Below are 72,089 nucleotides of genomic sequence, written 5' to 3' on the forward strand. Positions count from 1 at the left end.
CAGGTGGAGGTTCTGGGGCACCTCACAGCAGCATGGGCTCCTGTGAGGTGGGTAGCTCCTGGGTAGCTCTTACCATGGCCCAGTTCTGGTTTGCAGCCTGGGCAGGGCCTCAGAGGAAGAGGAGGAACAGGAGATGGGGCCCCATGACAAGGGGCAACGAAGGCCCACCTCAGTCCCCCACTGGGAAGGGGCTGGCGTAGCTAGCAGGGGCTGCGCTTCATGGCAGGGGAGCTGATCACCTTATCAGCTCCCTGCCGCTGCTGCTCCATGCCGCTCTGAAGCTACTACGCCCATGTTAAAAAGTGGATGGGCATAGCCCCGCTTCCCAGTTCCAGTGCCCCGGGACCCCCCACGGAGTGGGGGGCCAAATGTTCTTTGTGCCCAGGGCCCCAATAAATATTAATCCACCTCTGCTAGGGTGGCTTCGTTTCAGTGGTGGGCACTGTAATCCCTCACCTCACAGGTGTTTTATATTAATCTGAATTGATTATCATCTGAATTTTAAGTCAGGTTTGTAAATCATTCTGAGATACAGAGGCAAGTGCTGTAGCATTGTCATTATCCATCACCTCGAGCAGAGCTGTTTTTGTGGCTAGGGCTCATGGCAATGGTGATCCAGGGCTGGACAAAACAGCTTCAACCCGGTTTCAACCTGGTCAATATAAAGGAGGGCTGCAGCTTCTGAATGAGACCTGTCCATTCCATTTCATTGGCTGGGTTCAAAGTACATTGCTGAACAGCTCACTCGGACCTTATGAGATGGGGTGTTTTGGGGATGGCATGTGGAAGAATTGGCCACTGAAATACCCTGCATAATGACAGGTTTCAGAGTAGCAGTCGTGTTAGTCTGTATCTGCAAAAAGAAAAGGAGTACTTGTGGCACCTTAGAGATTAACCAATTTATTTGAGCATGAGCTTTCGTGAGCTACAGCTCACCTCATCGGATGCATTCAGTGGAAAATACAGTGGGGAGATTTATATACATAGAGAACATGAAACAATGGGTGTTACCATATACACTGTAACCAGAGTGATCAGGTAAGGTGAGCTATTTCCAGCAGGAGAGTGGGGCGGGGGGGGGGGAACCTTTTGTAGTGATAATCAAGGTGGGCCATTTCCAGCAGTTGACAAGAACGTCTGAGGAACAGCGGGGGGGGGGGGGGTAAACATGGCGAAATAGTTTTACTTTGTGTAATGACCCAGCCATTCCCAGTCTTTATTCAAGCCTAAGTTAATTGTGTCCAGTTTGCAAATTAATTCCAATTCAGCAGTCTCTCCTTGGACTCTGTTTTTGAAGTTTTTTTGTTGAAGAATTGCCACTTTTAGGTCTGTAATCGAGTGACCAGAGAGATTGAAGTGTTCTCCGACTGGTTTTTGAATGTTATAATTCTTGACGTCTGATTTGTGTCCATTTATTCTTTTACGTAGAGACTGTCCAGTTTGGCCAATGTACTTGGCAGAGGGGCATTACTGGCACATGATGGCATATCTCACATTAGTAGACATGCAGGTGAACGAGCCTCTGATAGTGTGGCTGATGTGATTAGGCCCCATGATGGTGTCCCCTGAATAGATATGTGGGCACAGTTGGCAACAGGCTTTGTTGCAAGGATAGGTTCGTGGGTTATTGGTTCTGTTGTGTGGTGTGTGGTTGCTGGTGAGTATTTGCTTCAGGTTGGGGGGCTGTCTGTAAGCAAGGACTGGCCTGTTTCCCAAGATCTGTGAGAGTGATGGGTCATCCTTCAGGATAAGTTGTAGATCCTTGTTCATGCATTGGAGAAGTTTTAGTTGGGGGCTGAAGATGATGGCTAGTGGCCTTCTGTTATTTTCTTTGTTGGGCCTGTCCTGTAGTAGGTAACTTCTGGGTACTCTTCTGGCTCTGTCAATCTGTTTCGTCACTTCAGCAGGTGAGTATTGTAGTTGTAAGAATGCTTGATAGAGATCTTGAAGGTGTTTGTCTCTGTCTGAGGCGTTGGAGCAAATGCGATTGTATCGTAGAGCTTGGCTGTAGACAATGGATTGTGTGGTGTGGTCTGGATGAAAGCTGGAGGCATGTAGGTAGGCATAGCGGTCAGTAGGTTTCCAGTATAGAGTGGTGTTTATGTGACCATCACTTATTAGGACTGTAGTGTCCAGGAAATGGATCTCTTGTGTGGACTGGTCCAGGCTGAGGTTGATGGTGGGACGGAAATTGTTGAAATTGTGGTGGAATTCCTCAAGGGCTTCTTTTCCATGGGTCCAGATGACGAAGATGTCATCAATGTAGCACAAGTAGAGTAGGGGCGTTAGGGGACGAGAGCTGAGGAAGCGTTGTTCTCAGTCAGCCTTAAAAATGTTGGCATACTATGGGGCCATGCGGGCACCCATAGCAGTGCCGCTGATTTGAAGGTATACATTGTCCCCAAATGTGAAATAGTTACGGGTGAGGACAAAGTCACAAAGTTCAGCCACCAGGTTTGCCGTTACATTATCGGGGTTAGTGTTCCCGACGGCTTGTAGTCCATCTTTGTGTGGAATGTTGGTGTAGAGGGCTTCTACATCCATAGTGGCCAGAATGGTGTTTTCAGGAAGATCACCGATGGACTGTAGTTTCCTCAGGAAGTCAGTGGTGTCTCAAAGATAGCTGGGAGCGCTTGGAGCGTCGGGCCTGAGGAGGGTTAGAACAACGCTAACCTCCCCCACCCCCCTGCTGTTCCTCAGACGTTCTTGTCAACTGCTGGAAATGGCCCACCTTGATTATCACTACAAAAGGTTCCCACCCCGCCCCCGGCTCTCCTGCTGGTAATAGCTCACCTTACCTGATCACTCTCCTTACAGTGTGCATGGTAACACCCATTGTTTCATGTTCTCTGTGTATGTAAATCTCCCCACTGTATTTTCCACTGAATGCATCCGATGAAGTGAGCTGTAGCTCACGAAAGCTTATGCTCGAATAAATTTGTTAGTCTCTCAGGTGCCACAAGTCCTCCTTTTCTTTCTGTTAAGTTAGTAAGTAATATAGCTAGAAATGGATTAGATTTCCTTTTGTTAAATGGCTGGTAAAATAGGTTGTGCTGAATGGAATGTATATTCCTGTTTTTGTGTCTTTCTGTAACTTAAGGTTTTGCCTAGAGGGATTCTCTATATTTTGAATCTGATTACCCTGTAAGGTATTTACCATCCTGATTTTACAGAGGTGATTCTTTTACTTTTTCTTCTATTAAAATTCTTTTTTTAAGAACCTGATTGTTTTTTCATTGTTCTTAAGATCCAAGGGTTTGGGTCTGTGTTCACCTATGCAAATTGGTGAGGATTTGTAACAAGCCTTCCCCAGGAAAGGGGGTGTAGTGCTTGGGGGGATTTTTTTTTGGGGGGGGAGACTTTTCCAAGTGGGCACTTCCCCTGTTATTCTTTGTGTAACACTTTGGTGGTGGGAGCTTTTAACCTAAGCTGGTAAGAATAAGCTTAGGGGGTCTTTCATGCAGGTCCCCACGTCTGTACCCTAGAATTCAGAGTGGGGAAGGAACCTTGACAGTCTCTAAGGTGCCACAAGTACTCCTTTTCTTTTTGTGAAATACCCTGTGTTCCAAGTGACCCTTTCCACGGAGGGTTTAGATGGAGGAAGCTGTTCAGCCCAATCCATCTCAAACAGAACAATCTCCAATGCTGTGCAGGCACCTGACAGTTCCCTGTTCTCTCTGTTAAGGAAAAGGAACACGAATCCAGAGGGCCGTACACAGCAAGTGCCATGACTGCAGCTACATTTATGCTGTAAAAGGAGTGCAGCAGAGGGGAAAGCTAAACATGTGTAGCAGGGCTGTGTGAATGTCAGTGCAGCTGTACCATTGACCCTGGTGGAAAAATCCTATCGAATTTAATGGTGATTAAACTAATAGGAATTAAACTAAAATGTAACACACAAAGGTGAACTTGCTAGGGAATTGCTAGTAGAAAGTTGGCTAGATTGTCGGGCTCAACGGGTAGTGATCAATGGCTCCATGTCTAGTTGGCAGCCGGTATCAAGTGGAGTGCCCCAAGGGTCGGTCCTGGGGCCAGTTTTTTTCAATATCTTCATAAATGATCTGGAGGATGGTGTGGATTGCACTCTCAGCAAATTTGCAGATGATACTAAACTAGGAGGAGTGGTAGATACGCTGGAGGGCAGGGATAGGATACAGAGGGACCTAGACAAATTGGAGGATTGGGCCAAAAGAAATCTGATGAGGTTCAACAAGGATAAGTGCAGGGTCCTGCACTTAGGATGGAAGAACCCAATGCACCAGGGACCGAATGGCTAGGCAGCAGTTCTGCGGAAAAGGACCTGGGGTGACAGTGGACGAGAAGCTGGATATGAGTCAGTGTGCCCTTGTTGCCAAGAAGGCCAATGGCATTTTGGGATGTATAAGTAGGGGCATAGCCAGCAGATCGAGGGACGTGATCGTTCCCCTCTATTCGACATTGGTGAGGCCTCATCTGGAGTACTGTGTCCAGTTTTGGGCCCCACACTACAAGAAGGATGTGGATAAATTGGAGAGAGTCCAGTGAAGGGCAACAAAAATGATTAGGGGTCTGGAACACATGACTTATGAGGAGAGGCTGAGGGAACTGGGATTTAGTCTGCAGAAGAGAAGAATGAGGGGGGATTTGAAAGCTGCTTTCAACTACCTGAGAGGTGGTTCCAAAGAGGATGGAGCTCGGCTGTTCTCAGTGGTAGAAGAGGACAGGACAAGGAGTAATGGTCTCAAGTTGCAGTGGGGGACGTTTAGGTTGGATATTAGGAAAACCTTTTTCACTAGGAGGGTGGTGAAACACTGGAATGTGTTACCTAGGGAGGTGGTAGAATCTCCTTCCTTAGAAGTTTTTAAGGTCAGGCTTGACAAAGCCCTGGCTGGGATAATTTAATTGGGGATTGGTCCTGCTTTGAGCAGGAGGTTGGACTAGATGACCTCCTGAGGTCCCTTCCAACCGTGATATTCTATGATTCTATGAATTCACAACCAACCTATTGGATTCTGCAGGCAGGTTACAATTCTCTAGACTAGAATTCTAAAAGCAAATAATTTTTTCTACAGAAAGATTATTGTTCCCTGCTAGACCATATAGAGCTTTTCTAGGTGAGGTAACTCTACTTTTTATCAGCATAAGACTGGACCAGCATAGGTGCTCTCCTGTTCTGCTATAGAATGTGATTGACCACATACTCTAGCAGCGTTCCATAGAAGAGGCATGAGATAGATACCAGTGCTCCAGAAACTGCAGTTTCTGAGTCTTTTCAGGATGCAATTCACCATTTCAATTCTCATCTATGAAGCCTTTTAGGATTTGGGTCCTGTGTATCTCAGAGACCCCAAGTCTCCCAGGGCTATATCCCAGCAGCTGGAGTTAAGAACCCTTACATACACTTGGCGTGGGGGTCAGGAGTCTTGAGCTACAGCATCCACAGTGGAAATCGCCCGGCTGTGACATTTACACGTACCTCCCCCAGCCTTCAGACTTTTTTTTTTTTTTACTATCAAGGTAGATTGCAAAGCCCGAGCATGGAAAGAGGCTTTTTGTAAGGATCAGGTTTAGTGAGTTGACAAGGGAGGGGCTTACATATGGTTGATTTGGGATGCCTAGGTGACACTGGGTCAGTTTCCATTTGTGTGGCAAACAGCCTGCGTAGGCACCGAGAGCTGTTGGATGGGCCCCTTTTTCAAAATAGAAACCAACCTTGTTCCATGACAGATTCAAGGACTTCTCCAGCTGCAGCCGATTTACAACGCTGCCTCCCAGGTGACGACTGTGACAAACAGATTCAAGTTTCAAGTGGCAACTCCACTGTGGGTAATGCTGAAATCCGCAGTCGCGCACCGCTCTGAATGCCCTATCAACCTCCATTTCTCAGCAGCACCCTGGTAGAAACACCCCCGCACACATCACAGCACCATCATGCTGCCACTTTCAGAAGTGACGAAGAACATGTACTCTTTTCTTTTAGCACCAGATGGTGACAGCAACAGTTCGAGAGGAGGCTGTCTTTTCCAGCACACGCTGACCCACTCTGAGCACAGAAATGGTTCTCAGGGGACATAAAGACAATACAAAAATTAGGACTAGAATTCCCAATTGGTGAACATACAATAATCAAATTATTATTTAAAAGTCCTCCTTTTCTTTTTGCAGATACAGACTAACATGGCTGCTACTCTGAAACCAAATTATTCCAAGTAATCATTTTACATCTTCCAGTTTGCATGGGGAGCAGCCCATCACAGGACAGGCAGATTAACACTCCCTGGCAGCCTGGGGTCTCTGGTCTCAGCTGATTGCCATTCCATGTCGATTCTTGTTAGCCACCAACGTGGTTGTTCTAAAACAAAATTCGCAGCACAGTGAAATATTGTGAGTCACATGTTTTGTAGCAATTTACAGCGAGTTACATGAACATTTTACACTGGTTTAATATGGATTTATATTTTCCAGACAAAGTCTGAAAAGAAGCCGGGGGGTGCTCACAGATTCACTTTTGGCTCCACTCTTTGGCACAGTGATTGTGTCAGTGACAAAATATTGTTAGGGGTTGGGTTAAACCTCATTGAAGCTGGAGAGTTTAACAGCCACCCTACATTCAGGATAAGTGAAAACAGCAATTGAGCTCCTTTATAGACTAGATAGCTGGAAGTGTAACCTGCTGCCTTTAGACTGCAGCATTTGACTTTGGCCCAAAGGACAGGAGAGAAAGAATGGGGAGGAGACGTGGATTTTTGTTTGAATACTCCATGAATCTGCACATGTGCAGTGCAGGGCAGGGCAAGAGCTAGCCAGGTCCAGAAACATCCGGCATAGGGGGTTGCAGTTACTGGACGTGCTCAGCAGCAGTTTCTGAAGCCGCCCTGGGCAGTTGTGGGCAGTCTGTCTGGCAGGTCACCCTCTGACAGCTAAGCCAGTCAGAGCACCAGCGGGGAAGGGTATAAGTAGAAGAATTAAAGACAGCTCTGCAGGCTCAGATGCCGACTCACGCAGGCCCAAGAGATGTCTCTGCTCGGAGGGCTGGGCCCCAATCCCTGTGCCACTTTGGATACCTGTCAGTGCAGTTCCAGCTTTACTTACATGGGAATGTTCGGTCCACTTTGGTGTGCTCCAAGGACCTAGAGGGAGAGCGGTCAGGGAGCATCTGCTACTCCTAGAGGTTCAGAGCCCGTGGAACTCACACAGCGCTCTCAGCTAACTGCTCCCAACTGGGATTCTGTCTGAGTTAAAGAAAAACAGGTGCAGAACTGAGTGAGGTAGGGACTTGTGAACTTGAGCCTGATTTAGGAGGAGAAGTTAGTGCCCTCGGGTGAAATCCTGGTCTTATAAAGATGCGGGGAAAGGCTCTTTTCTATACTGACCTGTGCCATTTTGGATAGACGCTACAGATTTCTGTTTCACCAGCAACTGAAAACCAGTCAGTTGGAAAGCTGCTGGCGCTGGAGACGCCAGAGTGTCTGTCTGCTGCCAGGGTTCTGAAGTGTTTGAAACAACCGAGATGTTGCCATTCTTCTTAAGCTCTGAAGAGTCCAGGTGACACATACTCTGTAATATGATCACACTCTAAAGACTGAGAAATCATCTCTGAGAGGAGATTGGAGGCGAATGTCTTCAGATGTGTGTGCTAAAGCACAGAAATGTAAATGCCGTGTTGAAACTTTATATTTAAATATCTGTAACTACATATTTCAGAGTAACAGCCGTGTTAGTCTGTATTCGCAAAAAGAAAAGGAGTACTTGTGGCACCTTAGAGACTAATCAATTATTTGAGCATAAGCTTTCGTGAGCTACAGCTCACTTCACGAAAGTTTATGCTCAAATAAATTGGTTAGTCTCTAAGGTGCCACAAGTCCTCCTTTTCTTTCTGCGAATACAGACTAACACGGCTGTTACTCTGAAACCTTTTAAACCCTGTTATAGTCCTGTTAAGATCTTGACGTAAGTAACTTTCCTCATTTTTTAGGGGACATGACTGGGAAGGTGAATGGATTAGCAGAGCCAGGCCATCTACACTAGCTGAGATATTAGATTTGTACTATTTACGATGGACAAGACAAGGTGAGGCTGAAGTAAAAAGTAGGGCATGCATTCACCGTGTGTGCACAGAGCCTGCCCTGCGGGGATTGCTTCCTGCAGAGTAACCAAGCCAATTCGAAAGCATGTAATGCAAGGCATTGTTCAGAATGCAGGTGTTATGCGTGTTAGTACAAATGTCTAGACAGTGAAGTTTTGCTGTGTAACTTTGGATGTGTGGCACGTCCTGTGCCCACCCCCTATGCTTGACTCTGAGCAACTCAGCATAGCTTTACTGTGAGCGTTGTCACATAGGGTGACCAGATGTCCCGATTTTATAGGGACAGTCCTGATTTTTGAGTGTCTCTCTTATATCGGCTCCTATTACCCCCCACCCCCTGTCCTGATTTTTCACATTTGCTGTCTGGTCACCCTACTGTCACGGATCATCAGGATTGGAACTGTAGCCCTAGGGGGAACCCCTTAAGTGTGACAGACCTCCTTGAGATCTTGCTCTTCTTCCAGTGCAAGCCACGCGGCTTCACCACCTCCTTAGACTGGATCTCTAGGCCTGCAGCACTCCTGCTTCCCACGGTGAGCTCCATTCAGCAAGTCCAACTGCAACAGACACCGGTGGAGACTTGTCCACTCTTCAGGGATTAATGCACCTTGCCCAGCATTTGCAGTGACGCTCAAACAAACAGCGCTGTCACAACAGTTGGGTTAATTCATTAACTGAGACACAGCATAGGATAGTCTAGAGAAATGAAGGTTAAAGCACAGTCCATTCTGGTCAGCCCAGAGCCCAGCCAAGCTGTAGTGAACCCCTTGGTTCAAGCTCTGTCTGTCTCTCCATCTGATCTCCTTCATCAGACTCCAGCCCTGATTCCTTCCAGCAGCCAACTCTTGTCCCCCACTTCACCCCTCACCAGTCCTTTGATCTGCAGCTGGGGAAATGGTGCTCAGCTTCTTGCAGAGAGGTGGAGAAATCCATGTGTTGGTTTCTAAGTATCAATGTCCCGGTGATTGGATTAATCATTGTCCTCATGGATTCTCCATTGGTATGGGGACTAAGGCCAAGACAGCTGGGCAACACCCACACTTACGTGTCTCAGCCTTCCCTGGGAGCAAACAGTCCCCTAGGTTACATTTCAGCATATGGGGGAAACTGAGGCACAAACAGGACTCATATTCCCACTTTGTTACAGTGCCAAATAAAGAAACCTGAGTGACAAGACTGGACTCAGACTGAGTTCTTGGGAAACCAAGTGGAAGAGGTCTCGGGAGAACTCCAACAACTAGTCACATATTTTATACCATTTACAATGTTTTATGTGCATTAATTGTTTGTTTACTTTGGTATACCTAACATCACTCAGGGGTGTGAATAATCCACACTCCTGAGCAACGTAAATTACACCGACCTAAGCGCCCGTGTGGACAGCGCTATGTCATCAGGAGAGTTCCTCCTGCTGGCACAGCTACCTCCTCTTGTGGAGGCAAGAGTGAATAAGCTGACAGGCGAGCTCGCTCCAGGTGACTTAGAGCGTCCCCACCACAAGCGTTACAGTGACACAGCTGCATTGGTATGGCTGCACCACTCTCGTGTAGTTACAGCCTAAGAAACCGTCTGGTGCTCTTTCTGTGAAGCTGAATGAGAGCTGGTAACACCCACTTACATTCTTCTACATACAATAGCCCTGACGTTTAACTCTGTGTAATGCTTTCTGAAAAGACAGCGTTCTAGCCTGTGCGAAGAGATAAGCGGAGGTGAAGGAAGAATGGGAGTTGAACATAGAGTTGTACATAATCTTGCTTCAGCAAGCATTCTCCTATCCCATTACACGAGGTTGGAATAGGAGTTTAGCCATGCAGCCCAAGGGGATTCCACTGTGGTCTGATAAAGGCAGGGGTAGGGGACTGATTAGATTGGAGCATGGTGCCTGTGCAAAGCAGCAGACAAGGAGCAGAAAGCCAAAGACAGAGCAGAACAAACACTGGGAATGTGGCCCTGAGAAAAACTCTAGGCAGAGAGCTTTTGGGGCTGAGTGCTGACTGAAAGAGGCTTGGAACTGAGAACACGGAAACTTCCTCCTGTTTGATTCCTTGTGTGTGCAGAGAAACTGGACTTTGAATATTCTTTGTAAATAAACAGGATTGCATCAAACTGAAGAAAATAAGAGTGGTCAGACCAATGTTCCATCTAGCCCAGTAGCCTGTCTCCAATGCGGCCAGTACCAGAGCGTCAGGGGGACATATCCTTCCTTACTTTGGAGATATCCTTTCCTTCCTGGCTTCTGGCAGACAGAGATTTAGGGTCACCTCAAGCATGAGGTTGCATCCCTGTGGCCATCCTGGCTAATGGATCCTCCATGAACATATCCTCCATGAACGTATCTACTTCTGTTTTGAACCCAGTTATACTTTTGACCATCTCAGCATCCCATGGCAATGAATTCCACAGGATGACAGTGTGTTGTGTGAAAAAGTACTTCTTCTTGCTTGTATTAAACCTATTAATTTCATTAGGTGACTCCTGGTTTTTGCATTGTGGGAAAGGGTAGATAACACTTCTCTATTTACTTTTTCCACATCATTCATGATCTTATAGACCTCTATCATCTCTTTTTTAAGCTGAATAACTCTAATGTTTTTAGTCTCTCTTCACATGAAAGCCGGGTCCACACCCTTGGTCATCTTTGCTGCCCTTCTCTGAACCTTTTCTAGTTCCACGATATCTTTTTCGAGAAGGGGTGACCAGAACTGAACGCAGCACAGGATTTGCTAACCCTTTTCTAACAGTTCCTAACATTCTGGTAGCCTTTTTGACCATTGCTGTTCATTGAGCTGAAGTTTTCAGAGAACTATCTATGACTCCAAGATCTCTTTCTTGAGATGTAACAGCTAATTTAGACCCCATCACTACATAGGTATAGCTGGGATTATTTTTTCATAATGTGCATTACTAGGGTGACCATATGACAAGAACAAAATATCAGGACACATGGCGGGCAGCCACAGGCTCACCCCCTCACCAGGGCTGGCTCTAGGGTTTTTTGCCACCCCAAGCAAAGGAAAAAAAAAACCTGGAGAACATCGGTCAGGACGCGGGACAAACAATTTCATCGGTACATCTGGTCACCCTATGCATTACTTTACACTTATCAATGCTGAATTTCATCTGCCATTTCATTGTCCAGTTTTGTGAGATCCCCCGGTAACTCTTTCCAGTCAGTTTTGGATTTAACTAATTCTGTCATCAATTTCTCCTCCTAACCAAAAAAACATGGAAGGTGCTGAATATTGGCTAACTGTTCAAGTCAAAAAGAGGTAACAGTATTCTAGGAAAAGTGTCCGAAATATACATCTGCATACTCGCTTTTTAGTAACAATGCACTCAAATTCCAATTTCACGGACAGGGAATAGAGATTCCATTTTACTACCCTTTTGTGTAGGACATGGGGTCAATGCAAGTGTAAAGGTATCCTGCTAGGAACACATTACATAGTACTCTGCCATTAAATTGCAGGCTCCTTTGTGGGTAACAATGGGGAATGGATGACAGAACTGCTTTATCAAAGCAACTCATGCTGATGATTATGATGTCACCATGACTAATGTCAAAAAATCTGCTTCTGTTTCAATGTTGGTTACCAGCAGTGCTGGTGTACAATAAAGAAAAAGAGAGAGACAGACACAGCACAGAGACATCTAATCTCATGCTTCAGAGCCCAAGCTGATCTGCAGGGACCAGAAATGAATTTTAATTATTCCTTACATCTGCCCTTCTCCTCCACCAACATACTCCATGCAGAGCATTTAGCTTCATGCATGTTGTAAAGGACTGGTCTTCCATCTGAATGAGCCAACTACTGTCCATAGCATGAGGCTGGCTAGCTTGTCCAGTAGTTTCATGGGATATGGCAAGTCCTATGAAACACCTCTGAATTTAACGTACAAAAAATAAAAGAATCAGATCACTTTCCCACCAAGAAAAGAAGGAAGCTGGGAGGGGAAAGGAACTACCGTAACAGAGAGAACTCTGAGAAGGAGGCATTTACAATGGATGAAAATATTTTTGCTGAAAAAATGTGGCAATCAGCCATAATGCTTACAGGCTTTTTTGTGCCTGGTCATGTAGTGTGGAGAACTAATTCTCAAAAAGTTGACCCTAGAAGGAACATGACCCTTGAAATACTGCCTAAAATCATAGAAACATACAGAAACTGACCCAATGATGATGCACTCCAAGAACAGCACAGCTGAGAGGATGGTGGAAGTTGTGCACAGAACTCACTGGGGATTAGGATCTGTGTCTCCGATATCACCAATTCCATTGCCTGCATCTCTGCTATTCAGCAGCTTGAGAAGGGATTTTGTGTGACCATCCAGGTAGGAGGAGGGCGTGACAAAGAAACCACAAATGAGTGCAGATCAGAAGTGTTACAACAACTTATTATGGAGCGTAGCTATTCTTCACATCGTTTGATGCGGAGGACTTGGATATTGGTGCATCTCCTCAACTGAGACAGGACCTTCAGTGTCGTAAGATACAGAGGAAACAAGGTGACAACTGAGTGTGTTGAGGAGACATTGAGTTGGGTTGGTGGACTGGGGGAAGAGGGGGTATTTAATAGAATTTTTTTAAAAGCGCTGTCTTTTACCCAGTTTATCTATAGGAAATAACGTTCCATTCCAGCTGCAATCTGCCTTCACTGACAATTGGAGCTTTTAGGTGAGCTGTTGGCTGAGGACAGAATAGGCGTAAATAATAGGCGTAAATAATCCAGGTCACTTGAATCAGCGGCAGCAGCATCTCTGAAACGCCTGAGTACTGAAAGCACTGAAACGACCCTTGGTAAACACTGGGAAATGACAGGTCTGATCACGCCAGCCGAAGCTTGTGAACACCTTAGCAGGCGAGAGAGAGGAAACAGTCCAGGGGGAGAAAGACACATGTGAAAGGTTATAGCAATAAAGCTAGAACAGAACCCCTCACTGCAGTGCAAATGCAGTGTGAGCCACAGAACAGAGTCGGGACACACATTTAAACAAGGTGACCTGAGGTTTATTCAAATATTAGTTTGTTACAGAGCTGTTGGCGATGGATTCTCATGAGCTCACTGCAACGTAGAGACACAAGTGACAAACACGCTGTGCAGGCCAAAGACCTTATGCCAGAAAGGACATAAAATGAGCCCTGCAGGGTTTCAATGCTTCCTCTACAGCAGATGACACCATCACGAATACCTGAAGTTGTCCCGGAGTTGCAGCAAACCCGTGCTGCAGGCCTAGCTCACCATCGTGATGGACAAATCCCTCCCATCTGGATCTGAGTAGGCACATGGTGAGCTGAGACTTCTGCCTTTCCACTAAACTCTGCTCACTTTATTGCAGCCTCGTCCTCCTAGCTCACCTCCCTGCAATTCGCCTTTCATCCACCTAATGCAGCCAGTCTGCCACCTCACTTGGTAAGTCTCTGGGGCAAGGACTAGCCTCTCTATTACTTTTTGGGACAGCACCTAGCACACTGAGCTCTGCTGCTAGCTAGGGCTTGCTAGGCACTGCTGTAATGATCATCATCATTATCATCCCTGTTTACAACTGTCCTTGAGGAAACACCTGAAATCTTTTGTAAAACAGGGGGAGGGATGGACTGAATATGCTGGAGCCATCAGGGAGCTCCCTCCTGTAGAGGTCCTAGACTGAGCTGGCAGAAGGTAAGCTCCACAAACTGGAGAGGCTCCCATGACTACCCTTATCCAGCCTGAGTTTCAGGGGGTCTGGATCCTGCGGGTGCCCATTGAGATCAGTGGGAGTCGGGGACGTGCACTGCTTCTGAAAGTCAGCCCCGTGGTGCCTGCTTCCATTCAGTGCCGCTCTGGGGGAGCCAGTTATCTCAGGGGAAGAGGGATCAGGATTCCCCGCTGGAGGTTTTCCTTTCCAATCTGCACATCTAGCCCATCTCCGCTTGAGATCTTAAATATGATTGTGTTTATTTTTAAAAGCATTTCAATCCCCTTCCCTGAGACTTTCTTCACTGGCCCGAGCCCTGTGCTGCAGACAGACTCGAGTATCCATGTCATTCATATGAGGCTGAAGTAGTCAGAGTGGCAGATTTGGAGCACACTAACAGAATGCTAAACCTTACCTTTTCTTCCCATTCAATCTGAATTTATGAGGTACGCTGTAGCAAAGCACCCACGCAACCTTATTTCCCCTGCCATCTTTCAGTCCTCCATAAAATCAGGCCGACACCCTGCTTTACGCTGACAGTAAAGTAACCACGGGGGTGACCCAGGGCCAATGGGGGTGAATTTTTCAAGACCTTCTAAATTCTTCAGGAGCCCAAGTCCCATTTTCAAAAGTGACATCAACACTTAGGCCCTGAAGTCATTTAGATTCCTTTGAAAATGTTACCCCTGGGCTTACAAAGACCTTCTTCCTCAATCAGCTAGACCAAAGGAGAGACTATTTTGACTTTAGGCAAGGATCACTTTGTTTGGAGAGCAGTGAGGATCAGGAGTGACAGAAGCTTCCTAAAAGTGGTGGGGGTCACTGGTACCTGAACCAGGGCCCTGCTCCCCCGCCGCCCTTTCCCCATGAGTCCCCACCCGCTCTGCCCCCTCCCCCTCCATCATTCACCCTTACGGCCAGTAAAAAGTGATGGGTCCATGACCCCCCTGTTCCTGCACCCCTGGTGAGGATGCCACCCACTGTCAATCTTAAAACCCCACCCCCACTGCCGTCAGTGCTGACAATCGAGAGCTGAAAGCCGGGTAGCTCCCGCACCTGTTAACCTGCCATTTCTTTGTTCTAAAACTGTGCACTGTCGCTACTGAAGCAAACAAGAGTCACTTTGCGGGAAACCTTTCTTCCAGCAGGAGCGTAAGTTGTGGGGACAGGATCAATTTTCCAGTTGTTTTGTCAAACGCAATCCAGACGAGCCCACCTTATAAACAATTCATGGCCTTGAAACAGAGAGTCTTAGTTTCAGCCACAAGTTGCAAGGAGCCCGGGCCTCCTTGTTCACCGACCTCCAAGTTTGCACAGCAGTGGAGAGAGCATCTTAAAAGGGAATTTTTATAAGTCACAGCATGTCTGGCATTTACCTTTACTGAACCCCTTTCAACCTGTTTTCAGAGAAGTGTTCCTGCCGAGCTCCTGCAGCTCTCCAGCATGATGTACAGCGAATTAAACAGAGATCGAATCCTGGAAAAGCTGCGAGGGCACCGCCTCGGAGAAGAACCCGGTAAATAAACAAGAAGCAGAGTGGGAAATTATTAAAATATAGAAAGGAAGTGGGAATATTTATAGCCCTCTGCCTTGAAGGAAGGCCTCCAGTGCCTGGAGAGTAGAGATGTTTTGCATATGAACTTTCTCATTCCCTGGATCAGCTTGTCGAGAAGGGCTTTTGTTTGTTTTATATTTAATTCACTGGTTTACTGCTGGAATTCTAACACTACAGGCAGCCAAATGTCACTCAAGTTAAATATTTAAACATTTGGAATTGTAAACATATGGTAAATTAAACACAGAGAGCTTCATGTGAAGTGGGGATAGTCAATGTCAAAGTAATTTTGCAACCTTAAATCCAGTGATGTCATTTGAATGTAGAAAGCCCCACAAATGATCCTGCCTGTGTGCTTGGGCAGATTTGGTACATCTGGTGTACAGATCTGGTCACCCCATCTCAAAAAAGACATACTGGAATTGGAAAAGGGTCAGAGAAGGGCAACAAGAATGATGAGGGGTCTGGAACGGCTTCCATATGAGGGAAGATTAAATAGACTGGGACTTGTCATCTTAGAAAAGAGAGACAATTAAGGGGGGGAGGCTATGATAGAGGCCTATAGAATCTGGACTGGTGTGGAGAAAGTGAATAAGGAAACGTTACTTACTCCTTCACATAACACAAGGACCAGGGGTCACCCAATGAAATTAATAAGCAGCAGGTTTAAAACAAACAAAAGGAAGTACTACTTCACACAATGCACAGTAATCCTGTGGAATTCCTTGGTAGGGGATGTTTTGAAGGCCAAAATTATAACAAAGTTCAAAAAAGAACTAGATAAGTTCCTGGAGGATAGGCCCATGTGGAAAATTAGGAGAATAATGAATCCCAAATACAATGGCACTCACTCTAGTTGTGAAGTGGTCTCTACTGTGGTGATGAATGCTATCGAAAAGCCTACAAGCTTTAGCCCCACTCTCCTTAGAGAAGTGCTATGTGTGCAGTAAACACTAAGCAAAATAACCCAGGGAAAAAACACAGCACATGCCCAGCAAGAGCTGTGAAAGTCTCCTGCAATTATCTCTCTTCCAAAATGGGGCTCCTATCTACCAGTCTTCATACATAAAACGGCTGATGTTTCAGGGGGGATTGTTAAAAGGGCAAAACCTAGAGATTATTCAGCTCCTCAAATTCATACCATTCCAGCTGTTTTTAAAATGTTCCTTTGGACTATTGCTTTTTCCTGGTTTCAATGCATTTCTGTAGCCATGAAAAGGAGCAGTGAAATGTACAGAAAGTTTCCTTTAAAGGAATGAACAAGCATATCATGGGTTGGATTTTCCCCCTCAACTCACACACAGCTGTTTCCATACATCTCAATCCTACCTCCCAATGACCTTGCTATCCCGTTCCAAGTGGTTTCTTGAAACCTCAGTTGTTTCATTATGTGCACAGATGAGGAAAAAAACCATAGTTCATTGATAATTGTGACTTATGATTGGAATTTGAACCTGGGTCCCAGAAGCAACTTACACTACCATCCAGCATCTGTCCATTTCTCAAAATTAATAGGCTAGCAATTAAAGGCATGACATAGACACAACAGGATCGATTCCCATCTCAGTCCTGAGTGAGACTGAGGAAAAGCCAATTTGACACATTGGAATTACACCTGTCTACACATGTAATGGAATTATCCCTGTAGACTTGATGACCCTTACAGTCCCTTCTAGCCCTATGGTTCTATGACTCTGTGTAAAACTAGTGTGACAGATTAAAACACACTGAGCTTGATTCTTGCAGACTCAAATGGTGCTTATTTTGTTTGTAGTTTTCAGAAAATGTGTATTGGAAATATTTTGCCTGCAGCAGTCTATTGAAAGATTGATAGTTCAAACTCCAGCCAATACAGGAATGTGCTCCAAATAACAATTTAAAGAAGGTTGTCCTTTAGCTGCAAGCAGTGTATCTGTTGCTTCAACGGTTGAAATATTGAAGAATAGCAGAGGCATTTCAAATATAAAGTGTGTTGGGATCATGTATTACATAGTGCAGTTTAGCAATATTTCATTTGCTGTGTAAGAAGCAACTGTCCTGAATAGCAGGATGGTGAATAAGCTACATCAGAGAATTTCACATGATCAGTTCAACCTTCCATCACTTACAGGAAATGCCTAAAAACGGCTTTGGAAGAATACGTCAGGCCCTTTGTAATGGCCTTGTCCATCACAAACTTGATACTGCTGCAGCCGAATGTAGTCAGACACTCGATTTCAGGCTGGCATAAGAGTCCATCTGGGATTTCACAAGACTGCCTAGGTGGAAAGTGTCAGCTAACAAATGGGCAAGTTCTCCAAATCAATATGGGATGTGTTGTGTATGTGCAAGTCATGGCACGTCATCAAGATTAGATTATACCCCAACCAACCTGAAACGGAAGCATGCCTTTGAGCTTTCTCTGTCCACCTGATGTGGGTTTTAAATAGATCGCCGAATACTTTTGTTGCAGCCTTCTTTTTAAAAAGCATGAGCACGTCTAAAATACTGATGTAGAACCACATTGGTTTAGACCTTCACCGGTTCATTTGTCTGTCTAAGTCAGAATTCCTTGGCGCCAGAGAAGTGGATGTCCCAGCAACATTTTCTTTATTTTCGTCCCCCTGCTGGGCTCTTTATTGGTGTGAGAGGTCTAGTTCACAAAGGCTTTCCGATACGTGTTTCCTTTTATCCAAATGGTGCCTTCGCTCTTCCAAGTTAAATACTTCTCAGGAAAAAATGTGCCTATGTCTCATTGGCAAGTTGACGTGATTTCCCCTCCCCCCCCCAACTACATCACATGAAGTCCATCCCTTCCTCGCTTACCAGAACAAATACAATCTTCCAGCCGTCCTCAGACTCTGTAGCTCTTCCTCTGTTCACTCAGGGTGAGCCCTCACAGGTGCCCACTGTCTCTTCATCTGTCCTGGGCTACAATTCCTCATCCGACTCCCTCCTGGGCTCAGCAGTCCATTTGCCCAGTTGGCACAGGACCAGGGAACTGGGATTTTCTCCCATCCTTGCTACAACTCCCAGCCTGGACCCGAAGCAAGCACCAGTGTCAACCCCCTTCAACACCTCTCTCAACCATCCTGTCCAAGCTTCTCAAAGTACCCCTCCTTAGGGTCTTTCTCCATCCCGTTCCCGCTTCCTCACAGCTCTCTTCCACCAGCCCTCCTGCCTCCTACCACAACAAGTCCCACCCTAGCTCATATCTTCACTCCCCTCCCTCTCTCACTATGCCACAGGTGTCTTCTTCAGACCTGCTAGTACATGATTCCCTCAGTCAATATGACCTCAACAGTGTTGGATCATATTAAAGAAGTTCTGTATTAAAATCACAAATGAGTTTGATTCCCCATAGTTTAAATTCCAGGGTACTACTAATTAAGAGGTCTCTTGGTTTTTGGTACTGTTTCTCTCCCTCTATGTGTGAAACTTGCAATGTGCTAATTGTGTTAGTACATTCTAAGACAGAGTCTGTTCTCAAAGCAATTCGCACAGAGAGAGAGACAAAGCAATACTCTGTAACAACAGAAACAGCACCCAGAGACTCCCCGCCCTTTTGTTGTATTAACAATTGTGATTAAAATAGAGCTAGAGGATGTATGTGGATGGATGCTTGGTGTGGATAAGAACTGAATGATCGGGGAGGTGCCAGCCTAAGAATCCAATGTCCATCGGCTGAAGAAGGCGTCAAGTGGAAATAACCAGAGGACCCCTGGAGGGCAGACTGGAATCCACCCAACAGCCTCAAGAATGGGAGAACCAAAAGAACAAGATAACATCTAACAGCACGGAGCCGTCAGGAATATGCTATCTGCTGATTGATTCAGCAACAGCATGATGAAGCAATTCCCATAGACTGACATAGGAAGAAATTCCTATAAAAATAGACTCTAGAAAGTGAGAACTTTGGGGTCTGATTCTGCAAACCAACTTCCAGGAGCATCAGATGAGCATCTGACAAGGCCCTGCCCCCTCCTCGTGTCCAGGCCACCTGGCCAGTGGCTTGGCATGAGCAACTCTAAGGCTGGTAACTATGATAACAACCTTGCAGAACCTGTGTGTGTGTGTTTGTATGAATGAATGTGTGAATAAATATGAGATTGAATGGAATGTTATAGCTATAACTAACTGCTTACTGTGATTCTTTCTGTATTCACAATAAATGTGGTATTTTGTCTTTTCCTCTTTAATAAGATACTGCTGGTTTTTATTTTATTGGTATAACAACAGCACCTCCTGGAAGCTACATTTCCCATGGTTCTCCACTCTTAAAGGCCCAAACTCCCCAGTTATGCCTGGGCTCATGACATCTGCTCTTAAATGGCCCAGCACAAACAGGTACAAAGTCATAAGTTTTTACAAGAGACTGGAAAATTCATTACACTAGTTTAGCATAGAAGTCTTAACTGGAAACTATGGCTATACGCTGTGAAAAAGCATCCATGCAGAGAGTAGCTAAAGCTTACAGGTTTTTCACATAAAACCTGATTTGTGGTGACAGTCAACTGTCAAGGAAAAAAAACTTTGACTTGATGAATGCATAAATTATAAATAACAGAGTTTGACAGTGTTTCAGTATTGGTTAAAGTAACACAAGATCTTATAGCAAACCAAGATTAGGATTACTTTTGCTAGTGAGATTCAAGAAAACCCAGGAGTCATTTTGAAGCATTAAGTGCATACCTGTCGTTAGTGTGTGTGAGTGGGTATGAGAGAGAGGCTTGATAGATCATCATTTCCTGGAAAGGCATGTTTGTAATAAATTGATATTTATGTAACTGAGTAACTGTTTAAATTTCTACACTTAAAATTACTTTTGGATGAACAGTCCCTTAACTCTTAATCAGCACACTGACAAGGAGCTGTAAGAAGGGTACATGGGTTTTTCTAGGTTCACAGGTCTACAAAATCTCCTCTTCAGAGAAGTAGAGAATTAGAATAAGTTCATGGTAAAACTTTGATTTGTGATTTATTACTGCTGGATATCTTCTGCCAGAAGGAGCTTTGAGGAGCTGAAGTTTCACCTGTCATTTGACGTTGATACCTAGGCTAAGTATTTTTCGCAGTGACTACTTAAACTTAACAGTAAAGACAGTGTCATCTTGTTTCCAGCTAACCAACCGGTTAGTTCGTTGATAGCTGTAGGTCCTTCTGAACAATCAGCCAGTCATTTTTGAACTGTACCCTATTTATTTGGAGATAAAACTTGACCCCTCTCTGTCGTTTTGACAACACATCATGAAGACACGCACCAAAATTCAGTCAAGAGTGGCATTCCTCTGCAGGCTTGCTGGAAATTCATGGGGCTCTAGTATTGCTACCTTATGGACATCTACCAATACCCTAATGACTGCACCTGTCAAATACACTGCAGCAGCATGGGGCTCCAGTTGTCACTCTGGCAAGTTGGACTCAACAAACAACTCTGCCCTTCAATATCATTATTGGTGCAACCTGGACTGCTCCAAACTCCCAAACCTGGCTGGCCTTGCTCCACTAGTGATTAGGCATGAGAGACGCATACCGGCCACATTACTGCCTGCAGCCAACTATCAAGACAGTTTCCTTCACACTTTCATCTCAAAGCTACATCAAAAATGCCAGTGAAAGTCAAGACACGCCTTTTTTGAAATAGTTGTGTGTTTCAGACAATCCATTGCAACCTTTCTAAAGAACAGCAGCAAGAAGGTGCTGCAGAACTATATTTTGAATCAATGGAGCATTTCTTGGCAGACAACTCAGATCTGTCCCACCAGATCAGATCTCACGTGCCCCTCAGAATGAGCCAAAAGATTCTCCTTCATTAAAACATGATATGTTGTGGTCACAGGAGGTTTAACAAACATCTTTACCGGTGGAGCTTCTTTAACTCCCCATCCTGCTCTGTGGAGCTCAAGAAAAAACAGTATGCCATCTGGTTATGGATTGCCCCCTTCATCATCTTGGCGATAGATGGATGCGCTTGATGACTCCAGATGGTGCTGCCATGATAGAGTAGCTACACCACTTACCCAACATCTAATTCATTGTTTGTGCTGTTGAAAGCCATATGCCAGAAGAAGACTTCTGGATATATTTTAATATCCTATGTTAAAATCATTCATTTAAAAACTTTGCAAGCACTGTTACATTCCCATTTCAGATTTACTTTCTGTCATTTCTTATCCTTGGCAGGGCTGGTAGCACAGCCTATGATTAAGGTTCCCCAATGCTTCCAATTATAAGCCCCTGTTTTCAGTTGCTTTTAACTTTGCCAAATTTTAGTAATTTGGACTGTAATTTTCCATGCTAGTTGTCTGCCTCAGGCTGAATTTTTTGGGGAAAACTTTAGCCAAAACAGTTAAACTCTTGAGAAGGAAGCTAGGGGAAAATCCATTATTTTGCACATGTTAAAAAATTCTGGCAACTTATTTTGAACAGCTCTGGTGCCACTGGGCTTTGGAGCAGGGACTTGAAATTTAGCAGGGGTGGACTTTGTGTCAGAGAAGTGCCTTTTGCGATCCACATGAAATGCTCAAATTTAGCCAAGTTATAAGCCAGGGGTCGGCAGCCTTCGGCACGCGGCCCATCAGGGTAATCCACTGGCAGACCACAAGACATTTTGTTTACATTGACCGTCCACAGGCATGGCCCCCTGCAGCTCCCAGTGGCTGCAGTTCACCATTCCCGACCAATGGGAGCTGCGGGAAGTGGCAGCCAGCATGTCCCTGCGTCCCGCCGCTTCCCGCAGCTCCCATTGGCCAGGAACGGCAAACGGCAAAAACTGAGCCGTGCCTGCGGATGGTCAATGTAAACAAATGTCTCACAGTCTACCAGTGGATTACCCTGATGGGCTGCATTCCAAAGGTTGCCGACCCCCGTTATAAGCCTTTGAAAAATTGCAATTTGCACATGCTCAGTAGAGACTTCAGATTTTACCAGCTCAGTTCCCTGAAGAGTCCAGCTTCACTGAGCATGCTCTTAGTGCCGACCAGACTGTGCATGCACCATCCTCACACAGCGACTGAGCATGCTCCATCCACTCACAGCTCTGACTGTGATCGCACCATGCAGATAAATTAATTAATCTTTGTGAAGCACATAGATACTATAGATGTGAGCACCAAAGAAAAGCCCAGGAGAAATTAATAATTTTGTCTTCAGACCAGGGTTGTACACTGCGGAGAAAACTAAATATGGAATAGCTGCTCATTAAGTGAGTTCCATCCATCCTGTGCACTGAATGATGCAGGGGCCCCTGTGGGTGTGGAAAAAACAATATTTCATCATATAATTAAAGGCTCTCTCATAATGTATAGGAACCGGGGGGGGGGGGGGGGGGGGCGCCAAGTAAGATTGTACGAGGAACCTTAACTCTGACATTTCCTAACTTTTGAGTGCTTGACTTTGCAACCTCCATGTCCGTTTAACATTTTTTCTGTATGTAATATAACTTTAATTTCTAATTCTGATTTTTTAAAAAAACACTTATAAGTGTATGGATGTTCTCACCTCTGTACTTCAGCTTTAGCAACTCAAAATCCAATGAACTCATGAAAAATATGGTCTGGGTAACTGGTTAATTAAAACTGGGCAGCGGTCTGTTGGCAACTGGAAGACAAGCAGCTGCACCGAGGATATCAATGGAGTAAGAAGGGAGAAATCCATAAGAGCTGATTGACCTTTGAAGGTACACCTTATTTATTTATAGAATCTACACTGAAATACAAGCCAGTACGCTGATGAAGAACTTCATTAATAAAGAGGGTCAGTCCTACATTATCTAAATTACACTTAGATCCATGTTAATTACAGTGGATTAACCAAACAGGAATCCCTTTCTAGAAAATAATGACTTTCATACACAATGTCGGAAGAGATGGGGCTGAATTCAAGAGTGGTTGGACTCAAGCAGGAAATTACGTTTTCTTCCAGTTGCTCAAGTCCTTAAAAAAAAAGGAAAAGAGCTACAGCACTTAAAAAAACAGTTACAGTAAAAATAGGTTAATGATCACTTGAAAAAATGCAGATTGTTCCTTTTAGGTACAAGACCTTCCGTCGCCAGCAAAGACCAGTTACTAACCAACTATTCCACCTGCATTTACAGGAGTTTTCTTCTTCAGCTCTGTTCCTGAAGTATGTGAACTCCCAAAGCAGCCACAGACTTTCCTTCTGGCCATTAGGAGGCTGGCAGCAAAACTGCTGAAATATAAACGTAAGGATAGTTTGGGCTTATTTCCCAGTAAAATGAAATAAGAACCTTTGTCCCCTCCTAACCTCAGCATAAAAAATTCAAAGTCACAAGTGCACCAAACTCAAAGCCTAGATACAAGCATCTCCCAGGTTGGGGATGCTTAGAATCTGGATATTAATTTGGCCTCCCAAGTCCATCTCTATTCAAAACAAACCTCTAAGACTGAGAAATAGTTCTGGGTATTCTGTACCCCTCCTCTCTCGTGACTGCAGAAGTCTTCAGGAAATCAAAACCTGAAGTGCAGAAAAAGCTGCGGAAGATGGAGGACACTTGGTGGAGAAATAAAGCAACAGAACGACATGCTCTTGTTGATATTAACAACACTTGAAAATACTTGTTTTCTTTACAGGAGTTAAAGTCCATTTACGGACCACGAAGAGTCAATATCTGTTCAATCCTGTCCACTGAAGGCACAACCCTCCTGACTGAGCACAGTATGGTACTAGAAAGATGGAAAGAACATTTTGCAACTCTCCTCAATCGTGAGTCGAGCACAAATGATCAAATAGTAGACTCAGTCAAGCAAAGACTAGATCAATTTGAACTCGAAGATCCACCAACTTTGGAGGACACTAAGAACGCACTTACAGAAATGGCAAACAGAAAGGGAGCTGGAGCTGATGAAAACCCAGCTGAAGTGCTGAAACTCGGTGGTCCTGCACTTCACAAAGCTTTGCTAGACCTATTTACTTTCTTCTGGAAAAACGAGAAAGTAAATATGGAAGTGTTATTTACTCCTCATAACACAAGAACTAGGGGTCACCCAATGAAATTAATAGGTAGCAGGTTTAAAACAAACAAAAGGAAGTATTTCTTCACACAACACACAGTCAACCTGTGGAACTCTTTGCCAGAGGAAGTTGTGAAGGTCAAAAATATAACAGGGGTCAAAAAAGAACAAGATAAGTCCATCAATGGCTATTAGCCAGGTGTCCCTAGCCTCTATTTGCCAGAAGCTGGGAATGGGTGACAGAATGAATCACTTGATGATTACCTGCTCTGTTCATTCCCTCTGGAGCACCTGGCACTGGCCACTGTCAGAAGACAGGATACTGAGCTAGATGGACCTTTGGTCTGACCCAGTATGGCTGTTCTTATGTTCTTACCCCAGGATTTCAAAAATGCCAAAATTGTAACTATCTACAGGTGCAAAGGGGACAGATACGACTGCAGCAATTGTCATGGCATTTTCCTCCTCTCCATAGCTGGTAAGACCCTGGGTAAGATGTTGCTGAAAAGACTTCAGGTTATTGCAAATGATGTACTCCCTGAATCCAAGTGTGGTTTTCATTCTTCATGCAGCATGGCCAACGTGATATTTACCCTATACCTGTTACAGGAGAAAGCTGCTGAACAGCAAATGCCCCTGTACATTGCCTTTGTCGACCTTAATAATGCATTTGACTTGGTCAGATGTTCTGCTCTCTGGAGCCTTCTTGCAAAGTTTGGCTGCCCAGACAAACTGATCAACCTTATACGGTACTTCCATGACAACATGCAAGCCTGTGTATCAGGGCTGCTGACTCACCTGATTCCTTTTCTGAAGTCCATGGGGTTAAAGAGGACTGTGTGCTTGCCCTACATTATTTACTTTCTTCCTGGCTGGAGTGCTAGAAGTAGCTGCATGTACTGCCACCAGGGGTGTCACTCTAACAACAAAATTCAGTAGTAGACATCTAAACCTCTGCCGATTCAAGGCCAAAAGCAAATCCCAGCAAAGTGAAATAAAGGATCTACTGTAGGCTGACGACTCAGCATTCGTCGCCCTTTCCAAGATTGAGCTGCAACATTTGCTGAATTCCTTTGCCCATGTTGTATTCCTTTTTGGCCTCTGCATTAATGTAAAGAAAATAGAAATCACGTACCAACCATCAGCCAGAAACTCATCCTTCCATCACCACCAGAAATAAAATTGAACGGCTGCCAATTAAACAACATCAAGTCTTTCTGTTACCTGGGTGGCACAGTTTCCGACAATGCCCACATTGACAAAGAACTTTCAGCAAGCTTAAAGTCAGCTGCTTCAGCTTTAAGTCATCTACAAAAAGACTATGGACAAGATGGGGGGTCCAAGTGTCCACAAAATGCCAAGTTTACAGAGCTGTTGTGCTCCCCTCGTCTTCTATACTCGTTAGAGACCTGCCCCTTTTAAAAACTTAACTGTCTGAAACAACGCCGCCTATGCAGCATAATGGGAATCAAATGGTCTGACAAAATCACCAACAATAAATTCCTAAGGCTGGCAGCCATGCTAGCGCGGAGGCAAATGGCATAGGTTGGCTATATTATACGTATGGGTAACAATTGATTGCCTTAGAGAATTCTGTACAGTGAACTTGAAAAGGCAGTAGGAATGTCGGCCATCCCAAACTCCTCTACAAGGATTGCATTAAGCAGTACATACAATCTGCTGAGCTGCGCTTAATGACCTGTGAGGATACAACCCATGACAGGCAAGCTTGGCACGCCGCTACGAAGAAAGCGGAATGAGCAACAGAATATTGTTGTGGATCCAGACTAACACAGCTACCCCTATGATCCTCAGAATATTGTTGTGCCACCTTGGCCAACAGGAGGAGGCAACGTAGACACCAATTTGCCCTGGCATGTCTCCTGAACCCTACATATGGAAACTGATTTCCAGTGGTACGAGTGACAGTCATTATTCTGTGCATATTCTTCCTCCCCTTTCACACAGACTTCCATGTCTTAGTAGAAGCACCAGCAACTTTACCAAAAAGTCTGTTCCTGCTGATTTCCTGCTTGATTTTGCAGGCTCACGTCATGAGGTTCAGATAAACACCCAGGGTGGAATCCTGGCTCCATCAAATCAATGGCAAAACTCCCACTCATGTCAGTGGAGTCAGGATGTCACCCTGGACCTTTCGGGTGTTGTCTCAAATTTTTTGAGGTTGGCACATTGCTAGCAATATGCACAAGCCACTTTTCCAGCAATTGCAAATACTGCTTAAGAATAAGGTAATTCAGTGAGATGGCTACGTTTGATTTTCACTGGTCCCTGCCTTTTTCAAGAATTCATAAATCAAAATAATGTAACTAAAACTAAAGGCTAAGTTGTGGCATAGTCCCATCACCATATCAAAGCTAGAAGTCACTTGTTTACTCCTCCTTATGTGCCATAAGTGATGGCAATCCCATAGTGAGGGGTGTTTTAGAAAAGCACTGATTGATCAGCAGGAGTTGAGTGTTACTTTTATTTTGTTGTTAATACCCAAGTAACTTTGCTCATTGATTCAGTGGCAAGTCCACCAGGTAGGTAATAGACACTGTGTGTTTGCTGATCCTTTCTGCATGTGCACTTTGCTAATTACTTCCCAAATCCACAGCGACAAAGTGAGGTAAATGTGGGATAAAAGTAACTTTTTCTTCAGTGGATAGCCCTCAGCTAACATGATGCTGAGCCCCATTGATCTGCCTTAATCACTATGAGAGAATTCTCAGTAAGGGCTAACACTCCTCTCTACTTTCATTTCACCAATTGCTTTAATTAGGAAAGGTAAGAGCTCTACCAGTTATTTACCCGATGCTCATAGGTGCTCCAATTTCTACAAAATAGGCATCCATGTGCGAGCTATGTGATTGTGAGCTCTTCAGAATGGGGCTCAGATGAAGATACTTTGCTTTTTCTTTAAACAACAACACTTTCCTCACTGAGGACTTTTGATTCTCCAGATTGCTCGTTGTGTTGTTCCGTGCACCTGTGCAGAATGAGTGTGAACTCACTACCACGCCAGAATGACAGCCTTCGGAAATGACGGCAAAGCGCAACGCAGGAGAGAATCCAGATCTGCACATGCTCAAACAAATGTTCTTTAGAGCTAAGAGGCTAAGCAAGAGAAAGAATTTTACCGAGCCCCTTCTGGGTCTGCAGACATGTAGCTCATATTGAATGTAACGGCACCTACTTTACTGAGCATGGCTGTAAAGGACGTCATGTTAAGGAGAGGCATGGCCCAGCATGAGGGTTACACTTTTGACACAAAGATTTTTTAAAACAAAGCTGTGGGAAGGGGTGGAGGGAAGTGTACGTCTTCCCTGTCCGTCCCAAAAGGTCTACATTGCATGTGGTCCTATTTGCTGCGTGGAAAATATGCTGGCCTGGCTTCATGGTGTCATGGGGGGGGAAGTGTCAGCATGCTCCATTTTTTGGTGATGAACGTTCGTTCTCAATCCCAGTGCCACATGAAGTGCTAAAGGGTCAGAACATTTCCACCACACAATGAGGTTTTATTCTCCCTCACCTCCCCCTGATAAAACATTAAAATTAACGGGTCCCATTCCAGAAATAAACAGAGGAAGCCATTCAAAAATATTGCCATCCCTGCTTTCTGAACTAGTTTGGTACAAGGGGTGGGGAAGAGACGACACAGCAGTAATAAATCATTACTATCCTAAAGGCCAGTGCGAAATAACGAGACAATGAAGACAAGTGAACTAAGTTAGTCAGTGGCTCAGAATAGTTTTGCAACTGAGTTACCATCAAAGCCAAGGAACCCGGTAAAAGATGCATTTTCCACCCTATCCTTTTATGGAGCTGCAGGACTGGATTGCTTTGATGTAGTGAACATATAGGTCGTGCAATCTTATTGAAGTCACAATGCAGCCAGTTTACAATTATTACAGTTTCATATTTTTTTTAATAATTAGCTGCATAACAAGAATTTTCTATACAACTTGAGGGTAAAAGTAAAAGCATGACCCGAGAAAGAAGCTGAAAGAGTGTTGTTCGGCAGCCAATTGCATTCACCAGCTGAGCATCCATTCATTTGCATATGTAGAGTATAAAGTATCCAGGGCTGGGACCATCAAGAGCCATAAGTTTCCTGAACTGGAAGGTTCCAGAATCTGAAGACTGTGTCGATTTTTCTAAACACAGGCCTGGAACAACTCCAGCTCAGCAGTCAGTGCTCGGCAATTGGTTTAGCTGCTCCAGTGCTGACTCCAAAGCGCAGCCAAGGGTACACTGTGATGTGCACCCTGAGTTAACAGACATTTACCCCTGCTTGGGGTTTGTGGTCGTGCGGTTTGACGCATGCAGATAATATCTGTTAACCTCATTTGATCTGCTTTGGGTGCTCAACTCCCTACAACACAAACAAATGAGGCACAGAGCAGAAAGGATAAAGCAGTAGTTTGCTTGATCCTGGAATTCCCAAGAACTAGATGCAGAATCCAAAGCAAACAAATGTTTGCCTTTAATGGCAGATGAGCATACTTGTGAAATCGCATCTTGATAAAGAATTTAATGCCCATCTTTCTTGATAATGATGGACATGAAAACAATAAAGTAAGACATGTAAATGACAAAATGCACTAAGAAAGGGAGGAAAGCACACAGCAATCACAAGATTATACCAAATCTTCAGTGTGAATGACCAATTTCTCTGCATGTTTCTGATCCACAGACAATCGGCTATCAACACACTTTAGTGTAGTGCCCATTACACCTCAAAATATTGCTTTGTGGTCTCTTTTTTCCCTAAGGCAAAATTAGCAAGGTGAGAGTTAGGTTAGAGGTAAACTGCCTAGTGTTTCTATCTAATTTAATCAAAAGTATGATTGGTTCAATTTTTTCCAGAGATTCTATAAACTGGTCAGGAACAGAACAATAGGTTGCCACAAGAAATGTCAAAAACTTCTTCAAAAAAGTCATCAAAATCTCAACACATTTTGACAAACTATATTTAAAATACTGCTAGTTCCTTCTGAAAAACCAGTGATACTCTTGATACGCCTACACGTTTATATGGATGCCGCTGCTGTAGAACCCCCCATCTATTTGTAATAATCCTCTGGTCTAGTGAGAACACAAGCACTGTTACTCCAAATGCATGCTAGGATTTGGTGCATTGTCCCGTACCCTGTTTGCAAACAGCAGCTTGCCCTGACGTTATTGGTGTTCCGTGAAGCTAGAGGCATTGCTGGAAGAGCCTTCTCTGCAGGCATTGGTACATTTGCATCCATATTAAAAACCAGTGATCATCCAATTCCAAGAAGTGCAAAAAACACAATGGACGAATCTACATCAGGACTATGTCCCATTTGAAACCCAGCCTTTAGAACAGATCTAGACTGTGAAATTAGCCTGTCTTGCTACACTCTTTTTTTTTTTAAAGGCCGACCAATGGATATTATGATTTATGTTAACTTGCTGCATTTATCTTTCCTCTAACGTTCTTGCTCTCTGCCATTCGGCCCTCTGACACTATTGTGCTGAATCCAGGCTAGATTAGATTAGAGTCCACGAACAAGCTAGAGAGTGTAAAAGAAGAGGCTAGTGTGTGTCTGCCAAACAACAACACTGTCAAGTAGTGGAGGGGGGAAGAAAATATCACGACAAACTGCCACCTTTCACCAAGTGTAATAGGCAGCTCACACGCTCCCATTCTCATCAGAGCCTGTAATGGAAAAGAAAATGCCACAGAATTAATCATTTCTCTTGACAAAAATTGTGACAGGAAGGGGGGAATATTATAGCTTTAAATCACACTCATTTCCTGCTTAGCACTGTAATCTGGCAGACTTCATTAAATGGCATTCCTGCTGGGCTTTCTTTGCTGTATCAGTGGCTGGGCTGCCAGACCGCTTCACTTCCCTGCTAAATAGCATTGCTGTTTATATTCGAGTCCACCGACTTCAAGGCAGAGCTAACCCGTTCTGCCACTCGAAGAGGCACAGGCTCTTGAATCGCAGCAAGACTAAGGGGATGTGTCTCTATAGCAGTCCCGGGCTGGGATTGCTGCTCACATAGACAGCCCTGGACTAGCTTGGGTCCCAGAGCAGGGAACCAGTGGCAGCTCCTGCTTCAGAGCAGCTTGTACCATCCACAGTTTCACTGCTCTGGGACTCAAGCTAGATAGATTGAAGCTACACTGGGTAAGTCTACTTGAGCTGCAGGCACACCCGCTGAGTGCAGTGCAGCCATAACCTTAGAAAGAAACTGGTGATCTCTCAGAAATGTGCTTCCTAGTTCACAGACTTGGACCTTCGGTGGTTTTTATAGGTGGACGTATTTTGTGGCTGGTTGGCTGTTTTCTTGTCATTACCGACCCTTTCCATTGTATTTGCTCACTAAAATTAATTAAGTAATGGATGGAGTGGAGGAAGCAGGGGATCCACATTTCCCGATGTTACAAAGGACCCAACCTCGCAGTCCTTAGAATCATAGGATATCAGGGTTGGAAGGGACCCCAGAAGGTCATCTAGTCCAACCCCCTGTTCAAAGCAGGACCAATCCCCAACTAAATCATCCCAGCCAGGGCTTTGTCAAGCCTGTCCTTAAAAACCTCAAAGGAAGGAGATTCCACCACCTCCCTAGGTAACGCATTCCAGTGTTTCACCACCCTCCTAGTGAAAAAGTTTTTCTTAATATCCAACCTAAACCTTCCCCACTGCAACTTGAGACCATTATTCCTTGTTCTGCTACCACTGAGAACAGCCTAGCTCCATCCTCTTTGGAACCCCCCTTTCAGGTCGTTGAAAGCAGCTATCAAATCCCCCCTCACTCTTCTCTTCTGCAGACTAAACAATCCCAGTTCCCTCAGCCTCTCCTCATAAGTCATGTGTTCCAGTCCTCTAATCATTTTTATTGCCCTCCGCTGGACTCTTTCCAATTTTTCCACATCCTTCTTGTAGTGTGGGGCTAAAAACTGGACACAGTACTCCAGATGAGGCCTCACCAATGCTGAATAGAGGGGAATGATCACATCCCTCAATCTGCTGGCAATGCTCCTACTTATACAGCCCAAAATGCTGTTAGCCTTCTTGGCAACAAGGGCACACTGTTGTCTCATCTCCAGCTTCTCATCCACTGTAACCTCTAGGTCCTTTTCTGCAGAACTGCTGCCTAGCCACTCGGTCCCTAATCTGTAGCAGTGCATGGGATTCTTCTGTCCTAAGTGCAGGACTCTGCACTTGTCCTTGTTGAACTTCATCAGATTTCTTTTGGCCCAATCTTATAATTTGTTTAGGTCCCTCTGTATCCTATCCTTACCCTCCAGCATATCTACCATCTATCATCTGAAAACTTGCTGAAGGATGCCACGCCATCCTCCAGATCATTAATTAAGGTATTGAACAAAACCGGCCCCAGGATTGACCCTTGGGGCACTTCGCTTGATACCGGCTGCCAACTAGACATGGAGCCATTGATCACTACCCGTTGAGCCAGACAATCTAGGCAGCTTTCTATCCACCTTATTGTCCATTCATCCAGCCCATACTTCTTTAACTTGCTGGCAAGAATACTGTGGGAGACCATGTCAAAAACTTTGCTAAAGTCAAGGAATAACACGTCCACTGCTTTCCCCTCATCCACAGAGCCAGTTATCATAGAATCATAGAATATCAGGGTTGGAAGGGACCTCAGGAGGTCATCTAGTCCAACCCCCTGCTCAAAGCAGGACCAATCCCCAGTTATCTCATCATAGAAGGCAATTAGGTTAGTCAGGCATGACTTGCCCTTGGTGAATCCATGCTGACTGTTCTGATCACTTTCCTCTCCTCTAAGTGCTTCAGTATTGATTCCTTGAGGACCTGCTCCATGATTTTTCAAGGGACTGAGGTGAGGCTCACTGGCCTGTAGTTCCCCGGATCCTCCTTTTCCCCTTTTTTTAAAGATGGGCACTACATTTGCCTTTTTCCAGTCATCCGGGACCTCCCCCAATTGCCATGAGTTTTCAAAGATAACTCATTGCAGACAACAATTTCCTTTAGTCTCAATGTTTCTCATGAAGACTGCACAACCTTACCACGCGCGGAGACGTCTGCGTCATCGTGGCCCAGCAGGCTGTGATTGTTCTTCCCTGATGTGGCTCTTCCGACACCATCCATGCTGTGTCACTTCCAGATTTGATTAGTGCAATGGGATCTGCTACCCCTGCAGTCCACCTGGACAACTCAACACAGCAGCATACCTGTGAAGAGAGTATCTTCCAAAGAGCAAGCCGGCCCCCCCCCACCCAGTGCTCTGGGATCAGCCCTGGCTGGCAGAGTGAAGTCTAAAGGGGCGGGCTACGACCAATAACATTCTAATGTTATTATCTCTATTGCCAGGTTTCCATTGTGCTAGGCATTGTATGAACATAGCAAGGATGGTCCCTGCCCCACACAGAGTTTATGATCAAAGTACAAGACAAGAGACACAGCTGGACAAATGTGACAGACAAGGAAACAAAGGGGACAATTATGACATTGCATCCGCCTGACTAAGAGACCACTTCACTGTGTATGGCATAGTACCATAGTGGCAACCAGCTATGGCTCTTCATTTGAAAGGGAGAGGGAATTCCCGCGAAATCTTTTGGTGTCTTGCGACACAGCCCATGTGTTTTCCCAAGCCTTTGGAGAAGAAGAACATGCAGGGTATGCGTGTAGTAGGTGACATGGTATTTCTTTGGTAGGCTATTTTTTGTTACATGGGCGGAGATGGATTGCAGGATTTAGAATTTATTGCAGATTATGTTTATTGTTATGTAACCCTTCTGCCCGTCAGAGTTGGCAGCAACAAGGGCCGGGTTCAATATCCAGGGGATCCATTCCAATAACACAATGCAAAACGGCTCGAGCCCCCACCCAGTGACCTGGGACAAATATATACCACCCCCGCTGGGCGCCTCCAGGAGGCAATACTTCCCCTCTCGCAAGCACATAGTCTGAGTGTAGCAAAAAGCCTTTTAATAACAGAGAGAAACAATGTGGCATTATGTTGGGGAAACACCACCAACAGGATTCCTAGCACAACCCATGAGTAAAAAAACCCACCCCAAGCAAATTGGGGCATGCCCCTTTCCCTTTGGTTCTTGAGTCCAGCAACCCCAAATCACCCAAAGTCCCAAAAGTCCAATGACCCAAAAGTCTCTGTCCCTGGTCAGGGCAGCCCCAGAGTTCGAAAGTTTATCTGCAGAGCTTTACCTCCCAACCTGGGTGGAGATGGGACGGGGGTAAGAGGCACCTTACATGATCTGAAGCTGACCGTCCCACAGCTCCATAGGCCTTCGCTTCGCTCCACTCCGCCAGCCGCCCCACGAATTCCTTCGCTCAGCTCCGCTCCGCGGCCCACAAGCAGCTCCCACCGTCCCACGAACTGCTCCACCAGCCGGTCCACAAACTGCTCCGTGTCCCACAAGCAGCTCCCACCGTCCTACGAACTGCTCCACCAGCCTGTCCACAAGGCACTCCAGCTGTCCCACAAACTGCTCCACAATATATCTTCAGGCTCCCCCACTACTTAACACAACGCTCAGTGATTTCAGCTCTTAGTCAGTTCAGCTCTTTGGTGAATTCAGCTTGCAGTAGGGGAGCCTCAGTGCTGGTGCACCATTAGCCCGAAGTGAGCTCAGCAGCCTGTAACTAGACTCCTAATGGAATCAAAATTAGCTCTGAGATTCCACAGTGGAGAGAGGAGGAAGTGCAATTAGCATGTAAGGCCCTCACCAAGGGGCCCATGCCACCCAGTATTAATACTTGTCCCCAGCCTCTCTCCAGTCACAGAGTTTTAAAACCCATGACCCTTGCCTAGCGAGTGCTACTTAGTTGATGGTGAGTCCCTCCATCATAACAAAAGGCCAAGTACAGTTCCAAGCACAGTTCCCATAATCAGGGTAATAACAATTTATTCTTCCCGCCCCAATAACAGAGACGCTGGGGATCCCACAGCAGCCAAAGTGACCATTTGGGCAGTTATGGCCTCATTCTAGGCGGGGTGGGTGTGCCTATGCAAATGAGATCGGCCCCTGAAGTTCTTTTCCACAACTTGCCACACCTCACCACCAGATGTCAGGGTGGAGCCTTGCCACAGCTCACCACCAGATGTCAGGGTGGAGCTCATCCTGACACTGCTTACAGTTGCATTCAATTACTGTCCCAACTCAGACACCACAGTGTGGCACTGGCTGGCAAGTGTTTGAAACGGCAGCCACTCTTTCCGTCTCCTTGCAAAATGCTGAAAGTCACTGGCATAGAATAAAAATATTCATAAGAATATTTATCTTCCAGCAGCATTTACGGCTTAGTCGGAAGAGTTTAAGTGGATAATAGCCCTTCTGAGCTACATTAATTAGGGGAAATTAGATTGTTTTTCACTCTTAGGTTTGTTGAAATATATTTATGAAAATATTTTGACAGCTGCTGGCAAATGAAAAAAATAGAACATGGAAAAATATTGAGAGTCTCCCAGGAACAAGCCGTTGTTTTGGTCCCTTAACAAATCATCTTCTAATACCCTCTCTGGAGGCTCCATTCAGGAGTGAAAATACTGTAGGATGTTTAATGTTTAATTTTGGGAACAGTGTTGTATTAATGGGCAGAGCAAACCTGGTTTATACTCAGCTAACAGATCCATAGATAACAGCAATGGAGAGGGAAATGAGAGGACGGGGACAGGGAGATGAAGGAGCAGAAGTTTCGTAGCCAGACATTTGCTGGGCCCAGGCCTTGCGTTCCACAGAGTGATGTTGTTCGCTGTGATGCTCAGGGATTAGGCACCGCTACTGAAAGGCTGCTGTAAATTATAAATCAGCATATGTGCAAGGGAAAAAGACAACCCATTAGTAAATTTTTCAAATATAGATAGCCTCTCAGGAGATTAGTTTGTACATTATTCACAGAAATAACTTTGACGGCATAAAGATTTGTAGAGCATTTCAATTGCCCTGAGATAATTAAGAATTTGTTCAGTGAACAAAACTGGAAACCTAAAAGTCACAGTAGCTGAACAAATTATTCCAAAATCTGCATCATTTATTTGATGGCCGTCCAGTTTTGGAAAAAATTAACATAAGATGCAACTGCAGTAGCTTACACTGAGCTGAGAACTAGAATAAGAATTAAAGCTGTTTTACAAGACTGCTGGAGCCTTTTTTCATAGGAAGCCACAGTCCTTGCTAGTCATAATTTATGCTGTAAACCACTCTTGAATAAAACTAAATGCAATTTTTGGCCCATATCTTGCAAAGCTGCCCATATTTGATTCACTATAATTACAGCATAGACATTGAGTGCTTCAGTAGATAAGACATTTGTACTTGGTGCATATGCAGCCTACGATTTTCATTTCCAAATTTCTCTGTGAGAGACTAGTTTAACCTCACTGAAATCCACTTGGTTAAAATGTGGCTTTGAATAATGAACTGACTCTCTTTTAAAGCAGACCTACCAACAGCATGAAGTGAATAATGATTTTCATTGACATCTAGTTCCACTATATTAACATACCTAAGGTTTATTATTCCTGGGCCAGAAAGGGAAATAGTCTGGCTGGATCACTGAAAGATAAACCTACTTTCATCCCTGTATTTAATGAGGACACATCAAACACAAGTAGCTTATTCCATCATACAAAGGACTGGTTATAGGAAATAAGACACTTTGCAAAGCAGAATTTAAAGGAGAAAAAGATAGGACTGCAGTGGTGAGTAAATGGGATCAGGGGATGAGAGAGCTCAGTGTGGAACAGAAAGGAAAACTAGTTTAGATTTATATTTTTTAAGGTCCTTAATACATACCTCTCAATCTCCTGCCTGCTTCAATCAAGAACAGCGGTTCTCAAACGTCATTGCACCGTGACCCCTTCTGACAACAAAAATTACTACATGACCCCAGGAGGGGGGACCAAAGACCAAGCCTGCCTGAGCCCTGCCGCCATAGGAAGGGGGCCAAATATGAAGCCCCAGGGCTTTTGCCCTGGGCAAGAGGCATGTAACCTTAGCCCTGGGCAGTGGGGCTTGGGCATGGGCTTCAGCCCTGGGGAATGGGGCTTGGGCTTCAGACTTGCTGGGGCCCAGGGCCAACACCAGCTTTGGCGACCCCATTAAAATGGGGTGGTGACCCACTTTGGGGTCCTACCCACAGTTTGAGAACCTGGTCTAGAAGCTCTGACACTTACTCAGAAGGAACGGAGCTTTAGACCATGCATTTGCAGGAAAGTCTCTGGGACAGATGACCGGCTACTGACCACATAGTAAAGTTCTAAGGGCCTGTTTTCAATGGTATTTCAGCTCTCAAAGATTCATATAGGTGCCTAGTGTGATTTTTAAAAGCCTCTAGATACCAATCATCAGCTTTAGGTGCCCAACTAAGTGACCCTCTCAAAATGCTTACTTCTTTCCGCTTTCTTCTATCAGAGCTCATGCTGTAATTTATTTATTACAGTACAGGAAGGTCATCAGAACTTAGTAAATATTTGCTGCGCCTTGACTTGAAAGTATTTATATAATGCTATAAAAGCGGCATGAGTCCATGTTTATAACAAATGGAAGGAAACTGTTTTAGCTACATTTCAGTCTGTTTTGGGGCTTTTTTGGAACATCCCCTACTTTATCTACCTCCGAGTTTATATTCTACTCAGAAACTACATCCTTTACCGAAAGGAACACTAGATACCGCTCCTGAGATCAAACTTGCCTTTACATATCTGAGGTGCTTCCACCACATCAACCAAAAGTGTTGCCAAACTTCTGCAAGGCGTCCTTCCCACAATGGTTCCTGGCCACTTCTAACTGAAGCACAAAATCCCAGACGTGGGAACTGAACCCACTCTGCATACTCAAATTAAAGAGTAACCCAGCTCCTTTGTATGAATCATAGAAGATTAGGGTTGGAAGAGACCTCAGGAGGTCATCTAGTCCTGCTCAAAGCAGGACCAACCCCAACTAAATCATCCCAGCCATGGCTTTGTCAAGCCAGGCCTTAAAAACCTCTAAGGATGGAGATACCACCACCTCCCTAGGTAACCCATTCCAGTGCTTCACCAGCCTCCTAGTGAAAAAGTTTTTCCTAATATCCAAATGTCAAGGTTCCTTCCCCACTCTGAACTCTAGGGTACAGATGTGGGGACTTGCATGAAAGACCCCCTAAGCTTATTCTTAGCAGTTTAGGTTAAAAACTTAACCAAGGTACAAACTTTGCCTTGTCCTTGAACCCTATGCTGCTACCACCAAGCATGTTAAACAAAGAACAGGGAAAGAGCCCACTTGGAGACGTCTTCCCCCAAAATATCCCCCCAAGCCCTACACCCCCTTTCCTGGGGAAGGCTTGATAAAAATCCTCACCAATTTGCATAGGTGAACACAGACCCAAACCCTTGGATCTTAAGAACAATGAAAAAGCAATCAGGTTCTTAAAAGAAGAATTTTAATTAAAGAAAAAGTAAAAGAATCACCTCTGTAAAATCAGGATGGTAAATACCTTACAGGGTAATCAGATTCAAAACACAGAGAATCCCTCTAGGCAAAACCTTAAGTTACAAAAAGACACAAAAACAGGAATATACATCCCATTCAGCACAACCTATTTTACCAGCCATTTAACAAAAGGAAATCTAACACATTTCTAGCTAGAGTACTTACTAACTTAACAGAAGTTCTGAAGAGCATTTCTGACCTGGTCCCGGCAAAAGCATCACACAGACAGACAGACCCTTTGTTCCCGCCCCCCTCCAGCTTTGAACGTAACTTACCTCCTCATTGGTCATTTTGGTCAGGTGCCAGTGAGGTTATCTTAGCTTCTTAACCCTTTACAGGTGAAAGGGTTTTGCCTCTGGCCAGGAAGGATTTTATAGTTCTGTATACAGAAAGGTGGTTACCCTTCACTTTATATTTATGATACCAACCTAGATCTCCCCCACTGCAACTTGAGACCATTACTCCTTGTTCCGTCATCTGCCACCACTGAGAACAGCCGAGCTCCAGCCTCTTTGGAACCCCCCTTCAGGTAGTTGAAGGCTGCTATCAAATCCCCCCCTCACTCTTCTCTTCTGCAGTCTAAATAAGGCCAGTTCCCTCAGCCTCTCCTCATAACTCATGTGCCCCAGACCCCTAATTATTTTCTTTGACCTCAAATGGACTCTCTCCAATTTGTCCACATTCTTCTTGTAGTGTGGGGCCCAAAACTGGATGCAGTACTCCAGATGTGGCCTCACCAGAACCGAATAGAGGGGAATGATCACGTCCCTTGATCTGCTGACAATGCTCCAACTAATGAAGCCCAGTGTGCCATTGGCCTTCTTGGGAATAAGGGCACACTGTTGACTCATATCCAGCTTCTCGTCCACTGTCATCCCCAGGTCCTTTTCTGCAGAACTGCCGCTTAGCCAGTCGGTGCCCAGCCTGTAGCGGTGCAGGGGATTCTTCCGTCCTAAGTGCAGGACTCTGCACTTGACTCTGCTGAACTTCATCAGATTTTTTTTGGCCCAATCCTCCAATTTGTCTAGGTCACTCTGGACCCTATCCCTACCCTCCAGTGTATCTACCTCTCCCCCCAGCTTAGTGTAATCCGTGAACTTGTTGAGAGTGCAATTCATCCCATCATCCAGATCATTAATGAAGATGAACAAAACCGGCCCCAGGACCAACCCCTGGGGCACTCCGCTTGATACTGGCTGCCAACTACACATCGAGGTATTGATCACTACCCACTGAGTCCGACGATCTAGCCAGCAGAGAACACCAAGGAGACAACCACTGGATCAGCATTCAGTATTAGGCATGTTTACTGTGCTACACCATGCAACTGGATATATTTTTCACCCTAATACCATTTTCAGCCTCCCCATACTGATCTGATATACTCTGCCGTTTTACTATGGCATTAAATCAACAGCAATATGACTTTTCTGGCTAGGAAATGTAAATAAAAGTGTTTCCAATTCTAAGTGAGCAAAAGTCATTTGTTGCCATGATGTACATTTTGAAAGACAATACAAAAAAGATTCCATCTTTGAATTTTGGTGGCAAAATTCATCAACAGAATTATATCAGTGTATCACAGTTTGTAACTATTTCAGACAACCGAAATATGCTTTGGTTGCCTGTATGTTTTAATCATTAGCATCAAATTTGTACAGACTGTGAATATACTGTCCCATTCTAATTGAATGAGCAATGCAATATACTTGTAGGTGGATTTGGTGCTCATGAAAATGTTGGACTAGCAACACTTACAAGAGTCAGACACAGTTCAGGCAGTTATTTCTAATGGAATATGGAATATCTGTCTTCAGTTCCAGCTGCTGATCTGTTGTTTTAGCTAACCTGGTAAAGATCTGTGGGTTTTGGAGCTGAAGGCTACATAAGGTTAACGGACATCTGTGTTATAATGAGAAAGGAGTGATCCAGTGGTGTGCGTACAGCCACCTTGGACTAGTCAGCACTTTCGGAAATTCAGGCCCCTTTAAGACATCCTGAAGTGGACACCCAAAATGGTGGCACTCAGAATCACCTGTCCTTTTTGAAAATCTTGGCCTTACCCACTCTGCCTCCATTTCCCCAGGAGACAAAGGAAGATAGTCATTACCTGCTTACACGGAGCCAAGAGGGTTCATTCAGTCAGGTTTGTAAAGCTCTTTGAAGGCTTGGAAGTGAACTGCAAACTTCCAGATATAATTCTTCCAATGCACTTTACTTTGCCACACCAAACCCCTTTGCTTTCCTTTCTGCACGTGGGCCAGCTCTTAGCAGTTACAGCCTGAAATTCTCTCGGCAGCTGCAATGCTTGTGTTCTAAAAAGCCCTAACAGTAGCAGTATTGTGTGTTCTGGAAAAGCTTCCCACGTGTATAAAAGAGATTGCTCCACCTTCGTTCTTGCCCGTCTCATGTGCCGTTAATTAAGGTTTGACTGACAGATTTTGGTGGGAGGGCCCACCACTTGCTTCATGGGCTAGTGAACCATAGTTAATTTATAACCATGAGCTAAGAGAAAAGCATTCCACACGCTGCAGCTCCCCCTAACCCCAGCTGCAGCAGCCCTGCTCCTGGAAGTCTGTCAACCTTTTCCATAGGCATTAATATTATTGCTGTGTTGACCTTTGATGGTCCTGCCATTTTGGAATTTATGGATCAGCAAGCACCAGGAAATCGTGTCAGAATTAATGCAAACAGAAGGCATACTCACTACCATCCTCCCTCAATAAAGAATAGCTTGCTACAGTGTTATTACAGAGACAATTTATCCTGATTGCCAGAGAGATGAAAAGCCCAGACTTTAAGCAATAAGCTGGCATGGAGAAATCAATCCTCTTTTACGCTGCCCACGCAGAAATGGGTCACACTGCTGCATGCTGTCAGCAGCGTAGATGTGATTGAGCCAGCAGTGCAGAGCTGCTAAAAAACACCACATACATACACACACACACACTGCACCCAATAATCCATCCTGGCATTGCTTGCTCTCACCAGATCTCAGATCCACCACATCTCACCAGGCCCTGCCTGTGCCTGGAATATTAACATATTGGTCACAGAATGGTTGACAGAACTTTTCTTCTCTTTTATTTATTAAGAAGACAGATCACTGGCAGAGTTCAGAAAGTATCAGAGTTTGCTGCCATCTCATTACAACTCCATCCTTCAGCTCCAAGCATTTTTTAATGCTCTAGTCATTAAGATAATCACTATATGGCACATGGTAATTAAGGTCATGACACAGGAGATTTTCTCTCTAATAATGGTTGTAGCTCTCAGCCCTCAAAGCTTCCCCAGGTTAGGTTCCAATCAACCCCCCAAAGCGCAGAACCTTCCACAAAGAAATCTTCCCTCCCCAAGGTTTGGCTTCAGTTTCAGACACAAGCTTGGTGGGATTTCTCTGTCTGCATCAGAACAGTTCCCTCCTCTTCGCTAAGGCACTAGGTAGGGACTAAGTGAGCTGAGCTCAGTTCCTGGCTCTTCTGTGTGATCTTGGGCTGCTCACCTCATCTCTTGGTGTCTCTGTTCCCTACCTATAAAGTGGGGATGATGCTTATTTACCTCCTGGGGAGTTGTGAGGCTCAAACCGTAACTACCGGGAAGCAGACACTACTGTTACCGGGGACATACAGGTACCTAGCTAGATAGGTAACAGCTCTGCGGAGGATGGTGAAATGCAAGAAAGTCTGTGCTGCTGTCTGATAGGCTACCTGCCAATCATCATCATCCCAAGGTTTTGCCACAAGAAAACAAGTAGCTTCAGACTCGGGTACCGATGTGGTTTTAATCAAATAAATTAAACAGGTTGAGACTAAGCAGAGCGGGGAGGTTTGTGGGGTTTGAAACCTTTCAAGGCTCCATAGAGAAGCTGAAGAAAGATATAAAACAGAAGGGTGTCTCCTTTTCCCCCACACTCCCCACCCACCTTCCAACACATAAAACCTCACGGGGGCTTGCATGGGCATTAATGTGGACAGTCTGTCAGGACCAGCAGAGCAGGACAGCCCCTATAGCAATGTATCTCCGCTTTTAAGGAACAGTGCTGTGGACATGGTTTTACTGGGTTTATAGCATAGAGCTCTTGGACTAAAAGGGGCCGAGTGTGAGCAAGAGGGGGCAAAAGGGGAGGCCATTGCTGGAGGACAGGAAAAGAGACATTGGCTGCAGCTTCTGGAGGGGTCAACACATTGCAAATATTTGACTGGGTAAATAAAGGAACCTGCAGAACAGGTAGCCGGCTGCTGCGGAGGGAGACAAGCCGTCTAAGAAGAGCAGGGTTTTTCTAGGTAGCTACAGAAAGGCAGGTGGGCTCTCTGAAGGGCTGAACCTAGAGGCAGGCACCTGGAGGGGGAAGAGAAAGGAGCTAGAGGAGAGAGGAAAGCAGGCGAGATGTCTCTGGCTAGGGAGGCAGGAATAAGGGAGCTAGTGCTGAGCCGTGGGCATGGAAGGACCATGCAGTAGCTGGAAAATATGGCAGTAGGCCACAAGTCAGAAAAGGATTAGACATTGACACAGATAACAAGAATATTGAGAGTTAAAATAGTTAATGCCCACAAATAACAGGAGAGATATTAAGGCCCGTGCTTCACAGTTCAAGTCAATTCCTTGTTATGAGGAAGGAGGAGGAGACCTAAAGTAGAGGGCAGATTACACCACATCTGTGTAACATGAGGTAGCGCACAGCTTCCTTTGAAGTATATGGTCCTGGCTACTTTAACGATTCTGGTAGACGTGGACCATGGGTCTGGTGCAGTCTGGCAATTCCTGTGTTCCTAGGTGAAGACGAGAGTGTGCTGGTTTCATGCCCCTATGGGAGAAAGAGGAAGAGACCTTTGCTGCGGCTTTGGGAAGGAGAAGGTAGGACACTAGGCTGCAGGACAAGGAGCAACATGTAGAAAGCTGCAGGTAAAGTTGGGTGGGAGCAGAAAGAACATACAGCTGTGTGGTCCTCATGAGACAGTGATGTAAACTGTAGATGGAGAGCCTCGTAGGCTGTCTTTGAAGGGATGTGGCAGCCAGCCACACTTTCACTGGAGATATCTCATAAGAATTTTGGGGGAAGACTTGTGAAGAAGAATTGTGGGAAGGCCCTGGAGGACTATCAGCACTTGAATGATCTTGCCTGCATCCTCACTGCAAAGCAGATGGGTTCAGGTTTTAACCCACACCCCTAGCCATGCAACCAAGCAAAGCACAAGGAAGCAAATGCTTGCGGGTTTTGTGTGTGTGGACGGTAGGGGTTTGGGCAAAAACGTTGTCGGAGCATGGGCTAAGACAAGAGTATAGACATATCCTCTTATATGGATGCAGGATTCTGTCATAATTATCATGTTAATCTTTCCTGGACCAATATTTGACAGACACTAAATGCCCACACTTTATATAAAGGCTATAATTATAGTTCATATAGGGTAATACATAATTAATATATGCTATAAGCATGTTACAGGCATGAGTTGCATGTGTTGTACATAGAATCATAGAATCATAGAATATCAGGGTTGGAAGGGACCCCAGAAGGTCATCTAGTCCAACCCCCTGCTCGAAGCAGGACCAATTCCCAGTTAAATCATCCCAGCCAGGGCTTTGTCAAGCCTGACCTTAAAAACCTCTAAGGAAGGAGATTCTACCACCTCCCTAGGTAACGCATTCCAGTGTTTCACCACCCTCTTAGTGAAAAAGTTTTTCCTAATATCCAATCTAAACCTCCCCCACTGCAACTTGAGACCATTACTCCTCGTTCTGTCATCTGCTACCATTGAGAACAGTCTAGAGCCATCCTCTTTGGAACCCCCTTTCAGGTAGTTGAAAGCAGCTATCAAATCCCCCCTCATTCTTCTCTTCTGCAGGCTAAACAATCCCAGCTCCCTCAGCCTCTCCTCATAACTCATGTGTTCCAGACCCCTAATCATTTTTGTTGCCCTTCGCTGGACTCTCTCCAATTTATCCACATCCTTCTTGTAGTGTGGGGCCCAAAACTGGACACAGTACTCCAGATGAGGCCTCACCAATGTCGAATAGAGGGGAACGATCACGTCCCTCGATCTGCTCGCTATGCCCCTACTTATACATCCCAAAATGCCATTGGCCTTCTTGGCAACAAGGGCACACTGCTGACTCATATCCAGCTTCTCGTCCACTATCACCCCTAGGTCCTTTTCCGCAGAACTGCTGCCTAGCCATTCGGTCCCTAGTCTGTAGCTGTGCATTGGGTTCTTCCGTCCTAAGTGCAGGACCCTGCACTTATCCTTATTGAACCTCATCAGATTTCTTTTGGCCCAATCCTCCAATTTGTCTAGGTCCTTCTGTATCCTATCCCTCCCCTCCAGCGTATCTACCACTCCTCCCAGTTTAGTATCATCCGCAAATTTGCTGAGAGTGCAATCCACACCATCCTCCAGATCATTTATGAAGATATTGAACAAAACCGGCCCCAGGACCGACCCTTGGGGCACTCCACGTGATACCGGCTGCCAACTAGACATGGAGCCATTGATCGCTACCCATTGAGCCCGACAATCTAGCCAGCTTTCTACCCACCTTATAGTGCATTCATCCAGCCCATACTTCCTTAACTTGCTGACAAGAATACTGTGGGAGACCGTGTCAAAAGCTTTGCTAAAGTCAAGATACAATACATCCACTGCTTTCCCTTCATCCACAGAACCAGTAATCTCATCATAAAAGGCGATTAGATTAGTCAGGCATGACCTTCCCTTGGTGAATCCATGCTGGCTGTTCCTGATCACTTTCCTCTCATGCAAGTGCTTCAGGATTGATTCTTTGAGGACCTGCTCCATGAGTTTTCCAGGGACTGAGGTGAGGCTGACTGGCCTGTAGTTCCCAGGATCCTCCTTCTTCCCTTTTTTAAAGATTGGCACTACATTAGCCTTTTTCCAGTCATCCGGGACTTCCCCGGTTCGCCACGAGTTTTCAAAGATAATGGCCAATGGCTCTGCAATCACAGCCGCCAATTCCTTCAGCACTCTCGGATGCAACTCGTCCGGCCCCATGGACTTGTGCACGTCCAGCTTTTCTAAATAGTCCCTAACCACCTCTATCTCCACAGAGGGCTGGCCATCTCTTCCCCATGTTGTGATGCCCAGCGCAGCAGTCTGGGAGCTGACCTTGTTAGTGAAAACAGAGGCAAAAAAAGCATTGAGTACATTAGCTTTTTCCACATCCTCTGTCACTAGGTTGCCTCCCTCATTCAGTAAGGGGCCCACACTTCCCTTGGCTTTCTTCTTGTTGCCAACATACCTGAAGAAACCCTTTTTGTTACTCTTAACATCTCTGGCTAGCTGCAGCTCCAGGTGCGATTTGGCCCTCCTGATATCATTCCTACATGCCCGAGCAATATTTTTATACTCTTCCCCGGTCATATGTCCAACCTTCCACTTCTTGTAAGCTTCTTTTTTATGTTTAAGATCCGCTAGGATTTCACCATTAAGCCAAGCTGGTCGCCTGCCATATTTACTATTCTTTCAACTCATTGGGATGGTTTGTCCCTGTAACCTCAACAGGGATTCCTTGAAATACAGCCAGCTCTCCTGGACTCCTTTCCCCTTCAAGTTAGTCCCCCAGGGGATCCTGGCCATCCGTTCCCTGAGGGAGTCGAAGTCTGCTTTCCTGAAGTCCAGGGTCCGTATCCTGCTGCTTACCTTTCTTCCCTGCGTCAGGATCCTGAACTCAACCAACTCATGGTCACTGCCTCCCAGATTCCCATCCACTTTTGCTTCCCCCACTAATTCTACCCGGTTTGTGAGCAGCAGGTCAAGAAAAGCGCCCCCCCTAGTTGGCTCCTCTAGCACTTGCGCCAGGAAATTGTCCCCTACGCTTTCCAAAAACTTTCTGGATTGTCTATGCACCGCTGTATTGCTCTCCCAGCAGATATCAGGAAAATTAAAGTCACCCATGAGAATCAGGGCATGCGATCTAGTAGCTTCCGTGAGCTGCCGGAAGAAAGCCTCATCTACCTCATCCCCCTGGTCCGGTGGTCTATGAATATAACCACATGAATATAACCACATCGTTCAAAGATTTTGTCGATTATAAGGCATAGTTATATGTAATTATTGATTGCTGGACATTAAACAGTCTAAGAATTAACTAATCACTTACTAAAATATCTGTTAATCATGTGTTAACCTTTCATACACTGTTCACAAGTGTACCCTTAATATAATGTGTTACCAGTAATTTAAAGTGTCCATACCTATCTTCAATGCGCATTTTATGAGAACAGAAGTCCCTGGTGCAAGCTATGAAGACACGGATCCATCATGCAGGAATAAACAGAGACATAGAATGCTGCACTGTAACTCCCATCCACTGCAACCCCACTAGAATAAGGAATCGTGGGTAGAAAGTGTGGTCCTTCACTTATTTCTTATAGAGGACATTGACCTTTCATTGATTAAAATAAGCATCTGGTACACAATTCAGACACATCACAATGGATTGTTTAAATGGAACATTAGTTTGGAACAGTGTACCCACATTTTTCAGCTAGGCACATTCGTCTTATGTGCCTGGCTTTATGCAGCTTACCCTCTCATATATCAGTTCCTAGCGTGACATGATAGTTTAATACATCAACAGGTTGCTTTGACACATCCAGTCTGGAAAAATAAAAGAAGTTTTGTAATAAGAGCTAGATATCAGCTGTTTCTGGCAATTTCTTACCTGCAAAAATTTTGTTTTCCAAATTACCAGCAGGCTAGATGGTTCCAATGTACCCTAACTAAAGCTCATAGGGAAGGCCAGGCAGAAAGCTTAGGGTGCATCTACACAGCGAGCGGCAGCCCAAAGCAGCAAGTCTCAGAGCCCCGGTCCACAGATTTGGGATCACACTATGGCATTAAATATAGTTGTGTAGACATTGTGGTGCAGGCTGGCACTCTGGTACTGAGGCCTACCCTCTCCCTAGGCTTCAGAGCCCACATGCCAGCCCAAATGTCTACACGGCTTTCTTAGCTCCATCCCCCTTGAGCCTGAGTCTGTCAACTGAGGCTCTGGGATTAGCTGCCCCTGGGCTGTGTAGATGTAACCCACGCACCTCCTGGGTGTGGTGGTCTGTCCCATCTAGTGGCACAGAGACCACTTAGAGAGAATTAATGAGACTGCTCTACAGCCTTAGCTCAGAGCCAGTTGGCTTTTAGCTCATGCTTCAGAGGCTCATGCACTAAGCTCCAAGGGTCCCAAGTTCAATGACAAACGGGGTCTTTTGCCGTTACATAGAGGCACCCTAAGGCACTTCAAGGTTAGTATGCGGGGCAGGCTGATGGGATGTCACCTCATTGGAGCTGCTCCTCAGCTCTTTCCCTACAATATTTCTAGACTTGCACTTGCCTTTAGAACGCTTCCTGGACAAGGGGCTAGCTGTCCCAAAGAGCAGCTTTTCCACACCTTACAGTGGCAGCTGCAGTCAACATGCACAAAAGTGAAACTCGTGCAGACCAGTGCAGTATTTGCTCAGCAGACGCCATCGGCTGTGGAATTCACTTCTTCTGGAGATCAAGATGAGACCAACCCTAGTTGCCGTCAGAACACAACACCAGACTTCTTTACACAGGCTTCTGGAAACGACTAAGCTGGTGTGCAAGGTCAGCATCTTCGTGGAAAACAGTCAGAGAAGCTCCTGTTGCTGGGTAAGAAGCCAGTTTGATCGTTTGACAGAAATAATGTCTCCAGTGTATGCTCTTAGACATCAGGGTGAGAGCTGCATTCCACGTATTTCGGATAGGTCTACACTGAATCAGAGGCATGAGTGCAGCACATGTAGACAAACCAGAGTTAGCTTTACTCCAACTCCAATAACAATAGCCCTGAAGCTGTGGCAACCCAGGCTTCACTCCCCTCCCCAGGACAGAGGGTATGTACTTGAGCAGCTCGCCCATGCTGCCATGGCTTCACTGCTATTGTGGTTCAAGCTAGCTGGATTGGCGCTAGCCGAGATGTGTCTACACATGCTGCAGCCACACCTCTGATTGTTGTGTGGACATACTCTGAGACAGACACGTTATTTTTTTCTACTCTGGCCAATAAACTCCACTGGGTGCTTACAAGCAAGGAGTTAGAGATATAGGTGGTTGTAAGTCAGCCTTACTTCTGAGTCACTATAAAGCATTCTGCACAGTAGTAAAACCAGAGCCCACCACAAATTAAATATCACCTGCTGGAGGCAGGAATGAGCTAGCATCCCCATGTACTGCCTTGCGGGAAAGGCAATGCGCATCTGAGGCTCTGGTATTCCTATTCCATCAGTTACCAGAGCATATTGTACTCAGGCTTTATTGTCTGTATTACAGTAGCTCCTGCAAGCTCCAGCTGAGATTGGGGACCCATGGTACTAAACAAACACATACCATTCTGTCTGGGAGGGGAAACTGAGGCACAGAGCATGAAGTGACTTACCCAAGGTGACAGAGCAAGTTAGTGACAGAAACAGGAAGAGAACCCAGGTCTCCCAAGTCCCAGAGCAGGGTCCTACCCACTAGACACCACAACTTCTCAAGTAGTTGTTAGAGAGCTTATTCCTTCACTCTCCCACTTCCCTGGTCCATCTCGCATGAACAGAGACCAACAATACCCAAAGTCCAAAGGTGCAAACAATTTGATGTTTATTGGGGTGAACTTCCAGCAAGCTTAAATCCAAGTTCCTTTTTCCGTATTTTCGCATCCCAACTTACTTCCTGTTTGCTCCTACTTTATATAGTAATATTCTTAGCTATACCTTAACCAACCATTCTACTGAAATTTAACTAACCAATCCTAACATATTGTAACATGATTAGCCAACCAATTATATCCCACCACCTTAATTAGTTTACACCCAGCAAAATTAATTATACAGCAGACAGAAACAATCACAGAACCAGACAGAGACCATGCAAGTAATAGCAAAGTGGGAACTATAATGACAAAACAATACAGAAGTGAGGATTTCACAGCGACATCTATAAAGACATAAGGGTTTCCCAGCTGTGTCTATTGATAAGTGAGTTCTTACCAGACAGAAAACTATCAAACTAAATTTCCTTTTACATCTTCTAGGCTCTTCCCTTTCTCTGGAGGGAACAGATCGGATCACCTTCCTAATAGCCCCATATTGACTAGTTTGGAATGTGAGGAGGTGACCGTTCACTTCCCAGCTTATGGCTGCCTCTGCTGCTTAGCCAAAGACCTTCGCCTAAGAACAGGGTCCAGACTGTCACAGTGAGAGAAGCCCCTTACACAGATTCTCTCTTTTAGACCTCTATAACTAGCTTAATGATAAACATATACCTAAATTCTTAGAGTACAGGCCTTTACAGACAGGCCTGAATATCTATATCCTAACAGTAGTCTTTGGCAGAGAGGTGACATGCTTGATTTCCTTTGGACAGCACAACACATGCCAGACAAGAACCTTACCTGGACAGCCACATCAGCAAATCCAAAGCACCCTCACACCAGGTGAAGAGTTGGCTATGTAGCTAAACAACGGCATTAGAGAAGGAGGGAGATTAGGGAGTTAAAGGTAGAGAAATCAGCTTAGAAAAAGAAAGTGAGCATTTTAATAGCAAACAGTGTAACGCCTGGAGAGTTTTACAACAAATATAAAATTAAAAGAATTTCAAAATCAAAGCCTTTGAGAAGACTATGGCGTAGCTGATAAAGTCATGCAAAGTAAGACTCACAGAGAGAGATTACTACTTCCTGCCACCAGACAATTACTTTGCTCAAATTCTTTGGAAGACGTGTTTTCAGCTTCCTGGCAATTTTTGTCAATACAAACAACTGAGTGCAAATTGAGAGACAGAAACTTGGAAGGAGAGGGTGCAGGTAGCAGAAAGGTGGAGTCATACTAGCCAGTTAACGCTCTACAACAGACGCAAACAATGTCGCACAGTGTTCATGAAGTTGGTAGTTCGGCTCAGAACATAGCTATTATTATACCTACTTTAAAACCTTTGCATAAAATTAGGTTCCCTGGGATTTTCAGCCATTGCCTAGAACATAAGAACGGCCATACTGGTCGACCAATGGTCCATCTAGACCAGTATCCTGTCTTCCAACAGTGGCAAGTGCCAGATGCTTCAGAGGGAATGAACAGAATGGGACAAATATCAAATGATCCATCCTCAGTCATCCAGTCCCAGCTTCTAGCAGTGAGAGGTTTAGGGACATCCACAAACTGCATGGGTTGCAGGAAGCAGAGGGTTGGAGCCACTTACTATTGAAGTCTATGAAAGGACTCCCAGTGTTTTCACTGGGTCTAGTCCTTATTGACTATTAGGGCCAAAATATTCAACCTTGGAGACCTAAGGAATATTTTGTTCTGTGTTTGTACAACGCCTAGTAGAATGGGGTCCTGCACCATGCCAGGGGCTGCTAGGAGCTGTGGTAATACTAACAAATGAAGCAAGGCACCTTCATCATAGCAGCCAGTGGGAGTGGAAGATACTCAGTATTTCTTAAAGAAGAGACCGCATATTAATGTGCCTGGCCCACATTTGAAAATTTAACCCTAAATACCCTTTAATGACCTCCTCACACTTTTACCACCTCACACAAATGGAAGGTTGAGTTTGGTTTCCACAAATATAGAGATTTATAGAGAAAGGCAACATGATTAGCTACGAACACCATCAGAATGTGTTATGCAGGGCATATTTCAAGCCAATTTTGTAATTCATAGTAAATCACATTATATCATCATGAGCCCAGTGTCATTCAGAATTGTTCCAGGATATAATAAAGGCTGTGTTCATTTTGCCTATGATAATCACAAATGAAGTTCTATCAAATGGACAACTTCGTATTTCACCCCTGTATTTTCATTATGATGAGGGGTACTCGGCTATCATAGAAACATAGAATATCAGGGTTGGAAGGGAACTCAGGAGGTCATCTAGTCCAACCCCCTGCTCAAAGCAGGACCAATCCCCAACTAAATCATCCTAGCCAGGGCTTTGTGAAGCCTGACCTTAAAAATATCTAAGGAAGGAAATTCCACCACCTCCCTAGGTAACGCATTCCAGTGTTTCACCACCCTCCTAGTGAAAAAGTTTTTCCTAATATCCAACCTAAACCTCCCCCACTGCAACTTGAGACCATTACTCCTTGTTCTGTCATCAGCTACCACTGAGAACAGTCTAGATCCATCCTCTTTGGAACCCCCTTTCAGGTAGTTGAAAGCAGCTATCAAATCCCCCCTCATTCTTCTCTTCCATAGACTAAACAATCCCAGTTCCCTCAGCCTCTCCTCTGAAGTCATGTGTTCCAGTCCCCTAATCATTTTTGTTGCCCTCCGCTGGACTCTTTCCAATTTTTCCACATCCTTCTTGTAGTGTGGGGCCCAAAACTGGACACAGTACTCCAGATGAGGCCTCACCAATGTCGAATAGAGGGGAACGATCACGTTCCTCGATCTGCTCGCTATGCCCCTACATATACATCCCAAAATGCCATTGGCCTTCTTGGCAACAAGGGCACACTGTTGACTCATATCCAGCTTCTCGTCCACCGTAACCCGTAGGTCCTTTTTCTGCAGAACTGCTGCTGAGCCATTCGGTCTCTAGTCTGTAGCGGTGCATGGGATTCTTCCGTCCTAAGTGCAGGATTCTGTACTTGTCCTTGTTGAACCTCATCAGATTTCTTTTGGTCCAATCTTATAATTTGTCTAGGGCCCTCTGTATCCTATCCCTACCCTCCAGCGTATCTACCTCTCCTCCCAGTTTAGTGTCATCTGCAAACTTGCTGAGGGTGCAATCCACACCATCCTCCAGATCATTTATGAAGATATTGAACAAAACCGGCCCCAGGACCGACCCTTGGGGCACTCCACGTGATACCGGCTGCCAACTAGACATGGAGCCATTGATCACTACCCATTGAGCCTGACAATCTAGCCAACTTTCTATCCACCTTATTGTCCTTTCATCCAGCCCATATTTCTTTAACTTGCTGGCAAGAATACTGTGGGAGACCGTGTCAAAAGCTTTCCTAAAGTCAAGGAACAACACATCCACCGCTTTCCCCTCATCCACAGAGCCAGTTATCTCGTCATAGAAGACAATTAGATCAGTCAGGCATGACTTGCCCTTGGTGAATCCATGCTGACTGATCCTGATCACTTTCCTCTCCTCTAAGTGCTTCAGAATTGATTCCTTGAAGGCCTGCTCCATGATTTTTCCAGGGATTTTTCCAGGGCTGGGAGTACAAAGAGGATCTGCATAATTTCTACTGGACAAAAACTAGACAAACTAGTCTGACAAAGTGAGCAAGGTGCTGAAGTTTACCCTGGAAAAGCTTGTTCTATCAAGTAATCAGTTTACAAACACACTGACCCAATTAAAGAAGAGAAATGTATGTTGTTTTCGCATAATAAACCTGAAATTGTTGCTGACTGAATTGTAAAACCCCATTATGGCTGAATAATGTTTATCCACAGCCTGTAATGTCAGCTCTATAGGTCAGCAGTGAATGATAAAATGATTTAATCATTAACCTATTTTAAACTAATTGTGGTCAGAAACATGGACTGTTACCTGTGACAGTGGAGTCCAGGGCTGTGCTTTTATAATGAAAGGAGACATGGTCATGGTAAAAAGACTTTTGTCTTCACTGAGAAAAAGGTGTGTTTTTACATCCAGATAGCTCTCACAAGGTAAAAAAATCCCTTTTTGCAGTAAAGATATACCTTAATCCCCTCTGGCAAAAGCTGGTGTTATAAACTCTTACCACTTAGACATCATTAGCAGGAGATCTGGGAATTTGGTATCAGATACATTGTTTTCTCAACATGCCAAATGTTTTAACCACAGTATGTTTTTGACCCATCTCCCTCCAGACTCTGACAATTTTGCAGATGCAACTTTGCATCAGAACTAAAAAAAATTAAATTATCTCACTACAGAAAAATGTAGGCACACTCTATTTACAAATCTACTACGAGCAACTGAAAGCAAGGTACTTTTGAGGCTGTTGGCTTTGATCAAGTAAAAGTAATCAGCACGGAGAGGTTAGTCAAGGTACAAGCTAAGAATGGAAAACTCAAAATCAGACCCACTCTCCAATCCAAGGCCTTCTGCGGCTTCTGAAAAGTTAGCTAAAAGGCACTATTTGTACTACAGCCTGGATGTCTTCGATATCTAATTTGACAGATTTTTTTTATTCTCTGTTCTGTAAACAGCCAATATAGTTTTTGCACCTCCGGTTTTAAGTCAGGTTAGTGCTCGTTTTCCTTAGGAGCGAAACAATCCCCATAGACGAGCAGAACACAGTGCCTCGTTCTCTATTTTACAGAGAACAGGCAGTTCATTTGCTTTCACAGATTCACAGATTCCACAGCAAAAAGGGAGCATTTTGACCATCTAGTCTGGCTACCTGTGTAACACAGGCCAGAGAACATCCCCAAATTAATTCTTGAGCAGATTTTCTTTTAAATCAAACTTGGATATTTTTCTAATTGTCAGTGATGGAGAATCCACCATCAACCTTGGTAAGTTGTTCCAATTGTTAATTACTGTCACTGTTAGAAATGTACGCCTTATTTCCAGTCTGAATTTGTCTGGCTTCAACTTCCAGCTATTGGAACATGTTAGACCTTTCTCTGCTAGACTAAAGAGCCCATTATTAAATGTTTGTCCCCAATGTTGATAGTTATAGATTATAACCAAGTCACCCCTTAACCTTCTCTTTCTTAAACTAAATAGATTGAGCTCCTTGAATCCATCTATACTCTGAGGCATGTTTTTTAATCCTTTAATCATTCTCGTGGCTCTTCTCTGAACCCTCTCCACTTTATCAACATCATTCTTGAATTGTGGGCACCAGAACTGGGCACAGAATTCCAGCAGCAGTCACACCAGTATCAATATAGAGGTAAAACAACCTCTCAACTCGTATTCGAGATTCCTCTGTTTATCTATCCCAGGATCACATTAGCCCTTTTGGCCAGAGTGTCATATTGGGAGCTCATGCTCAGCTGCTTATCCACCACAACCCTCCCCCCCAATCTTTCAGTGTCACTGTTTCCCAGGATAGAATCCACCATCCTACAACTGTGGCCTACTTACTCTGTTCCTAGATTTATACCTTTACATTTAGCCATATTAAAACACATATTGTTTGTTTGCACCCAGTTTACCAAGCGATCCAGGTCATTCTGAATCAACGCCCTGTCCTCTTCATTATTTATTATTTCACCCAATTTTTGTGTCATCTACAAACTTTATCAGTGATGATTTTATGTTTTCTTCCAGGAAATTAATACAAATTTTAAATAGTATATGGCCAAGAACTGATCCTTGCAAGACCCCACTAGAAACACACCAGTTGGATGATGATTCCTGATTTACAATTACATTTGGCGATCTACCAGTTAGCCAGCTTTTAATCCATTTAATGTGCGCCATGTTAATTTGATATTGGTCTAGTTTTTTAATCAAGATTTAAAATGCTTTACAGGGGTCTAATACATCAATACTATTACTTTTATCAACCAATCTTGTAATTTCATCATAAGAACGGCCATACTGGGTCAGACCAATGGTCCATCTAGCCCAGTGTCCTGTCTTCCAACAGTGGCCAATGCCAGATGCCTCAGGGGGAATGAACAGAACACGGCAATTATCAAGTGACCCATCCACTGTCATCCAGTCCCAGCTTTTGGAAGTCAGAGGTTTAGGGACACCTAGAGCATGAAGTTGCATCCGTGACCATCTTGGCAAATAGCCATTGATGGACCTATCCTCCATGAACTTATCTAATTCTTTTTTTAACCCAATTATACTTTTGGCCTTCACAACATCCCCTGGCTACGAGCTCCACAGGTTGACTGTGCATTGTGTGAAGAATTTCCTTTTGTTTTATTTTTAAACCTGCTGCCTATTAATTTCATTAGGTGACCCCCGGTTCTTGTGTTATGTGAAGGGATAAATAACACTTCCTTATTCACTTTCTCCACACTAGTCATGATTTTATAGACTTCAATCATATCCCTCCTCACTAGTGTCTTTTCTAAGCAAAACTGTGCAAATCTTCTTACTCTCTCCTTGAGCTGTTCCATACCCCTCATCATTTTTGTTGCCCTTCTCTGTACCTTTTCCAGTTCTAATACATCTTTTTTTGAGATGGGGCAACCAGAACTACATGCAGTATTCAAGGTGTGGGTGTACCATGGATTTGTATAGTGGCATTGTGATATTTACTGTCTTATTATCTATCCCTATCTATGCTAACGGTTCAGAACATTATGTTAGCTTTGTTTATTGCCACTGCACATTAAGCAGATGTTTTCAGAGAACTCTCCACCATGGCTCCAAGATCTCTTTGAGTGGTGACAGCTAATTTAGACCCCATCATTTTGTACATATAGCTGGGATGATGTTTTCCATTGTGCATTACTTTTTATTCATCAACACTGAATTTCAGCTGCCATTTTGCTGCCCAGTCTTCCAGTTTTGTGAGATCCCTTTGTAACTCTTTGCAGTCAGCTTTGGACTTAACTGTCTTGCATAATTTTGTATTATCTGGAAACTTTGCCAGCTCACTGTTTACCCCTTTTTCCAGATCATTTATGAATATGTTGAAAAGCTCTGGTCCCAGTACAGAACTTTGGGGGATGCCACTGTGTATCTCTCTCCACTATAAAAACACCTTTTCTGAAAGTCCAAGTACACTCTATTGACTTGATCACCTTAGTCCACGTGCTTGTTGACCTCCTCAAAGAATTCTGATAGATTGGTGAGCCATGATTTCCCTTTACAAAAACCATGTTGACTCTTCCCCAACATATCATGCTCATCTATGTGTCTGATAATTCTGTTCTTAGTTTCAATCAATTTGCTTGGTACTGAAGTCAGGCTGACTGGCCTGTAATTACTGGAATCACTCCTGGAGCCTTTTTTCAAAAATCGACATTACACTAACTATCCTCCAGTCATCTAGTACAGAGGCTGATTTAGTTAGAAGTTCTGCAATTTCATATCTGAGTTCTTTCAGAACTCTTGGGTGAATACCATCTGGTCCTGGTGACTTATTACTGTTTAATTTATCAATTTGTTCCAAAACCTCCTCTACTGACACCTCGGTCTGGGACAGTTTCTCCGATTTGTCAACTAAAAACAATGACTCAGATGTGAAAATCTTCCTGACGTCCTCTGCAGTGAAGAATTCATTTATCTATTCCACAACAGCTTGTCTGCTCTTGAATGCTCCTTTAGCACCTCAATCATTGAGTGGCATCAGTGATTGGCAGGCTTCCTACTTTTGGCATACTTAAAAAAAATTGCTGTTAGTTTTTGTGTCTTTTGCTAGTTGCTCTTCTGATTCTTTCTTGGCCTGCCTAATTATATTTTTACACTTGACTTCCCAGAATTTAGACTCCTTTCCTCAGTAGGATTTGACTTCTGATTTTTAAAGGATGCCTTTTTGCCTCTAACTGCCTCTTTTTTAATCTGCTGTTTAGCCACAGTGGCATTTTTGGTTCTCTTTTTTTATATTATTATTTGGAGGTTACATTTAGTTTGAGTCTCTATTATGGTGTTTTTAAGCAGTCTCCATGCAGTTTGCAGGCATTTCACTCATGACCGTTTCTTTGAATTTCCATGTAACCAGCTCTAGCATCATCGTTTTTTGTGAAGTTCCCCTTTTTGAAGTTAAATGGCACTGTGGTGGATTCCTTTGGTATTTTCCTCCCTACCAGGATGTTATATTTAATTACTTTATGGTTGCTATTATTGCGTGGTTCAACTACATTCACCTTTTTGACCAGATCCTGTGTTCCACTTAGGACTAAATCAAGAACTGCCTCTCTTCTTGTGGGTTCCAGGACTAGATACTCCAAGAAGCAGTCATTAATGGTGTTTAGACATTTTATCTTTGCATCCCATCCTGAGGTGACATGTACCCAGTCAATATGGGGGTAGTTGAAATCCCCCATTATTATTGCATTTTTCTGTTTTTGTAGCCTGTCTATTCTTCCTGAGCATTTCACAGTCACCATCCCGGTCAGGTCATGAGTAGCGTATCCTACTGCTACCTTCTTATAGTTCAAGCATGGAATTTCCATCCATAGTGATACTATGATGCAGTTTCATTCATTTAAAATGTTTGCTATATCTGACTGTATACCTTCTTTCACATGCAGTGCCACTCTCCCATCAGCATGACCTACTCTGTCATTCCTATTTATTTTGTATCCTAGTATCACTGTGTCCCATTGATTATCATCTGATAGGAGTAGGAGCGATATTGCTCAGAACTGGAAGCCACGGGAGTGGAGTTGGATGCAGGGTGCCGAAGATGATACGCATGGTGGCACGTAACTGTGTATCCACCAAACTATGTATCCACCAGTTTGGTGTGTGATGATCGACTCCAAACTGGGGCACATACTCTGCCACCGAATACGAGGTGGCAAGAGCTGATGTTGCAGCACGAGCATCCCATGACAAACTTGCCAGTTTGCCAAGAAGATTATTGTGCTTCTTAACTTTAGCTGTTGTCCTCCTCATATCAGACGAGAGGTTGCCACTGGCAGGTTACTGGAGAAAGTATGCGCTAACTCAAGCCTGCCACTACAGAATGATCTTTTTAAACCATCAGCTACAAGTTTGCCATCACATCATCCATTATGATCTCATTCGCCATGCCAGGATGTTAGGGCAGAAACACTCTGGTGAGAGGAATGGATCTCTGTTATAATCCCCAACCAGTCCCTCGTCAGTGACCCCACAGTTTTCCCGCCTGGTTTTGACCTGCCCCGTCGCCGATGGTCCCAGTGGATCAGGTTCCAGACTGGGCAAGGTCTCTGTGCAGCCAACCAGTATCGCTGGGGCCTTTGTGACAGCTCTTTGAGCTGCTGCGGTGCGACACAGACGATGACGCATGTTGTCGGTGAATGCCTGCTGACTAGGTTCCGTGGTGGCCTAGAAGAACTGCATCACTCCACTGAAGATGCCATCACTTGGCTAGATGACTGCACACACTAAATATTGATTATCATTGTTCCACCAAGTTTCTGTGACACCTATTATTTCAATATACTCCTGTAATACCAGGTACTCAAGTTCACACATCTTAGTATTTAGACTTCTAGCGCCAAAAAAAAAGATATCAAGTTTAATCAGACAGGATTTGTTTCCATAAACCGATACTGATTGGCACAAATTCTATTACCCTCATTGAATTCTTTATTAATCAAGTCTTCTATAAGTCATTCCTTTATCTTGCCTGGGATCGATGTCAGACGGACAGGCCTCTAATTACCCAGGTCATCCTGTTTACCCTTTTTAATTATTGGCACAATAGTACCTTTCTTCCAGTCTTCTGGAATTTCCCCAGTGTTCCAAGACTTAGTGAAAATCAACAGTAATCATCCAGGGAACTCCTCAACCAGCTCTTTTAAAACACTTGGATGCAAGTTAACTGGACCTGTTCATTTTAAAATGTCTAACTTTAGTAGCTGCTGTTTAACATCCTCTAAGGATACTAGTGGAATGGGAAGATTGTCATCACATGATAGGACTAGATCATCTATTTTTCCCCAAATACTGAAGAGAAATATTTATTGAACACTTCCTAATATACTTAAACCTTTTATTCTCCTTAATTCTGCTGGCCATAGATTTCTCCTTGTGTCTGTTTGTTCCCCTTCTCAGTGTTCTACAAATCCTATCCTCTGATTTATATTCATTACTATCAACATTCCCTTTCTTCAATTTGTCTTTTTAAAATTCTTTTACAGCTGCCTTCACTTCCCTCTTAAACTGTTTTTTTAAACCTGCACAAGCTACATCCTCAATTGTGGGATTGTGGCTTTTGGGGCATCCATAACATGTTCTTAGATGATTCCCAATTATCGTTCACACTTTTCTGATTAAAAGCTTCCTTCCAGCTAATCTGGCTCAGAATTTTTTTCAGCTTTGTGAAATTGGCCCTTTTAAAGCACCAAGTATTCATATTACTGGACTTGACTTTATTCCGCGTGCACATTATAAATGGGATCAAGTCATGATCACTTGTACCTAAGCTACCATTAATTTTTAGTTCTGTGATCAGTTCCATTTTATCTGTCAAGACGAGATATAATACAGAACTCCCCTGTGCTGGCTGCAATACTATTTGAGTTAGGAAGTTGCCATCTCTAAGGTTTAGAAATTTCAAGGATGTTTTAGTACTGACAGCGGGAGCCCTCCAGCATATGACACCCAAACTGAAGTCTCCCATGATTATGCAGGTGTTTTTCCCCCACACATTATAGATAAGTGCGTATGGAGCCAGTCACCCATAGGTGCTGGACCTAGGGATGCTGAAGTGGTTTCCATCATATACATCAGGGGTTCTCGACCTTTTTCTTTCTGAGGCCCCCACAACATGCTATAGAAACTCCATGGCCCACTTGTGCGACAACTGTTTTTCTGAGTATAAAAGCCAGGGCCAGGGTTAGGGGGTAGCAAGCAGGGCAATTGCCCAGGGCCCCACGCCACAGGGGATCCCACGAAGCTAAATTGCTCAGGCTTGGGCTTCAGCCCGGGTGGCAGGGCTCAGGGCCCTGGGTTTCAGCCCCATGTGGTGGGTTTTCATCTTTCTGCACTGGGCCCCTGTGAGTCTAATGCTGGCGCAGCTTGGTGGCCCCCCTGAAACCTGCTCACAGCCCCCCAGGAGGCTCTGGACACCTGGTTGAGACCACTGATATACAGGGTTTACAGTTCGGTTCAATGGCTCTCAGCACCCCCACTATACAAATTGTTTCAGCACCCCTGCAGGGATCCTGTTCCCTGGTGGTCTATGGCAGATACAAACTAATGCCCATTTGACCCTATCCATTTCTGGCTGTCTCCAGCTCAAGTCCATAACCTTTGTTTGTTCACTTTCCATGGATATGACATTACTGGCAAGACTTTTCAAAGAAAAGCAATTTTGGGAGAATATGACAGAATATTCAAGGAGGAGAGGGAATCTCGAATTTCCAGCCACATATCTGCCCCAGAAACCTCATTCTAAACAGCCACACACAGGCAGGAAACAGACACAGGCAGGGTGACCTACATCTCACCATAACACATGTGCCAATTTCAGGGCCAGGACATCCTTAGTGCCCAGCTGATCCCCAGCCTCCTCGGGGGCACAGGCTGCAGGTGGTAACCCAGACCGAGCCCAAGCCTGGGGAAAGGCAAGGCTGTCATAAAGTAGTCCAGAGTGCAGCTTAGCCAGACCAGAGACCTGTATGTAACCTCGGACAAAGAAAAAGTGCCTTCTGGAAATCACTGATCTTGTGCAGCAATGACTGCATGAACCAAATGGAAGACAACAAGCAAGAGTTTCATCAGTTGCTTTCAGGCTACCAAAAAGAGAAACGAACCCAAGAGGCAGGGACATCTTCTACATGAGGCTGAGGCTGCACCCTGTTCTGCAGAAGGGGGACAGGTAGGGCAGACAGCTTTCAAGATTTTGCTATTTCAGCACCATCCAGTTATGGCGCTGCTCTTTGAGGAGATTTAATTGCACAGAGTTGATTTCATTAGAATAAGGGCTCTTGGAAGTGATGAGCTGCCAAAATCTTAACAATGGGTTCCCTCCTCACCCCACGAGGGGGTCATGGCCCACCCCCGCCCCCTGGAACTCCTGCCCCATCCAACCCCCCACGTTCCTTGACGCCCCCCCCAGGAACCCTGCCCCATCTATCCCCCTCCCCTGTCCCCTGACTGCCCCAGAACCGGGCAGGAGGGTCTCATGGGCCACCATAATGGGTGCCCACCCCACCCCCTAAGAGGCAGAGGGACCTGCCGGGGCGAGATGGGGAGTCCCAGAGTTGTTTACGTGGGTGGGCTCCCAGGAAGCATCCAGCAGGTCCCTCTGGCTCCTAGGGGCGGGGTAGCGTAGCTGCGGAGGAGCAGGGGGAGCGGCCGCTCCCCCCACTGATCACATCAAAAGTGGCACCTTAGGCGCCGACTCCAGGGGTGCTCTGGGGCTGGAGCACCCACGGGGAGAATTTGGTGGGTCCAGAGCCCCCACCGGCAGCTCCCCGCCCCACGCCCGGCCCCAGCTCACCTCAACTCCGCTCCGTCTCCACCCCTGAATGCGCCGCCCTGCTCTGCTTCTCCGCCCTTCCCCCCCCCGCCCCCCGGCTTCCAGTGAATCAGCTGTTCGCATGGGAAGCCGGGGCGAGCTGAGAAGCAGGCGATGGCTTCACGCTCAGGCCGAGGCTGGCGGAGGTGAGGTGGGGTGGGGAGCGGTTCCCCTGCGCCCCCCTCAGGTTACCTGCTGCGATGAGGGCAGCCCTCCTTGCGTCCCCCCTCTTCAGCTCACCTCCGCTCCACCTCCCTGGGCCTGAGCGCGAAGCCGCCGCCGCTCTGCACCCACCAAATTTTCCCCGTGGGTGCTCCAGCCCCAAAGCACCCACGGAGTTGGCTCCTAAGGCGCCACTTTTGGCCAGTGGTTAAATTTAGAAGCCCTTTTAGAACCGGTTCTCCCTCGCAGGACAACCGGGTCTAAAAGGGCTTCTAAATTTAACAACCGGTTCCTGCGAACTAGTGAGAACTGGCTCCAGCTCACCACTTGCTCTTGGGCTGAACCCCCCAAGAGGAAATCTGAAATGAAGCCATTAACTTGAACACAGAGAATGGAAAGAATCCAGCCCCAAAGAAGAGCTGTAAACAGCTCTCCAAGCACTTTATAAACTCTTCACATAACAAGAGCTGCTGTGGAACAGAATGGGAAACAAAACATTGAAAATGAGTGTTTTCTACTGTATCCAGGTAGCTGCCTTCAGACCTTCAATACACAGCCACCTTTAAGCCCCCTGAAATGCACAGGGGAACTGATTTCCAGAAGGAGTTCAGTTAACATTCTTCTCTCCATCCTCCACCCCCAACAGGGACAAAAATGTAAACCCGAAACCATATTTTCGTTACCATATAAAGTTACCTTGGGTTTTGGTTTCATGCTGAACAGCTAAATATGTCTACAAATGCTAGATAGACTGTCTGATCAAATATTTACATTTCATATTCCAAGACAAAAAATTACATTACACGGAGTTCACATTGAAAGTACAAGATGGTAATTTAAGGATAAAACCCATGACAGGGATTTTGTAGTAATCTCAGAACGGAGCATTACAAATCCACGAAATTCAGAGTTACGTTTATGTATGGAAATGCACTATTAGGACATCCAAATAACCTTAACTCTGTCCTGTAATGACACTATTCAATAACCCTGCAATTATGATGAAGACATTGTAGAGTTTGTGGTCCCAGATTAGCTGAAAATGACTTTTAAAGACCCATTAGTTTGTTTAATTATTTTTCCCTTCATTGTGCCAAAAATTCAATAGCAGTCCCTGATTGTTCCAGCAGCATTTCTTGAGGACTCAACCCTCAAAGCTATTGTATATCTCAGAATCACGTGGCAGTGAGGAAAGCAGCCTGTTCTCCCAGCCCAGGAAGGGCATAAGAGAGAAGTGCGGACTCAACAGTATGCTTCCTCCTTTACCTAGATCCTGCTGACCCCCCTGGGTGAGGACTCTGCTGAGTTTGTGCTCCAGCACTGAAGAAGGGACAAGCTTGGGGAGCAGACTATATTCCGCTCCATTCTCCTCACGTGCTGTGTTGCTCTTCTCATTGAAGCAAGGGGACCTTGTATTTGGCTATTACATTCTTTTCTTCATACCAGACATAACTAACTCCGCAGGGCCTGCTGTTCGCTGCAGCCCCCTGGTCTGCCCACCTTCCAGTACAGAATGTGACCTCAGTAGCCACAACCCACATCCTTAAACAACAGGAACAGCAACTCCATGCACACACACCAGGCAAATCAACACTAAAAGTTCATGCACACCTATGGTGTTAGATACAAATATTTAACACCAGCACATGCTCACTTGCCATTATATATACCTATGCTGAGACGTCCCTTTAGACAGGGAACCCACAGGAATATGGCTCCAGCTAGCATACCTCGCCTCTCTCAGCAGAAGACGTGAGAGGAAACTGCATAGTTGGGGGGAGAGAAAGCTCAGTGGTTTGAGCATTGGCCTGCTAAATCCAGGGTTATGCATTCAATCCTTGATGGGGCCATTTAGGGATCTGGGGCAAAATTTGGGGGATTGGTCCTGCTTTGAGCAGGGGATTGGACTAGATGACCTCCTGAGGTCCCTTCCAACACTGATATTCTATGATAAGAAACAACTCCCACTGTTTCCAGTGCCCTCAGAGGTTCTTCCCAGCCAGGGGAGCACTAGGTTTTCAATTTACTTTCCATGGGCCCTCAACCAACAAGCCCCCCCCCCACCCTCCCCCTGTCAAATCTTTGTTTAGAAGAGAAAAGAGCCTCCCATGACTTCAAATAAATTTTTTAATGTGGAAGCTGAACATATTTATTTATTTTTAGTAAAAAAAAAACCTGCAAAGGAAAATGATGATGCCACATGTGTCAGAAAAATTTGTATATTTTTACTATTTTTTTAAAAAAGCAGTATTTCCCCTCTACAAAGATCTTCAAAGATGTGTAGCTAGTCAGGCATGCATTCTATATATTCCAGGCCTTTGCACTGAATCTTTAAACAGTGATTTAAATTACAAACTATGATAAAGCTCTGTCCTTGCCTCCGTGAGTCCCACGTTTCCTGGTGGGTTTCACTAGCCTCAGAGGATCACTGTGACCCTCCATGTAACCCTTCTCTCGTTAGAGACAAGGGTCACAGTCTACTGAGCCATTTTCATCATAAGCCAGCAAGGGAGGTAAGGAGAAGTTATCCTTCCTTGCACAGTCTCTGTTGTCTCCCAGTCTCAGTGATTAATCAGGGGGCAATATGGGGGGAGCCCAGACCCACCCTCTACTCCGGGCTCCAGCCCAGGGACCCTAATAGTATCAGCTATGGTAGCTGACCTTTTAGAAACATGACATGTACAATTCCCTGGGCTACTTCCCCCATAGCAGCCCCCACTTCCTCAAGCTCCACTTCACCCTTACCTCAGGGCCTCCTTCCTTGTGCCTGATATGGTGTGTACTGCTCAGCCTCTCCAACAGCACAACTTCCTCCCACAGCTCCTGACATGCACACCCACCTGACTAACTGGGAGGCTTTTAACTAGTTTCAGCCAGCCCCTGATTGGCTTCAGATGTCCCAGTCAACCTAGCCTTCTCCCTGCCTTCTGGAAAGTTCTTAATTGCCTCCAGGTGTCTTAATTGCTCTGGAGCAGCTGCCATTTCACTTATCCTGGTACCAGGGATTTGTTTAGCCTGGAGCTAATGTATCTATCTCCCACTACTTTTCTATAGCCATCTGGCCTTGCCCTGTCACAAAACATAACCCAACTATTTAGATATACCATGATCTTTAAAAAAAAAAAAAAAGCCCCGGTGTACCAGTATTAATTCATATTGCAAATCAAATAAGATCACAGAATGTTACCAACTGCAAAGCTGTTTCTGTAGGAGTTGCAAAAAATTCTGAGACATTTTCACTTAAAGAGATTTGATAAGAGGAAATTGATTTCCCCAGTAAAGACTATTTCCTTTCATTTAATATATTGCCTACCTACAGCAGATAGAGTTGTGAGTTAACCCTTCGATACGCTGCATGATTCTCCTTTTGGCAGCCAAATTAATGTTATCTCAGGGCATCTCTTATAGTCTGAAGGTGTTAAAGTGGATGGATGGGGAAGCTATATTAATACAATCTTACTGCTGTAGTGTTTGGAAATTCATGTCTACAGTTCCTGCAGCAACCAAACAGTCTCTCAAACCCTTTCTGCAAATGTGTTATTTTGTCTTCACCCAACACTCTTTAAATAAACACCTTACTCTCTCTAGCACTGGGACACTCTGCACCTGGTCCTTCATGGCCCCATAGTGAAGGCCCCTTAGTCCTACCACATCCCGCCCCAGGAAAGCAGCGGAAAAGGTGGGTCCTCCAGGGCTGCCTAGAGAGGCTGGGTAATGTCTCCCAATAGCTGGGTAATAAACAAGAGAAATTAGAATTACTCATTTATGAAAGGAAATTTGACATAATTGGTATAACTGAAGCCTGGTGGGAGAAATCACATGACTGGAGTGTTACTAGCAATAATTACACTGTATTTATGAAAGATAAAATGGGAGAAATCGAGCAGGATGGCACTTTAGCGTTATTGACAGGTCAGGAGGAAAGGACCTGAAGTGCTTATGAGTCAATGTTCTAACTGATAGATCACAAAATAGGGGTGTGACACTGGCAGACCAGGTGCCAGCTCATGCCAAGGTCCCAGTGTCTTAACTGAACACTGACAAATACAGGACTGGAATCTGAATGGCTCAGCTGTGTGTGAGTATTGTTAAAATAGGGGTTATAATTCTAAGAATTATTGTGCAGGAGGTCAGACTAGATGGTCATAATGGTCCCTTCTGACCTTAATATCTATGAATCTAGGAATGTATTTAGACATTATTGAATCCTTGTGAGTTGCTGCATACATTAATCTCACTTATAGCATCTGTATCCCATGTTATAAGGTAATATTCAAGTATTTTATTGTAAGCCTCTGTGACTGTGTAAATCATCAGGCAGGAGAGAGACATTAACTAGCATGAAGTGCTGGTCTCCAACAGAAGGTGTTAAGTTCCACCCATAGGGAAGGTCCTTCAACACCAGATGAGCTATTGCAAGACATTAAAGAGGACAAAAATCTTTGTTCTGCTAAGCCTCACCCAGCCTCCAGTGAAGTTGAGTCATCCAAATGGATTCCTCCCATCAGCTGAATTTGCAGCTCAGAATAAAAGGGAGGAGGGGCATGATAACCCTTAACGTAAAGGAACTGTATTTCTATGCTTCCTGGACACTGGAGGGCAAGATATTCTTGGCATAAGCAAGAAGGCCCAGCTGTTTGGCCTGAGTTAGCCTTAAAGGACAAATAGAACTTTCTTACTATAGAAATTTCTACTTTATTTTGAATTTAAGATTGTAACTCGTTTGTGCATCTAGGTTTACCTGCCTTGACCTTGTAAATAACTCTTGTTTCCTTTCCCTATTAATAGATGTGTATATAGTTTATTATAGGATTAGCTACAACTGTAGTCTTTGGTGTAAGATCTAAGGTGTGATTGAGAGTAAGTGACTGCTCCTTTGGGACTGGGAGTAACCAGAATATTGCTGTGATTCTTGGTGTAAGGGACCATCTAATCTATCAAAGGTCAGCTTACCAGGGTGGCAAGACAGATCGTAGTACCCAAAGGGATTGACTGTAACTCCATATTAAGAATGGTATAGTGCCTGAGGAGTACACACTTGATAATTGGTTGGTGAAATCTAAGTATTGAACTCAAAGCCAATTTGGGGTTTGTATCCTGGTCTTAACAGTCTGCCCTGAGGTTGGGACCCAGGCTCGAGTCACTGCAGACAACATGACAAAGGGTCACAAGATAAGGGTAGTGTGGGTCCCTTCTAGACACCAAATCAGATGAAGGAACAGGATGAGCAGCTCCTTAACTATCTATGATATGTTGACAGAAAAGTTGTTATCTTGGGGGATTTCATTCTGGGGGACATAGGCTGGTGCTCTCATGCTACTACCAATAAAGCCTCTCTGGAGGTCCTAGCAACCTATCCTCTATAATTGCTAACAAAAAGTATTGCAACCAAGTCAGGGTAATTCTATAGTAGCTCTCATTCTGAGAGATCAATTGGAATGGATCACTGAACTAAAACCTGATTGTCACTTAGGTGCAATTGATCCTGATCTAGTTGTGTTTGTTATGTGCAAACAGAATATAGTCAGTGCAATTCCTCTGACCCCTTCAAACTTGTCTAAAATCAGGCACCTATCAATGGGAACTTCAATCAATGGGAGCGATGGATTTTGAGCACCACAAAAACCAGGCCACTTGTTTAGGCATGTAACTCTAGGGACCCTCTCCAGCAACACGATGCATCCAAGCAAACCCCTGCACTCATGCAGAGCTCCAGGGAAGGCAGCTGTAACACCTACAGACCCTAGTCATTGGCAGGTGGGATTGAACCTGGGACCTTGGGAGCTTAGTGCATGAGCCTCTGCAGCATGAGCTAAAAGCCATATGGCTGTTAGCTAAGGCTGTAGAGCAGACTCATTTTCTCTCTCTCCCTCTAAGTGGTCTCCGTGCCACTAGATGGGACAGAACACCGCACCCAGGAGGTGTGTGGGTTACACAGGCACGTGCCCACACAGTTCCAATTGAAGGATGTAGCTTGGCCTTGGCCTCTCCGTGCATCTGTAAAGCTGGGATGATAACGTTTAGCACAGGGCTGCTGTGAGACCTAAATCCTGCATGTTCCCAAAGTGCTTTGAGCGCCTTGGCTGGAGAGCACAACTCAGAAAGTGGCTTTAGGAGTGTAGGTATTACTCTGATTGGATTCTTTCTAATGCTATGGCTGGCCATGCAATAAATCCTGCCCATGAAGAGAGAAATCACTTTCCTACACAAAGCAAGAAGTGCAATAAAGCATGACAAGCATAAGCCAGAGGTCCATGCTCAGATACTGCAGTGATGAAGATGACGCCAGAAACTGGTTAAAAATGAAGTCCCAATGCACCACCTAAAACCAAGTATTAAAAGGAACTCTGAACCAAATCAGTTAAGAGAGACATGTTGCTGTCTCATCTAGGTTCTGTAAATACCATGTCCCTGCTGCACTTGCTTCCTGAAACGTGTGACTCCCAGGAGACTAGCTGCAAAAGAAACAGTGGCACTAAGATATTTAGGGAAAAGCCTGTTGCTTTCTTTTCCCTATCAAAGTCATCAGCTCTGGGCGAGGTTCTCAAATGATTTTCGTCCCCCAATGCACTTTTATGGGAACCTATCACACGAGCGCTTAGAGCACTACAGGGCAGATTTCTAATCAGCCCTCCTCCCTTTGCCCTTTCCATTCACCAGTGTGCCTGATGCTAGCGCTTGTTTGTTTGTGTCACACAACCAGCCTCTTCCACCTGCACTGATACTTGAGCAATTGGAAGTGCAGCGTCGCTGCCCAGTGAGCAAGCTGAGACAATAGCAGCGTGCGCAAACGGAAGCGCGCAGCTTCGACAATCCAAACCAACCCAAACTCTCAGAAGGAGCGAGACTGGGAGGGCTGCACAGTTACTCATCCCATAATTCGCGGATCAGACTGCACAGGCTGTCTCCTCGGGCGAGCAGGAGCTGGGAGACGGGAGGCACCTCACGCTGACCTCAGGAGAGCTCCAGGCTTACCGACTCCGCGGCGGCACCGATGCAGTCTGGGAGGAGCACATCCGTCCCCCAAGTTACAAGCCAGGACCCTTCTATCTCTCCGAGTAGGCGTTTACGCTGAATCCTTTCCTTACCATAGCTCCGAGTGTCTCTGAGCAGCAAGGGGAGTGCTAAGGGCCACCTGGGGAGAAGCAGTCAGTTGTCTCAGCACCACCGCAAGCAGACCTCCTGGCCAGTCACAAGCTCGGTACCAATCGGATTAGGCCTTGGCTAACCTGACCGCTCCAGGAAGCCGCATTTAAGGACATCATTTCGGGAGGGTGCCAAAGCAACCTGCATCCTCCCCGTCACCTTGTGCCTTGCAAGCAGCAGGTCTCCGCACACGTGCTGTCACAGGGAGCAGGGAGTCTCTGGTTCTGTACCCAGCTCTCCCGCGTTCCCCCCGTGTGCCCTCAGACCAAACAAGTGGCAACGTACAGAGGACGCGAGGGTGAGCCAGGGTCAAAGCTGGGCCCTTCCACGACACACGACCCCCTCCCACGTCAGATAAACGAGCAGCCCTGGCAGGGTGCATCCACACTGGGGCCGAGCGGCCGGAGGAGGCATGATTGTGCAGACTAAGCTAGAGCGTTCCCTTGGACACAACTCCCTGAGACCCCGTGTCTGCTCCCATCACCGTCAAGGGGCATTTTACCTTTTACTTCAGCGAGAGGGGGCTGGGCGCTGGCTCTCCCTCTGCCTCAGTCTCCATGTTGGCGAACTAGGGATAATATTCAGCCACCTTAAAATCACTTAGTAGCATCACAGCAGCGTCTAGAGGCCCCAGCCAGGACCAGGGTTGCACTGTGCGAGGTGCCGTGTAAACACAACTCAAGCAGCAGTCCCTGCCCTGAAGAGCTTACTGCCTAAGCACACAAAAGGCAGGAGGAGGGAGTGTCACAGTTTTCAAAACTCATCATCCTGGAGACATTTTTCAGGTAAATTTTGAAAAAAAAGGGAGAAAATCCATCCTGTTTTTCATCCATCCCATGGTAGGGAAAGGAAGCAAGATCATCCCCTTTTTACAGAGGGGGAACGGAGACCCAGAGTCGCTTGGTCCAGGTCACCCCAAAGCCAGAATCTGAACCCTGAGGCCCAGGCCGGATCCCCAAGTACAGCCTTAGCCTTCCTGTGGAGGGGGAGGCTGGGATTCTACACTCACGAAGGTTTGTTAAGCTCTTCACACTCCTCGAATGGGGCAGGGATGATCCTTCGCGGTGTGGGTACAGCACCTCGCACAACGGGGCCCTGATCCATAGGGTGCTACTGTGATGCCTGTCATAAGTGCACAGCGGTAATCGTGGTCCTATGCCACAGGAGGAATGTTTTCCCTTTTCCCAGCTGGCGATCAGTTTCTACCCCCAAAGCAAGAGGACTGATTGCCCTCGCTTGTGTGACTGCAGGGGTTAATCGGAGTTGTGTGAGCCTCACCCCCTCTGATCGCAACAAAAGGGATCATTTCTCCAGATGGGCTCCTCCTGAGACCAGGCCTGTACTACAGCTTAGTGGGTATAACGCATGGTGCTCAGGGGTGTGAATAAGCCACCCCCGCGGCAACGCAAGTTACACCAACTACGTGTGGACAGCGCTATGGCAGCAAGCGTCTCCTGCCAACACAGCTCTTGCCGGGCTGGAGTAAGGAAGTCGATGGGAGAACGCTCTCCCGCCAGCTTACAGCAGCTGCCATAGCAGTGTCGCAGTAAGCCCTGTAATGTAGCCGTAGCCTCAGAGTTAAACTGAAATCTCAGCTGCCCCTAGATCTCTCGTGCTCCCACCCAGGCCGTCCGCATGGAGACAAGGAGCTTGGTTTGTTTTCAGCGTAACAAAAAGATGTGACAAATTAACATTTTAAAAGATTCCATGATATGCTTCTCTTTATTTATTTTTACATCTCCTGCCAGATCTCCATTGTGCTCACCGGCATTAATAAGAAATAAGACCATCCTTCAGTCAATGAAAAGAATAAAATAATGATGAGTGTCTGCTAAATTAGTTACATTATTAAGACCGCTCCTTGTGTCTGAGGTGGTTATAACAGAGGCTCAGCCTGAGATGAGCAGGGCCTGCAGGAGTGTCAAGGCTCGGGGAGCCACGCGAGCTCCAGAGCAGGTAGCAAGCCAGAAGCTTCTGGTTTTCTGTTCCGAAGAGTGACAGTACCTCCTAGGATTCATCAGTGCAGATGTATTTGATGATGGATGATGCTGTTTCTCCTTTGCCTCAGCCAAACAAATCCTGCTTGTACTTGTTAGAAGATACATCATGAACTGTTATTTTTAAAAGATCGACCAGGCCTGACCCTTGTCTGAAGCAGGGCTGCATGACGCTGCTGACCCAGTTTCACCGTTCGTTACAAACCCCAAACTCAGGCCAACCCATTTGCTTTGGTTCACAGGCCTTCCAGGAAGCATAGGGTGAGATTTAAGCATCCACAGGCTGATTGGTTATCGCCAATGGAAGCCATGCAAAAAGTGGCAATTTTGCCTAGTATGGATTTTTCCTTTAACGTTCACAGCAATGCAAGGACCCTAGCAGTCTAAACATGTTTAGAGCCACTACTCTGAAAACAGAGGGTCAGGTTCTCTGGTGCCTCCCTCCTGATTTACCCAGATGCAACTATAAAACCACTAAGTCAGAGGAGATGCCGACTCCTCAGTGTCAGAATAGCTGATTTGGAGAGACCCGAGTATTTAGACACCTAATTTCCTTTGAAATCAATTAGAGTTATGTGTTTAAATATCTTTGACAATCTGGGCAGTGGTCCATATCTGCCTGGTATTAGACAAGTGCTATGGGAAAGTGCTCTGAACCAGCTTTATTGTTATTTAATTGTATGGTGACAGCAGATATAGGACCCTAATCATCAGGAATCAGAGACCCACTGTGCTAGGCAAAGTGCATATAGACAGTCCCTGCCCTAGAGACCTCACAGTGTGGGACAGAGCTGATGGTCTTCCTTCCTCAGGCCCTATAAAGACCTCACTTCTACTGCCTTGCACCTTGGGGAGACATTTGCATCTGGGAGTGTAAAGAGGATGTAAAATGTCAGCGAATCACCCAGTGTGAACAGGTGTAGGAGACTACCCAAGGAAGTGGGGAATCAGGCCCCATCCCAGTAGAGTTAATGGAGTCTCCCCAGGGATGAATTTGGCCCTGTCTCCGTACAAAGCTTGAAAGCATTCCTGCAGTAGACAATCTATCAAGAGAGTTTATGCCAGCCAATCAAGGACAGCACTGTGATGATTAATTGGATTTATTCTGTAGACAAAGTCATTAATTGTGCGGGATTGAATTGGCTCATCTCCTCCTGAAATGGGAGCTCTTCCATTTTATTCCAATTAATGGAAAAAATACAAGAACAGAACTCCCTCTGACTCACAGACACTAGCATTGTGTGTACTCCCAGCCCGAGAGATCCCCAGACCTCTTCCAGAGCCCAGGTTGCCGAGGGCAATGCCCCCTCAGACTTTTTGCATTGTGCGGAGCACCTTCTGAACGGAGATCCTCTTGTGAACACCTCCCCGCTTGGCCCTACAAAGCGAACTTTCCCTGCTGCAAGTCCAGTTGTTGGTTACCACCACAAGTAATGGTCGAAGAACATGGAGACAAGAGGAAAATCAGCTCCCATTAATGTGATGGGCTCAGTAGCTTGGTGAGGCCCCCTGGTTAGTTTCTCCCTGAATGCAGGCCTTCGCAGCCTCATCTCACCGTCCTATTCAGACAAAATTGTGTCCCAGTTGCTGGAAATTGGTTCTTGATTAACGACCATGGGCCGGACTGAGCACTGAAGCAAGTAGGTGCAACTCCGATGGAAGACTATGGGCCTAAAAGAGAAATCAAATCTGCTTGTCAATAGGTGTCACTTCCCAAGTCAGTAACCCTAGACAGAGACTCCCCTTAGGCTTGGAAGCAGATATGGGGTGACCATATGTCTCCGTTTTATAGGGACAGTCCCAATAGTCTGGGCTTTGTCTTATACAGGTGCCTATTATTCCCCACTCCCATCACAATTTTTCACACTTGCCATCTAGTCACCCAAAGCAGATAACTAAGTTTTTGATAAAACCTTATGTCAATGCATGTCCTTCCCTCTAGGGTGCCTCCTCCTGCCTGGACACGGCATTGCAGGGGACTTTGCCACCCACACTCCCTCTGGTGGCC

The 72,089-nt window shown here is 45.2% G+C and overlaps 2 long non-coding RNA genes across 2 annotated transcripts; one reads left to right on the forward strand and one right to left on the reverse strand.

Moving 5' to 3' along the window:
• Positions 1 to 13,101: 13,101 nt before the first annotated feature.
• LOC142072379 (uncharacterized) lies at positions 13,102 to 15,558 on the forward strand. The gene is made up of 2 exons (XR_012668778.1): positions 13,102 to 13,476; positions 15,149 to 15,558. It is a non-coding gene; the product is annotated as an uncharacterized LOC142072379 (long non-coding RNA).
• Positions 15,559 to 33,198: 17,640 nt separating this feature from the next.
• LOC125638219 (uncharacterized) lies at positions 33,199 to 40,033 on the reverse strand. The gene is made up of 3 exons (XR_007357174.2): positions 39,829 to 40,033; positions 37,994 to 38,097; positions 33,199 to 35,038 (listed from the first exon to the last, which is right to left on the reverse strand). It is a non-coding gene; the product is annotated as an uncharacterized LOC125638219 (long non-coding RNA).
• Positions 40,034 to 72,089: the final 32,056 nt, after the last annotated feature.

This window comes from Caretta caretta, chromosome 6 (genome assembly GCF_965140235.1).
Source record: "Caretta caretta isolate rCarCar2 chromosome 6, rCarCar1.hap1, whole genome shotgun sequence".
NCBI lineage: Eukaryota > Metazoa > Chordata > Testudines > Cheloniidae > Caretta > Caretta caretta.